The 72,089-nt window shown below is 40.8% G+C and overlaps 1 protein-coding gene and 1 pseudogene across 2 annotated transcripts; both read right to left on the bottom strand.

Moving 5' to 3' along the window:
- Nucleotides 1–33,379: 33,379 nt before the first annotated feature.
- Nucleotides 33,380–64,097, bottom strand: LOC101708221 (nuclear RNA export factor 2). 2 transcript variants are annotated; one of them, XM_021250485.2, is made up of 22 exons: nucleotides 64,017–64,097; nucleotides 62,629–62,695; nucleotides 43,801–43,981; nucleotides 43,428–43,581; nucleotides 43,057–43,140; nucleotides 42,841–42,945; nucleotides 42,651–42,731; nucleotides 42,458–42,527; nucleotides 42,171–42,259; nucleotides 41,943–42,050; nucleotides 41,657–41,766; nucleotides 40,238–40,274; nucleotides 39,767–39,835; nucleotides 39,625–39,680; nucleotides 39,377–39,484; nucleotides 39,195–39,253; nucleotides 38,963–39,078; nucleotides 38,826–38,868; nucleotides 38,171–38,243; nucleotides 37,477–37,659; nucleotides 33,777–33,837; nucleotides 33,380–33,647 (listed from the first exon to the last, which is right to left on the bottom strand). In XM_021250485.2, exons 1-22 carry the CDS (start codon nucleotides 64,020–64,022, stop codon nucleotides 33,603–33,605), a joined length of 1,905 nt encoding a protein of 634 aa, XP_021106144.1. In that variant the 5' UTR covers nucleotides 64,023–64,097; the 3' UTR covers nucleotides 33,380–33,602. The 2 variants fall into 2 exon arrangements, with proteins under 2 accessions (XP_021106144.1, XP_012923879.2); XM_013068425.3 differs by lacking the exon at nucleotides 64,017–64,097 and adding an exon at nucleotides 63,812–64,010.
- A 5,345-nt stretch (nucleotides 64,098–69,442) lies between these two features.
- LOC101725166 (glutamate dehydrogenase 1, mitochondrial-like) lies at nucleotides 69,443–71,139 on the bottom strand (annotated as a pseudogene).
- Between the last annotated feature and the right edge of the window lie 950 nt (nucleotides 71,140–72,089).

The following is a 72,089-nucleotide window of genomic DNA, read 5'->3' as shown; positions in this document are numbered from 1 at the left end:
TCCTTCAATTTCTTTCTTCAGTGTTTTGTAATTTTCACTGTAGAAGTCTTTCATAACCTCACTGAGGTTTACTCCTGGAAATTTTATTTTATTTCATTTTACTTTATTTTAATGTGGCTATTGTGAATGGGATTACTTTCTTGAGTTCTTCCTTGGTAAGTTCGTTGTTTTTGTGTATAAGTCAGATTTCTGTATGTTGATTTTGTATCCTTCTACTTTGCTGAATTTATCAGTTTTACCAGTCTCTATGGTGGACTCTTTAGGATTTCCTCTATATAGTACCATATCATCATCAGTGGTAATTTGATTTCTTCTTCTGTTTGTACAACTTTTATTTCTTTCCATTGCCTAGTCCCTTGGCTAAAATTTCTAGTAATATGTTAAATAAAGAGGCAAGAGTGTCTTCTTCCCTATCGCAGAGGAAATGCTTACCATTTTTCCCCACTCAGTGTGAAGATGGCTATGGGTACATGCTTTATGTAACCTTTATAATATTGAGTTATGACCCTTCTTTGTCTAAACATTTCCATAGCTTTTACCATGAAAGCTGCTGAATTTCAACAGAGGCTTTTCGTAAATCTATTGTGATAATTATGTGATTTTATGCTTGATTCCCCTTATCTGCTGCATTGTATTTATTGATTTACATATTTTGAACTATCTTTACATACCGGGAATGAAACCAACTTGATTATGGTGCATGCTCTTTTTAATGTGGTGCTGAATTAGATTTCCACGTATTTCATTGAGGAAGTTTGCATCTATGGTCCTCAGAGATATTAGTCTACAGTTTTCTTTTTGGTTATCAGGTCTTGGTAGCAGGGGTACACTGACATTGTAGAATGAGTTCGCAGGGGTTCCTTTTCTTTCTACTGTATGAAACAGTTTGAGAAGCATTGGTGCAAGTTCTTTTTAAGGGCTTGTAAAATTCAGCAGTGGAACCATCCAGTACTGGGCTTTTCCTTCTTGGGAGCATTTTATTACTCCTTCAATCTCATTAATTGTTATCCACCTATTTACGTTTTCTGTTTGACTTTTTTTTTTTTTTTTTTTTTTTTTTTGGCACCAGGGATTGAACTCGGTACCTTGTGTTTGCGAGGCAGGCAGCAGAACCACTGAGCTAAATCCCTGGCCCTTGTTTTCTGTATCCTCTGTGTTCAATTTTGATGGTAACTTATGTGGAGAAAATTGTGAGTTTCTTCTGAATTTTCCAATTTATTGGTATATACCTTTTAAAAACAATAGTCCCTAATAATCTTTTGAATTTCAGTGGCATCTGTTGTACTGTCTCCTTTTTCAACTGTAATTTTATTTACTTGGGTGTACTCTCTCTTTCTTTGGGTTAGTTTAGCTACATTTTTGTCTATGTTATTTAATCTTTTCAAAGAACCAATGCTTTGTGTCATTTTTTTCCTTCTTTTAGTCTCTATTTCACTTGTTTCAGCTCTTACCATTTTTATTTCTTTCCTTCTACTGATTTGGAGTCTTGTTTTTTCTTGTTTTTCTCATATTTGAGATGATTCATAAGGAAATTTTAGTGAGGTCTTTCTCTCATTCCCTCTGTCTTTATTTCCATGTTTCTGTCTACTGCTTGCCTTTCCTTCCTTCTTACTTGCTTGTGCCCTCTCTCTCTCTCTCTCTCTCTCTCTCTCTCTCTCTCTCTCTTTCATTAGGCACTCATTGCAGTAAACTCCCTAATTAGTGCTACTTTGGGTGTGTCCAATGGATTCTGATACACTCTGCTTCAATTCTCATTTGATTCAAGAAATTTTTTAATTTCTTCCCTGATTTCTTCAATGATGCACTGCTCATTCAATAGTGTGTTGTTCAATGCATTTGTTTTTGTATTATTTCTGCAGTGTCTCTTGCTGTTGATTTCCAGTTTCATTTCACTGGGATCAGAAGAGGTGCAAGAAATTACTTCAATTTGTTTGCACTTTTAAGACTTTGTTTTGACCTAATGTATGGTGTGTTTGGGAAAACGTTTTATATGATGATGAAAAGTGTATATTGTGCAGCTGGAGATATGGAATATTCTGTAAACGTCTGTTAGTCCATTTGAACTATAGTGTAATTTAACTCTGATGTTTCCTTGTTGATTTTTTTTTTTTTTTGTCTAGATGATCTATCAGTGAGGGTAGGGTATTGAATTTTCCACTACCATTGTAATGGAATCTGCTGCTCCCTTTAGATCTAGCAGTGTTTGCTTTATAAAATTGGGTGTTCTGACATTTGTTGCATATATTCTTTATTGCTCCCCTGTTCAATGCATAGTGCCCTTCTTTCTCTCTTCTGATTGACTTGACCATGAAGTCTACTTTACCAGACATAAGTATAGCAACTCCTGCTTACTTCCAGATTCCATTTGCTTAGAATATCATTTTCCATCCTTTTGTTTTCACCAGGTGCATGTCTCGGTAGATGAGGTGGGTTTCTTTAAATACTCTATGTTCACTGCTTCCTCCTGTATTCATCTAGAAGTTTGATGGCTTAGTGTGTTGATAATGTTTGTTGCCTTCTTAGTTCTCTTTTCCTTGTCAGTTCTTCCAGTGAGGTTTATTCTTTTGCCTGCTCCCATGATTGTGTTCATCTTTCTTCCTCTTTTGAGTTTAGGATTCCTTTAAGTATCCTCAGTAATGCTGGTCTAGTAGTCATGAATTCCTTTAGTTTATTCTTATCTTGGAAGGTCTTATTTATCATGTGATTCTGAAGGATAACCTTGCTGGAGACAGTAATCTTGAGTGGCAGTTTTTTTCCTTTCAGGATGTGGCATATGAGGTGTGACTGAAATATATGGTGAGTATGTAATTTTAAAAAATTTATTACAGTAAAAGATACATTGTCACCAATCTCCCTCAAAATGCTCCCCTGCACTTTGAACACTGTTATGCTATCATGGTGGTGACATTTGCAGTCCACTTTCATGAGTGTCTTTATGAGGAGTGATCAAAAGTGGGGTGAATGCTGCTGTTGAGTGCCATTGAACCGAAATTCCTGCTTGTAAAACTGTGACATTTTTTCCTCATTCACTCTATCATCTACATGTGAGACCATGAAACTTCTGCTTCTTCCAGAATGTCAAATTGAGAATGAAAAGTAAACACTATCAGTCCATTAAGGACATCAGGCCAGCCATGACACTGCAACTAAAGACACTCTCAAAGAGATCTTCCGGATCTGCTTCAGAAAGAATCAAGAATACTGGGATAGTGGTATTTGGAGGCAGGGAGGTATTGTGAGAGAGACAGTAATGGCCACGTGTCTTTTACTGTAATGATTTTTATTTATACATTCTCTATATTGTTCAGTCCCACCTTGTACAGTATTCCATGCCTTCCTGGCGTATAGAGCTTCTGTTCTGAAATCTGCTGTTAGTATGGGTTTACCTTGGAATATTATCTTACTGATTTTGATGTTTTTATTTTTGTCTGATATTTTGTCAAATTAATTATAATAAAGCTTCCAGAATTTCTCTTCTGGTCATGTCTGCTTGGGTTTCCTAATGCCTCCTGTAACTGGATGTCCATGTATTTCACAAGATTTTGGAAATTTTCCATTCTCATGTCATCAAATAAGTTTTCTATGTTTCTGTCAAGTAGCTCTTTTCCCATAGGAATACCACTGGGCTTGATGTTTGATCTTTTAGTGGGTCCCAGAAATCCTGTATATTCTCTTCCTTTTTTCATTTTTTATTTCTATCAAAAGATATTATTTCATCAAACTTTCCTTTGAGATCTGACATTATTTTTCCACGTCATCTTGTCTGTTTTGAGTCTTTTAAATGCATGTTCATCTGACTTACTAAACTTTCTATTTCTGCAATTTCTGTTTTGCTCTTTTTCAAAATTTCTATCTTCTTATTGAATTTCTATCTCCTTCCATTTTCTTCCTGCGTTCACTCAACTGTTTATATGTGTTTCCTTGGAATTCATTGAGCTTCCTAAGAATTATTCCTTTGAATTATTTATCAGGCATTTCATCTATGTTACGTTGATAATCTATTATTATAAACTCATGAACTTTAACAGGCATCACATTGCCTTTTTATGTGCTTTGTTTGTCTTTGAGACTTGTGTATCTGTTGGGATGGATATCACTTCTACTTTCATGTAAAGTCTTCCTTAGTAAGTGGCTTTCTCATCATGATGATTTTTGGGGTATCACTTTGTTTTGTAATATTTAGTTTAATTTCAGTTGGACTTTATAGTGTATTATCCCTTTGGATTCTTCTACTGTGAATAGTGAGTTTTGACACATTGTGACCAAATCAGAGCCCGTGAGACCTGTTTTCTCTATATGTCTCACAAGTATAGTGTTCCTCTTGTAATTCATGCAGGTGTGCTATAGATAGCAGAGTATGGTGATTTAATCTCTGTGGTTAACACTACAATGGGCATGGAAAAATCCATCAGGTGGTCTTAATAGCTCTGTTCCTTGAAAGGGATTCTGATGCTGGCTTTTCTATTCATGGTGAAGGTTCTGAAGCTTATATCCACTGCTTAGACACTGGTGCTCTTCCTAGTGTTTCATGGGGAAAGATGAAGGCTAGAATCACAGCTCCTCCTCTATGACACCCTTACCCATTCTTCTAATGTATGTAATAATGTATAATTTGTCATTTTGTAGGAATGACTGATATAAGGACCCACATACCTGCAATGTCTACACCATTTGTTGTATTTCTCTGTGCTGTAACTGTGGGGTTGATTTCGAAGAGTGGATGTCAGACTCTTCCTAGCTACTCCTGCTTGGTGATGTGCCTTGACCTGGAGTATTTTGTTCCTCTTATCCTTTAAGTTGAAATATAAGCCAAGATTTGAGTGGGTCTAAGTCATGGCTGGAGCAAGGTGTAATTTCTCCCAACTGGACTAGAAGTGTAGCTCCTATGTCAGAACACCTGCTCATCACATGCATAGTCCTGGGGACAATTCCTGCTAACACACACACACACACACACACACACACACACACGGGACAAATAAAAGACAAAATTCAAACAATAAAAGCAATAATAATGAGAGTAGATAAGGAAAGAAAGGGGAAAATAATACAGAATGAAATATTTAAAACTGAAAATTTATAAAAGAAAGCAGGTAAAAGTAAAAATAAAAATGTGATATAAGGAAGAATGAAGAAAAAATAAAAATCGAAGAGGCAAAAAATGAAACACTGCCACCAACAAGAAAGTACAAATAGAAAAATAAAAATGTCCTCCCTGCTGAAGTACTCAAGTAATGGGATAAAAGTGGATGGTTGCAACCTATGACCATCGTAACTTTTCTCCAGATCTTCTTAAACAGTGCACAGAGAAAACTCTAGAGATTATTAAGCCCCTATTCATTCCATTGTGGTGCTCCTCCTGTGACTAGTAGGAGTAATTTATTACTGTGTAACAGAGACCTAATGGCTGGACATAAAAATGCCTACTCGATAACTGAGTAAAAGCAGGATGAAGCTTGGCATTTTGACCCTCATTTTTGTCTCCTTCATTGCCTTAAAATTTTGGTTCAGATCAATGCTCAGCTCTGCACATCAGCATGTTAATTACTTAAGGAGTGTCTGTATTACAAAGATCACTAGCCCAAATTTATTTGGGTATCTCATCCCCTTTCAAGCCTGATGACATCAAGACTTAACAAGAATATTCAGCTATACCCAGAATTATTGAATGCCTTAAACCTGAAATCATCTTGTATTCTAGGTAAAGCTGAGCCCCACAAGTTACTGCATAATGAGGTCACCCCTCAAAATAGGAGCACTTACCTCAAGAGAGAACAAAGGCTACCCAGCGCCTACCCCAAAAGGACAATTCAATAAAGGAACTGAATTGTCCCTCTATCCATGAGGATTCCTGAGTTATGTAATTAAGTGTGAGATAAGGATCAAACAAACCCAGTTCACAATAGCACCTCATAAAACTGGTCCTCATTTCTTTGTTCGCAGGCCAGTCTGATGATCTTCTTCAGAAATACGCTCTATTTTCCTTTGTTTGGGGCTGGCTTGGTCTTTGTCAGAACTGTGCTCCCTCATCTCATTTTTTCTTGTCAACTTTTCCCTTGTTGCTGAGACAAAATACCCAACACCCAAAGTTAAAGGGGAAAGGTTTATTTAGCTCACAGTTTCTGGAGGTTTCAGCCCATAATCAGCTGGGTCCAAGGCAGAGTGGCACGTGGCAGAAGGGCAAGAATTCATGGCAGACTGAATGTAGCAAAGCAACAAGGGACCTTAACAGCGTCTTTCTGCCCCTTTTATCTTATCCAGAGGATTTAGGGCAGGCAGCACTCACACCCTTAATCCTAGTGCCCTTGAGCCTAGCACTGCACCATAAGTCAATTCCAGCCTCACACACTCTAGATCCAGCCACCTCCGAAAAAGTCCCCCACACATGAGACTTTAGGGGGACATCTAAACACAAGCCGTAGCACCAACTAAAGGCTTTTTTCTGTAAATTTGTGCTAAATTCCCCAGTTTTAATTCCATTATCACTGAAGCAAGGACTGATGATAGTCTGTGACAGCTTTCTGGTGCCCAAAAGTGAGTCATATGACACTTGCTGCAGTATACACCCAGATCCCAATATTGATACTGAGGACTGACAGATTAGACATAGTGAATGGGTAAGTACACACTGGTATCCTCAACTCTAAGGTCTATCTTTTCTCCTTCCCTTTCTATCAGCTGTTCTGGGACACCAGGACTAATTTAATATATGGGATCTGATCAATCTTCCAATCGTGCCTTCTGGGGAATTGAAAGAATTTGCTTTCAGTCTTTTAATTAGTTAGGAATTGCATATTGGGCCCTGTATGTTTGTTCTGATTGGTTGGCAGTTTACAAGGGTTTTTGTTTATTTCCTAAAGCCTTCGATTGGAGACAGACCTTCCTTTGGACAGGGAGGATCCAAGCTTCTTAGACTTTTTCTTTTATTTCTTTCTCCTCTCTGCTTGCGTTGGGCAACAGCACCTGCTATGTGTGTGACCTGCCACTGTTGCTCTTTTGTCCTCTCCTGTTATAGTTCACATGATAATGCAAAGCATTATCTCTGCCTGTGGACCACTAGAGAAAATTCTAGCCAGTATATTTAAAAGTGCCCTATAATTTAATGTGATTGTGTGGGTGTTTATTAGATTTGGTGTTAAATCTTTGTTCATGATAACTGACTTGATAAAGACTAAATCTAGTGGCTGCAGAAACAGTTCTATTGAAAATTTATCTACTTGAGGATCTCTGAACTCCAAAGGAAAGAGAAAAAGTTGCTCCTTCTAGCCCATTCTGGGTGACCTCAGGTGACTAGCACCTTGTGTGTTGGGGATGGTTGATCCCTGGACATGCAGTGATCTCATAAGGAACCACCTCAGAAGAATATAACTCTTTCCAGAGTTAGGAGGAACTATACTGACTCATCCAGTTGGTGCAAATGAAGGAACAGAGCTCTGCACCTTGAGGCACCAGTTACTAAATATAAATTCATGCAGTCTTGGCTTCTGAAAATCTATAAAAAGTTGATACATTTGGGTCTATTAAATATATTTTCATAAATTGTTGGCATACATAAAAACACTTAGGTTGTTCCTGGATCTTCACTAAATATAAACTTACTAAAAATTAAAATTATAATATATAGTTCTATATGCAAAGAAGAAAAGGAGGGATGTTCCCTTGGGGGTTCCCTTGGGCCCACAAGACTGTTGAAAGACATTCTTTCCATGGGTTAAAACTAGTTTCCTGAACCAATTTGCTTCAATTTTTTCTACGACTGGTGAACCCTCCAACTTTTCCTAGGGACCTATTGTTCACCTCACTTCCCTAAACTTCCCTTTCTCTCCCATTACTTTCATTAAATTAAAAAACAAAAACTAAATGGATTTAAATTGGGTCCTGGAGACACTATTGGACAAATTCAAACTGAAACTGCCCCTGGAACTTCTTAAAATAGTTTTGGCAGGGACACCAGGGGCCATTCCCTATTTTGGCATGTACATTGTTTTTTTTGGGGGGGGGCTGAGTTAGGGTCTCACTATGTAAATCTAGATGGTCTTGAACTCATTATGTACCCCAAGGTGGCCTGGAACTCACAGTGATCCTCCTGCCTCAACTTTCTGAGTTCTGGGTGATTACAGGTATGTCCCACCATGCCCATTTGGCTTGTATATTTTGTTTGTTTTTTCATTTTGGTTATGGGGATCAAACTCAGGACCTTGGGCTTTTGAGGCAAACTTGGCATCACTGAGCTAAATAACAAGCCATGGCATGTACATTTTAATATCATTGAGCTCATGGTAATATTTTATGGACACTAAGCTTGATAAATATTTTTAGATTCCCTTCCAAACCCCCATTTAGCCAGTACCAAACTCAATGGAAAGTATAGATTTCCTCAGGACCTAAGGGTCATAAACGAGGCTAATAATATTCATACATGCCATAGTCCCTAACTCACGGACTCTCTTTACCAATGAGGCTGCCTGGTGCTGCGTGTTAGACTTAAAAGACGCTTTCTTTTGCCCTTGAACCCTAATGCACAGTACTTCTTTGCCTTTGAATGGACTGACATTTCTACCAAAGAAACTCAATTCACTAAGACTGTGCTTCCCCACGAATTCATGAACATTCTCCCATCACCTTGGAAATACTTTTGGGCCCCATATGTTTGTTCTGATTGGCTGGTAGTTTACAAGGGTATTTGTTTATTTCCTACAACCTTCGATTGGAAACAGACCTTCCTTTGGTCAGGGAGGATCTTACATGCTGACCAAGTAGGAATCATCCCAGGGATGCAGGGATGTTTCAACATATACAAATCAATAAATGTAATACACTGTATCAATAGAGCCAAAGACAAAAACCATATGATTATCCCAAAAGATGCAGAAAAAGCATTTGACAAAATCCAACACTCATTTATGATAAAAACCTTAAAAAAATTGGAATAGATGGTCTCTACCTCAATCTGATATAAGCCATCTGTGAAAAATCAATAGACAATATCATACTAAATGGTCAAAAACTGAAATCCTTCACACAAAAATCAGGAACAAGACAAGAATGTCCACTATCACCACATCTGTTCAGTATAGTTTTGGAAACATTAGCCACAGCAATTACACAAGAGAAAGAAATAAAAGGAATATAGATAGGAAATGAAGTAGTCAAATAGTCATTATTTGCAGACAACATGATATAGAAGTCCTCAGGAACTCTACCAAAAGATTCTAGACTTAATAACCAAACTAGTAGAGTAACGGGATACAACATCAACACACAAAAATCAATAGCTTTCCTCTACATGAACAACAGACACACTGAGAGAGAAATAGGACAAAGAAGTCCTTCTACAATAGCATCCAAAAAATTGAAATATCTAGGAATCAACATAACAAAAGAAATCAAAGACCTCTACTCTTAAAAGTATAGCACTCTGAAAAAAGAGATCAAAGAGGGTATCAAAAAATAGACATCCCTTGCTCCTGGGTAGGAAGAACCAACATAGTGAAAATGGCCATACTTCCAAAACTGCTTTACAGATTCAATGCAATCCCAATTGAAATCTCAGCAGCATATTTCATGGACCTTGAGAAAACAATCCAAATATTCATTTTGAACAAGAAGAGACCTAGAATAGCAAAAGCAATTCTATGCAACAAAGACAAGGTAGGGGATATCACATTCCCCAACTTGAAACTATACTACAGAGCTACTATGATAAAAACAGCATGGTACTGGCAAAGAAACAGACCTTAGGACCAGTGGAACAGATTAGAAGATGCAGAAACAACTCCAGACACATTCAGCCACCTCATTTTAGACAAAGAAGCCAAACACCCTCACTGGAGGAAAGATAGCCTCTTTAATAAATGGTGCTGGAATAATTGGGATTCATCTTGCCAAAGATTGAAACTAGCCCTATATTTCTCACCATGCACTAAACTAAAATCAAAATGTATTAAAGATCTAAATAATGAAATAGAAACACTAAACCAGCTTGAAGAGAAATTAGGTAGAACTCTTGAAGACATTGGCATAGGAAAAGATTTCATGAACAAATCCTCAGTAGCAGGTGAATTATCACAAAGAATCAACAAGTGGGTTCTCTTCTTATTAAAAAGCTTCTGCACAGCAAGAGAAACCACCAACAGAGTGAAGAGACAGCCCACAAAGTGGGAAAAAATTTTCACCTGCTGTTCCTCAGACAAAGGTCTACTCTCTAGTGGGAAGGGCAGGGGAGAGGAAAGAAGGGAAAGGAAAAAATGATGAGAAATGGAAAAAATGGAAACAAAATCTTTGTAAATAGGGAAGGGTGGATGGGGTGAAGGGAGGGCTAGGAATTGGGAAAAAATAGGAACCAAGATGCATCATGTAAAGGTACAAGTTCCCAAAGAGAACTGTAAATGTGCTGTATACCTAAAATGTACCAATAAAAGAATTTTTTAAAAAAGGTCTACTATCTAGAATATATAAAGAACTTTAAAAAAATCATACCTCCCAAATTTAAAGACTCAATCCAAAATGGGCATCTGAAATGAATAGACATTTCTCAGACAAAGAAGTAGAAGTAGCAAATAAACGTATGAAAAATTGTTAAAAATCACTGGTCAATTGAGAGATGCAAATGCAAACAAGGCTGAGATTCCACCTCACCCCAGAGAGAATGGCTGCTATCATGAAATCAACCAATGACAAATGCTAGTGGGGCTGTGGGAGAAAAAGGAACCCTGTCCCACTGCTGGTGTGAGTGTAGACTGGTGCAACCACTGCAGAAATCAGTATGGAGATACCTCAAAGAACTAGGACTGGAAGTCCCATTTGACCCCACTATTCCAATGCTGGGGATCTTCCCCAAAGAATTAAAAGAATCATACCACAGGGATATATGTGCACCCATGTTCATAGCAGCACAGTTTGTGATAGCTAGAACTTGGAAACAGCCCAAATACCCATCAACTGGAGACTGGATAAAGAAAATGTGGTTTTTTTAATAAAATGGAGTACTACCCAGCCATAAAAAATGAGAAATTAGAGACATTTATAGCTAAGTGGATGCACATTGAGGCAATACTCTTAAGTGAAATAAATAGGACACACATGTATAAATACTGAATAGTTTCTCTAGTGTGAGAAACTTAAAGTGTAAATAAGGACTCAAAAGTATAATAGATAATGTGAAATAGGAAGAAAAGGGGCAAAGGGGAAGGAAGTGGGAGGGCTAGGGGAAAGGATAGAAGGGGATGGGATTAATATGAGAAAATGGAAAAATAGGAACAAAATCTTTGTAAATAGGGAGGAATGGAGGGGTTGAAGGGAGGGCTGGGCAAGCGTGAAAAATGAGAACCAAGAGAGATTATATAAAGGTTCAAATTTCTAATGATGAATGTCATTATATTGTATACCTAAAATGTACCAATGATTAGAATGAATAAGCGATAATGCAAAATAGGAAGAATAGGTCCAAAGGGGTAGGGGTAGTGGGAGGGGCAGAGGAAAGGAAAGAAGGGAAAGGAAAAATGCTGATAAATGGAAAAAATGGAAATAAAGTCTTTGTAAATAGGGAAGGGTGGAGGGGGGGTGAAGGGAGGGCTAGGGATGGGGAAAATATAAGAACCAAAATGCATTATGTAAAGGTACAATTCCCAATGAGAAATGCAATTGTGTTGTGTACCTAAAATGTACCAATAAAAGAATTTAACAACAACAACAAAAAAGAACTAGGACTGGAAGTCCCGTTTGACCCAGCTATTCCCCTGCTGGGTATTTTCCCCAAGGAAGTAAAAGAATCATACCCCTGGAATATATGCACACCTATGTTCATAGCAGCACAATTTGTAATAGCTAAAACTTGGAAACAGCCCAATTGCCCATCAAGTGGTGACTCGATAAAGAAAATGTGTTTTTTTTATAAAATGGAGGACTACTCAGCCATAAAGAATAAAAAATTAGAGACATTTATAGCTAAATGGATGCACATTGAGGTGATACTCTTAAGTGAAATAAATAGGTCATACATGTAAATACCAAATAGTTTCTCTGGTATGCGAAACTGAAAGTGTAAATAAGGACTCAAAAGTATAATAGATAATGTGAAAGAGGAAGAAAAGGGGAAAAGGGGAAGGTGAAGTGGAAGGGGCAAGGGAAAGGAAAGAAGGGAATAAAATTAATATGAGAAAATGAAAAAATAGAAACAAAGTCTTTGTAAATAGGGAGGTGTGAAGGGGTTGAAGGGAGGGCAGGGCAAGGGGGAAAATGATTCTGGGAAAAGGGGATATTCTTTAATAGCACATTGTAACTAGATCCTTATCTTTTACCATATAAAAAAATTCAAACTGGTTCAATAACCTAGTTATACCTTATGAAAACTTGAAACTGCTAGAAAAAAATATAGAGGAAAAATTTGAAGCCATAGTCCCAGAAAACAACCTACTGAACAGGAGTCCAATAGCACAGAAATAATAACAGGAATTAACAAATGGGAGTACGTTGAATTTTAATGTTTTTACAGTGCTAGGGAAATACCTAATACACTCTTCTGACAAAATTAAAGTCTAAAATATATAAAGAACTTAAAATCTTAACAGAAAAAAATCAAAGAGCCCACTCAATAAATAGGCAAATAAATTAAACAGGCACTTTTCAAAAAGCAGAAACATAAGTGGCCATTAAATACATGATAAAATGTCCAACATCTTAAATAATTAAGGAAATTCAAATCAAAACTACACTGACATTCCATCTTACCTCAGTCACATAGCCATCATTAAGAATACAAAAACCAAGTGCTAGCAAGGAAACATGAACCTTTATTCACTGTCAGTAATGATGTAAATTAGTATAGCCACTATGGAAATCAGCATGAAGGTTCTTTAAAAACTAAAAACAGAGCTGTCACATGATCCAGCTCTACCATTCCTCAATATATACCTGAAAAAATTAAAATCAGCTCACTATAGGGATACTTCATACCCATGTTTATTACAGTACAACTTAGAGTAGCCAAGACATGGAAACCAGCAGTGTCCATCAAGAGATAAATGGGATATATATGTTCATATTCCACCAATGCAAGAGGGAGACCAGTTTTATTGGGTGTTTTAGTGGGCTGGGGTTCAGCTGATCACTCTTAGCCTTGGTTCCTAGGTTTTCAGGAATTTTTATGGGGTGAGGAGCAATTTGGATCTTAGGAGATTATTATTCTTGCTAAGGGGTTTGGGCAGCCTCAGTTTCTGTCATGAGATTATTTCTGTTTTTGAGGGGGTTACTTAATAAGGGGTAGTCCACAAGGCTCTGTTTTTCCTAAAATCCAAAATTTAAGTAATGGAGTCTTCTGGGTGTAGCTAAGTGTCCCTGTAAGCCTCTTATCATGGTATCCTCTGTTTTAAAGGGAGATTAGATAGGCTAGATAAATTTAGAACTAATAAATCTTGTAACACAGACACTCCTTAAGTGATAAACAACCTTATGAACAGAGCTGAGCAGAGTTCTGACTCAGAGTTTTAAATATTAAAGGAGACAAAAAATGAAGGCAGAGAGGCCATGATTCATCCTGCTTTGATTTACTCATTGCACATCTTCAGGTCCAGTTACTAGATCTGTTAAATATCCAAACTTGTCTTAGCTTGTTCTTCAATCTTGAGAGAATTAGGATGTTGGCCGATCTGGTTTGCAAGTTTTGGGTCAGATTGTAAAGTGGTATATGAGAAGGGAATAGGTTTAGTCTTGACTTCCCAGAATGCCTGGTCACATATGGAATTCTATTAAAAGGACCACTGTCTTTTCCTTTTTATTGTCTTTGTATGACCTTTCTTTTATGCCCATAATAATGCATTTGCCTTTGGTTATACAGTACTTCCTTGTTGGGCCTTCAAACCAAATAAGTAGCCCCTTACATCTGGCAAAATTAGGCTTTTTAATTTTTGTTAAAATTGGTCAAGTCTCCCCATGGGTTATATTTGGGGCCTTGTGAAAGACCCCTTGTATCTTTCAGTTCTTTTCCTCTACCAGTTTTGTCATCGGCAGGACCTTGCTGATCACATGGCTATGGCTTACCTTTGAATTATTGAGAACATTTTTCTCTGTGATGACTCCTCTTTGCAGAATGCACTCTGGCTAGATCCTTCTCTCTGTCCTTCTCCCAAACTTCCTGAATGACAGATTGGGTGACTCATATTGGCTGTCCTCTTAGCTCTTTTATCCTCCTTGGTTTTGGTCTCCAAGCCTCAGTTGTTGAACACCGAGAAGGTCAGTTGTACCAGTTTTGAAAAGAGAATAGTAGGTCCTAGTCCTAACCATGGTGATTGTTTTTCAGTGTATTGGGATCCAGTGACATATGCTACCTGATATGTAGGTGATATCATCTCAAAATACTGCTTAGGTTTATCACTTCAAAATACTGTTTAGGTTGTTCTTTAGAAAGTGTATTTGTACAGAATGTTAACAAGTGTCAAAATAATACAAGGAAAATGCAAAATAAAATTAACAAGAGCAAATCAAATCCAGTTATTATAATAATTCTAAGCCACAAAATATAATACTTAGGTCTACTTTTGTTAAGAGTCCCTTTTAAAAGTCAGATTGCAAATGCTTTAAAGAATCAAAACTGTAAATGTCAGAAGACTTGGAACAGCTATGATTAATGTTTAGCAATTGGCAAAACAATTTTAGTAGCTCTATATACAGCATTTTAGGATAATAATTGTGACTGACAACATTATTTCAAGACTATCAAATTCTCCATATTACTTCTCTGAAATACATTTAAATTTATACTTTATTCCCCTCCGCCATTCCATGCTCCTAGGGCAGAGAATGTGAGCAAACCCCAGCACTCAGGAAGAGGCTCCCCTGTCGCCATCCCATGCTCCTAGGAAAGAGAAGGTGAGCCACGCCCACCCATGGAAATGAGAAGACACATAAACAAGCCTCAAAAACAGACTTCCAGATCACCTACAGCAACTCTAAAGGGAAAAGAGATGGAACAATCTGATATTCAACGACCTGGACTCCCTGAACTGGCAACAAAAGAGGATCTGGAAAAAAAGAAATCAGAAATAATTTCTCAGACAACAGCAAAGATTATGCCCATAGTGCAAGACATGATTAATAAATCTAGAGAGGACACAGATAAAATAATAGAGGATCTGAGGAACATGATGGAATCCCAACATAGGAAACAAAGGGAATCCATAAAACAGATGCAAACAGATTTCCAGGAGATTAAAAATTCCATTGAGAGTTTATGCAGCACAATGAACCAATGTGAGGACAGAATTTCAGATACAGAAGATAAGATTGCAATTAGTGACCAGGAAAAGAAAAATTGCTTTAAAATTGTAAAGAACCATGAAAAATCAATCCAGCAGCTGCTAGACGATGCAAAGAAGAATAACATAAGACTGATTGGAGCCAATGAAGAAAGAGGAGAGGGTGCAGATGACATAAAAAAACTGTTCACAGAAGCGATGGCAGAAAACTTCCCAAGCAGGGGAAAAGAACTTGAAATACAGATAAGTGAGGCATATAGGACTCCAACTGGCCTTGATCAAAAAACTCTACACATAGGCATATAATTGTTAAGATTCCAGAAACCCAACAGAAGAACAAAGTTCTACAAGCAGTGAGAGAAAAGAAACAAATCACACACAAAGGGAGCCCATCAGAATCACAGCAGACTTCTCAATGCAAACCCTCAAGGCAAGAAGAGCTTGGAGGGATGTATTTCAAGCCCTAAAAGAAAACAGCCTCCAACCCAGATTGATATACCCTGCAAAACTATCTTTCAAAATTGATGGAGAAATAAGATACTTTCATGATAAAGAGCACCTTAGGAACTTGATGAATACCAAACCAGCACTCTAGAAAATTTTAGACAATATCCTAGGAAAAGACAGTGAGGATCACAGCCCCAGGAAACCCAGCAGAATGAATCTGTTGAGCGTGACAAATTAAAAGCAAAGGGGGAGAATCCAACAAAAAGAAAAGGTCATGACAAGCCTTTTAAAACTTTTAACTTCATCTCCCTAATGAGTATATAATTCAATCTTGTTATTGTACTGACTAGTATTTTTCTGATTCTGGTGTTGCACACCTTTCCTTGAGCTGTACTGGCTATTTATCATCTTCTTACATCTACATTTTAATTGGGTTGTCTATTAATGAGCTGTAAGGGATCTCTATATATTCTGGTCATAGGTTACATGCATTGTAAATATGGTCTGTTTAAGGACTACTTTTCATTTTAATGATGTCATTTAAAGTTCTAAATTTTGATGGAATCCCATTTATCAATTCTTTTCTTTTATACATCATGTTTTTTGTATCCTAGGAAGTTCTTGCCTACCCTAAATTCATAAACATTTTCCCTTATAATTTCTTCTTAAAGTTTTATCCTTTTAGGCTTTCATATTTAGGTTCATAGATTCTTTCAAGTTATTTTTATGTATGGAAATAAAGGGTTGAGGTTAATTTTTTATATACAGATACCAGGTGTTCTAGTGCCATTTGCTGAAAACACTATCTTTTCCTCTACTCTTGAATTGAGTTTATATTCTATAAAATGTTAATGTTAAATAATCTTTCAAAACTCAGTGGACCATATATGTGTGGTTCTATTTCTAGATTCTCTGTTTTATTCCAATGATCTATATGTCTTTCCTTACACCAACACTGCCTTGATTATTGTAGCTTTAGAGGAAGTCTTAAAATTAGGTACTAAACGTCTTCCAACACTGTTGTTTTGTTTTGTTTAGTTTTGTTTTGTTTTTCTTTACTTTTCTAGTTCCTTTGTACTCCTACATAACTTTTAAATTTCAATATACAATTCTTCATTTATAGCAAGTATACATAGACCTGAATTTTTATATATACTTTGCGTTTTCTAATCCTGCTAAATTCAAGTACAAGTTCTAGGGGCTCCTACAGATTTCTTAGTATTTTCTCTGTAGATGATCATTTCATCTACATATGAAGATTTTACTTCTACCTTGCCAATCTTATCCTAATTGTGTCATTTTATTGCCAGACTATTTTGATTTGGGCCTAGGTTTCAAAGTTTAATGGACAGATGAAGAGTAAGCATATCTGCCCTTGTTCCCCACCTTAAGGAGAAAGCATTGTATCTTCTCCATTCTTATAAGGCATTCTCACTGGAAGTATGGAGTACATGTCTTTAATCTGTTGAGAAGGTTCTGTTCTACTTCTAGGCTCCTGATAGCTTTTACCATGAACAGCTGTGGAAGTTAGTCCAATACTTTTTCTCCAACTAGTGACAGGTTCATATGGCTTTTTCCTTTCCTCTGTTAAAATGATGACTTTTGGGGGTGGATCTTCCAATGCTGAACCAACACTGCCATCCCTATAATATAACCACTTTCTACATACTGCCAGATCTGACTTCTAATAGTTTGTTTTCTTAAACAAATTTCTATCTATGTTCATACATTTTTCTTCTATTATCTTTATCCAGTTTTAGGATTAGCACAATGTTGAGTTCCTAAAATGAGGGGAGAAGTGTTCCTTTTTTTTTCTGCTTTAAATGTTTGATATAATTTATCAGTGAAAATGTATATGAGCCTGTTGTCATATAGGTAGGTTTTCAAGCTAGGAATATACTTTCTTTAATAGGTGCTATTCAAATTTTATACTTCCTCCAGAGTTAGTTTCATTAATATGTCTTCCAAGGTACTTCTTAGAAGTTGTCAAATTTATTCCGGAACAGAATTCTGAAATATGCTTTCTATATTCTTTTAAATTCTGTAAAATCTGTGGTAATGTCTCCTAGATCTTGATATTGCAATTTTAAAAATGTGTAATTGATATTGTGTAATAGGATGTAAAGGTCTAAAGGAGCAGGGGAAGTGGCAAGGGTAGGGGAAAGGAAAGAAGGGCAAAGAAAAAATATGAGAAAAGAAAAAAAATGGAAACAAAATTTTTACAAATAGGGAAGGATGGAGGGGGTGAAGGGAGGGCAGGGGAAGGGGAAAAAAATAAGAACCAAGGTGCTCATATAATGGTACAAGATCCCAATGATGTATGTAAATGTATTTTTTACCTAAAATGTACCAATAAACTTAATAGGGGAAAAATAAATAAATACATAAATTCACACTTTAGTATAAACAATAACATAATTATATATCATCAATAGGTTACATTTATCCAGTTATAAAATATTAAGTGTTATAGATGTGTTCCTTAGGCAACCAATACTTAATCTTTTAATTATCAGGGTGGCAATAATCAGAGTGCAAATCAGTTGGGCATATCTAATTATTTTTCTCAAAGGATATAGGCATGATATAATTATGAACACAAAAGTGTAAATCTGTAAAAGTCTATCACTACAAATAACTTTACTTTGGAGCAAACCAGCATGATAAGGTGTTCTTCTAAGCTTTTTCATTCTAGAAAGCATGAACACTTTAGAAAAAGAAATAGATTTCACATACAAAGAAGTCAGCAATAAGTAGCATCATAGCTACATAGAAGTCTTTTACATATTAACTTAGCTTTTACTTTGGAGGCAAAATTCAGAATCCTTTAACAGGTCTACCGAGGTCAATAGCACTGAAAAAACTCAAGGGGAAGCTTTAGAGCTCCTATAATTTAAGAAACATTACTAATGGCAATAAATAAATATAATCTGATGTCTAAGTGTATCTCATTTATATAATTGCAAAATTTTTATTTTGTCAAATCCAATAGCTGTAGATCAAGTTTTACATGGCAGAACTGTCTAAGTGACAGGATTTTTTTCTCATCTAAATGGTACTGAACACAAATGGCAAAAATGTCGATAGCTGCATTGTACATTTTATATGCATAAGGCCCAGATGCAATGTATATTGTATAAAAGGGCACATCTATTGGTTACTTTGCTTGAGTCAAATTTTACAAAAGTTTTGCAAACTTTTGTTCATTTCAACAAAGGTCAGAAAGATAGAATATTTAATTCTTCTACATAAAGACATCTGTATCCACAGATATATAGGGTGTCAATCATAACGTGATACCTTAAAATAATCATTATTTAACCAAAGTTATGAAGTGATCATTTAAAAACACTTTCAAAACAAATAGATTTTTTATATAAACCCTAACTCCCTTAAAACTTAGTTTCTGTTAGATCAAAGAAGACCCGTGGTGAAACCAAGATAACCAGTCACAAGAAAATTTCAAATGAAAGTTTTATTGCCTCCAACAACCACACACTTGGGTCATAAATCCAACAGTTTGCCTCCAGTTGGAGTTGTTTTGGGTTATACACATGACTTAGAGAATGTGCATAGGAGAGACTGGGCAGGAGGGAACAAAGAAGCATTGCCCCATAGGTTGAGCTAAGTTCCATTTTCCTAAGTTAAGCTTTTATTTCTCTGAAATGACATCACTCAGTCAAGGTTGAGTTAAATTCTACTTTCCTGAGTTAGGTTTTTATCTCTCAAAAATGATATGACCTATCTGCCTGGAAGAAGGGTGCTATATTCCTTCCTCACAGTATCTTCCAAGTAATTAAAAATCTGAAAAAAATTATCATTTAAAACACAAACTTCTTGTTTCCAAGACCAGATTCTGTAAAGTTTTGCTGAGAAGTTGAATGTTTTAAGAAAACCTTACTGTTTTCAACATTAAAAAAATTATTAAATACCATTCATCCTTTAGAAATATTTTTTGCACCATGCTTGGATATTCTCTCTCTCTGTCTCTCTCTCTCTCTCTCTCTCTCTCTCTCTCTCTCTCTCTCTCTCTCTCTCTCTCTCTCTCTCTCTCTCTTTCTCTCCACCACTTGGAACAATCAGTCAATTAGGGCAAAAATGTTGCATTTTCATACAAAAACCTTTCTCTTCCAAAAGGATTTTTCCTTTCTTTTCACCTTGCTTACCCAAACTATCCCTTTACACATAAATGTCTCTTTCTGTCTTGTTTCTTACTTAAATATACATGTGAAAAAAATCTTACAAATTTTCTGAATTTGGACATATTTATCATCATTATTATTCCACTAGCATTAGAATTTGAGCTAGAATTGGTTGAGAAAATAAACCTTCAAGCAAGTTTGTATAATTAGTTTTTACAGTAAACATAGCAGAGAAATGAATCAGATTGTAAAAGCCTGTGTGCTGGAAAAACAAAAATAGAAAGTAAAGAAAAGATGAGTGGTTCAAGACTGTCTTTGAAGAACTGACAGAATCTTTGGAGTTTACAGAAAGTGGGAAAAAAGTAACTGCTAGAGGTTTGCATAGCTGGCAGCATGGGTAATCCTAGCAGATTGTGGTCTGGTCGACTGATGTCCCAGGAGTGGTTCTTAGAGTTCCTGGAGAGACAAACTCACTTGTGGGTTGGGAGATAGAGAAAAATAAATGCCATACTTTTGATGGATAATAGATCCTGATTTAAAGCCTGGAAATGTACCCATATATTTATCCCGTAGAGGTCCCTATTAACTTTCCCACTTGAGACAATTCATCCTTAATCTTAAGCAAAGGGTAGAAAACTCTTATTTTCTTTAACTTCTTAAAGCTGATATATACACAAGGACTCCACATACCCTGGAGGTTAACGAAATATTTTGCTATCTGATATAAAATGGAAAAGGTAAGAAGTGAAGATTTATGAACCAGGAGGGGATGGTACCTGTAGACAATTATTCATTTTACTTGAGATTGGTGGAACCCTGAGTAAAAAATTTAGTAAAAATTTAATTGGGCTTGGGCCATAAATAAGCAGTAAACCACCAGCAAGCTGCGATAGGAGGAAGAGAAAACAAGTATAACTATACTAGACAGCTTTTTCTGTGTTTTAGAAGGTGATTTGGTCTGAGCCCTGGTTGTACTGGTATAATTCATAGATGCTTTTTTTTCAACTTATTTCAACCTTTTATGTATTATTCACATAGGCTCAACATATGTTACTAATAACTTCACATATTCCTGCTTGATCACTTGTAATGTCCCAGAACTCAGGAAGTTGAGGCAGGAGGATCACTGTGAGTTCCAGGCCACCTTGGGGTACATAATGAGTTCAAGACCATCTAGATTTACATAGTGAGACCCTAACTCAGCCCCCCCCCCAAAAAAAACAATGTACATGCCAAAATAGGGAATGGCCCCTGGTGTCCCTGCCAAAACTATTTTAAGAAGTTCCAGGGGCAGTTTCAGTTTGAATTTGTCCAATAGTGTCTCCAGGACCCAATTTAAATCCATTTAGTTTTTGTTTTTTAATTTAATGAAAGTAATGGGAGAGAAAGGGAAGTTTAGGGAAGTGAGGTGAACAATAGGTCCCTAGGAAAAGTTGGAGGGTTCACCAGTCGTAGAAAAAATTGAAGCAAATTGGTTCAGGAAACTAGTTTTAACCCATGGAAAGAATGTCTTTCAACAGTCTTGTGGGCCCAAGGGAACCCCCAAGGGAACATCCCTCCTTTTCTTCTTTGCATATAGAACTATATATTATAATTTTAATTTTTAGTAAGTTTATATTTAGTGAAGATCCAGGAACAACCTAAGTGTTTTTATGTATGCCAACAATTTATGAAAATATATTTAATAGACCCAAATGTATCAACTTTTTATAGATTTTCAGAAGCCAAGACTGCATGAATTTATATTTAGTAACTGGTGCCTCAAGGTGCAGAGCTCTGTTCCTTCATTTGCACCAACTGGATGAGTCAGTATAGTTCCTCCTAACTCTGGAAAGAGTTATATTCTTCTGAGGTGGTTCCTTATGAGATCACTGCATGTCCAGGGATCAACCATCCCCAACACACAAGGTGCTAGTCACCTGAGGTCACCCAGAATGGGCTAGAAGGAGCAACTTTTTCTCTTTCCTTTGGAGTTCAGAGATCCTCAAGTAGATAAATTTTCAATAGAACTGTTTCTGCAGCCACTAGATTTAGTCTTTATCAAGTCAGTTATCATGAACAAAGATTTAACACCAAATCTAATAAACACCCACACAATCACATTAAATTATAGGGCACTTTTAAATATACTGGCTAGAATTTTCTCTAGTGGTCCACAGGCAGAGATAATGCTTTGCATTATCATGTGAACTATAACAGGAGAGGACAAAAGAGCAACAGTGGCAGGTCACACACATAGCAGGTGCTGTTGCCCAACGCAAGCAGAGAGGAGAAAGAAATAAAAGAAAAAGTCTAAGAAGCTTGGATCCTCCCTGTCCAAAGGAAGGTCTGTCTCCAATCGAAGGCTTTAGGAAATAAACAAAAACCCTTGTAAACTGCCAACCAATCAGAACAAACATACAGGGCCCAATATGCAATTCCTAACTAATTAAAAGACTGAAAGCAAATTCTTTCAATTCCCCAGAAGGCACGATTGGAAGATTGATCAGATCCCATATATTAAATTAGTCCTGGTGTCCCAGAACAGCTGATAGAAAGGGAAGGAGAAAAGATAGACCTTAGAGTTGAGGATACCAGTGTGTACTTACCCATTCACTATGTCTAATCTGTCAGTCCTCAGTATCAATATTGGGATCTGGGTGTATACTGCAGCAAGTGTCATATGACTCACTTTTGGGCACCAGAAAGCTGTCACAGACTATCGTCAGTCCTTGCTTCAGTGATAATGGAATTAAAACTGGGGAATTTAGCACAAATTTACAGAAAAAAGCCTTTAGTTGGTGCTACGGCTTGTGTTTAGATGTCCCCCTAAAGTCTCATGTGTGGGGGACTTTTTCGGAGGTGGCTGGATCTAGAGTGTGTGAGGCTGGAATTGACTTATGGTGCAGTGCTAGGCTCAAGGGCACTAGGATTAAGGGTGTGAGTGCTGCCTGCCCTAAATCCTCTGGATAAGATAAAAGGGGCAGAAAGACGCTGTTAAGGTCCCTTGTTGCTTTGCTACATTCAGTCTGCCATGAATTCTTGCCCTTCTGCCACGTGCCACTCTGCCTTGGACCCAGCTGATTATGGGCTGAAACCTCCAGAAACTGTGAGCTAAATAAACCTTTCCCCTTTAACTTTGGGTGTTGGGTATTTTGTCTCAGCAACAAGGGAAAAGTTGACAAGAAAAAATGAGATGAGGGAGCACAGTTCTGACAAAGACCAAGCCAGCCCCAAACAAAGGAAAATAGAGCGTATTTCTGAAGAAGATCATCAGACTGGCCTGCGAACAAAGAAATGAGGACCAGTTTTATGAGGTGCTATTGTGAACTGGGTTTGTTTGATCCTTATCTCACACTTAATTACATAACTCAGGAATCCTCATGGATAGAGGGACAATTCAGTTCCTTTATTGAATTGTCCTTTTGGGGTAGGCGCTGGGTAGCCTTTGTTCTCTCTTGAGGTAAGTGCTCCTATTTTGAGGGGTGACCTCATTATGCAGTAACTTGTGGGGCTCAGCTTTACCTAGAATACAAGATGATTTCAGGTTTAAGGCATTCAATAATTCTGGGTATAGCTGAATATTCTTGTTAAGTCTTGATGTCATCAGGCTTGAAAGGGGATGAGATACCCAAATAAATTTGGGCTAGTGATCTTTGTAATACAGACCCTCCTTAAGTAATTAACATGCTGATGTGCAGAGCTGAGCATTGATCTGAACCAAAATTTTAAGGCAATGAAGGAGACAAAAATGAGGGTCAAAATGCCAAGCTTCATCCTGCTTTTACTCAGTTATCGAGTAGGCATTTTTATGTCCAGCCATTAGGTCTCTGTTACACAGTAATAAATTACTCCTACTAGTCACAGGAGGAGCACCACAATGGAATGAATAGGGGCTTAATAATCTCTAGAGTTTTCTCTGTGCACTGTTTAAGAAGATCTGGAGAAAAGTTACGATGGTCATAGGTTGCAACCATCCACTTTTATCCCATTACTTGAGTACTTCAGCAGGGAGGACATTTTTATTTTTCTATTTGTACTTTCTTGTTGGTGGCAGTGTTTCATTTTTTGCCTCTTCGATTTTTATTTTTTCTTCATTCTTCCTTATATCACATTTTTATTTTTACTTTTACCTGCTTTCTTTTATAAATTTTCAGTTTTAAATATTTCATTCTGTATTATTTTCCCCTTTCTTTCCTTATCTACTCTCATTATTATTGCTTTTATTGTTTGAATTTTGTCTTTTATTTGTCCCATGTGTGTGTGTGTGTGTGTGTGTGTGTGTGTGTGTGTGTTAGCAGGAATTGTCCCCAGGACTATGCATGTGATGAGCAGGTGTTCTGACATAGGAGCTACACTTCTAGTCCAGTTGGGAGAAATTACACCTTGCTCCAGCCATGACTTAGACCCACTCAAATCTTGGCTTATATTTCAACTTAAAGGATAAGAGGAACAAAATACTCCAGGTCAAGGCACATCACCAAGCAGGAGTAGCTAGGAAGAGTCTGACATCCACTCTTCGAAATCAACCCCACAGTTACAGCACAGAGAAATACAACAAATGGTGTAGACATTGCAGGTATGTGGGTCCTTATATCAGTCATTCCTACAAAATGACAAATTATACATTATTACATACATTAGAAGAATGGGTAAGGGTGTCATAGAGGAGGAGCTGTGATTCTAGCCTTCATCTTTCCCCATGAAACACTAGGAAGAGCACCAGTGTCTAAGCAGTGGATATAAGCTTCAGAACCTTCACCATGAATAGAAAAGCCAGCATCAGAATCCCTTTCAAGGAACAGAGCTATTAAGACCACCTGATGGATTTTTCCATGCCCATTGTAGTGTTAACCACAGAGATTAAATCACCATACTCTGCTATCTATAGCACACCTGCATGAATTACAAGAGGAACACTATACTTGTGAGACATATAGAGAAAACAGGTCTCACGGGCTCTGATTTGGTCACAATGTGTCAAAACTCACTATTCACAGTAGAAGAATCCAAAGGGATAATACACTATAAAGTCCAACTGAAATTAAACTAAATATTACAAAACAAAGTGATACCCCAAAAATCATCATGATGAGAAAGCCACTTACTAAGGAAGACTTTACATGAAAGTAGAAGTGATATCCATCCCAACAGATACACAAGTCTCAAAGACAAACAAAGCACATAAAAAGGCAATGTGATGCCTGTTAAAGTTCATGAGTTTATAATAATAGATTATCAACGTAACATAGATGAAATGCCTGATAAATAATTCAAAGGAATAATTCTTAGGAAGCTCAATGAATTCCAAGGAAACACATATAAACAGTTGAGTGAACGCAGGAAGAAAATGGAAGGAGATAGAAATTCAATAAGAAGATAGAAATTTTGAAAAAGAGCAAAACAGAAATTGCGGAAATAGAAAGTTTAGTAAGTCAGATGAACATGCATTTAAAAGACTCAAAACAGACAAGATGACGTGGAAAAATAATGTCAGATCTCAAAGGAAAGTTTGATGAAATAATATCTTTTGATAGAAATAAAAAATGAAAAAAGGAAGAGAATATACAGGATTTCTGGGACCCACTAAAAGATCAAACATCAAGCCCAGTGGTATTCCTATGGGAAAAGAGCTACTTGACAGAAACATAGAAAACTTATTTGATGACATGAGAATGGAAAATTTCCAAAATCTTGTGAAATACATGGACATCCAGTTACAGGAGGCATTAGGAAACCCAAGCAGACATGACCAGAAGAGAAATTCTGGAAGCTTTATTATAATTAATTTGACAAAATATCAGACAAAAATAAAAACATCAAAATCAGTAAGATAATATTCCAAGGTAAACCCATACTAACAGCAGATTTCAGAACAGAAGCTCTATACGCCAGGAAGGCATGGAATACTGTACAAGGTGGGACTGAACAATATAGAGAATGTATAAATAAAAATCATTACAGTAAAAGACACGTGGCCATTACTGTCTCTCTCACAATACCTCCCTGCCTCCAAATACCACTATCCCAGTATTCTTGATTCTTTCTGAAGCAGATCCGGAAGATCTCTTTGAGAGTGTCTTTAGTTGCAGTGTCATGGCTGGCCTGATGTCCTTAATGGACTGATAGTGTTTACTTTTCATTCTCAATTTGACATTCTGGAAGAAGCAGAAGTTTCATGGTCTCACATGTAGATGATAGAGTGAATGAGGAAAAAATGTCACAGTTTTACAAGCAGGAATTTCGGTTCAATGGCACTCAACAGCAGCATTCACCCCACTTTTGATCACTCCTCATAAAGACACTCATGAAAGTGGACTGCAAATGTCACCACCATGATAGCATAACAGTGTTCAAAGTGCAGGGGAGCATTTTGAGGGAGATTGGTGACAATGTATCTTTTACTGTAATAAATTTTTTAAAATTACATACTCACCATATATTTCAGTCACACCTCATATGCCACATCCTGAAAGGAAAAAAACTGCCACTCAAGATTACTGTCTCCAGCAAGGTTATCCTTCAGAATCACATGATAAATAAGACCTTCCAAGATAAGAATAAACTAAAGGAATTCATGACTACTAGACCAGCATTACTGAGGATACTTAAAGGAATCCTAAACTCAAAAGAGGAAGAAAGATGAACACAATCATGGGAGCAGGCAAAAGAATAAACCTCACTGGAAGAACTGACAAGGAAAAGAGAACTAAGAAGGCAACAAACATTATCAACACACTAAGCCATCAAACTTCTAGATGAATACAGGAGGAAGCAGTGAACATAGAGTATTTAAAGAAACCCACCTCATCTACCGAGACATGCACCTGGTGAAAACAAAAGGATGGAAAATGATATTCTAAGCAAATGGAATCTGGAAGTAAGCAGGAGTTGCTATACTTATGTCTGGTAAAGTAGACTTCATGGTCAAGTCAATCAGAAGAGAGAAAGAAGGGCACTATGCATTGAACAGGGGAGCAATAAAGAATATATGCAACAAATGTCAGAACACCCAATTTTATAAAGCAAACACTGCTAGATCTAAAGGGAGCAGCAGATTCCATTACAATGGTAGTGGAAAATTCAATACCCTACCCTCACTGATAGATCATCTAGACAAAAAAAAAAAAAAATCAACAAGGAAACATCAGAGTTAAATTACACTATAGTTCAAATGGACTAACAGACGTTTACAGAATATTCCATATCTCCAGCTGCACAATATACACTTTTCATCATCATATAAAACGTTTTCCCAAACACACCATACATTAGGTCAAAACAAAGTCTTAAAAGTGCAAACAAATTGAAGTAATTTCTTGCACCTCTTCTGATCCCAGTGAAATGAAACTGGAAATCAACAGCAAGAGACACTGCAGAAATAATACAAAAACAAATGCATTGAACAACACACTATTGAATGAGCAGTGCATCATTGAAGAAATCAGGGAAGAAATTAAAAAATTTCTTGAATCAAATGAGAATTGAAGCAGAGTGTATCAGAATCCATTGGACACACCCAAAGTAGCACTAATTAGGGAGTTTACTGCAATGAGTGCCTAATGAAAGAGAGAGAGAGAGAGAGAGAGAGAGAGAGAGAGAGAGAGGGCACAAGCAAGTAAGAAGGAAGGAAAGGCAAGCAGTAGACAGAAACATGGAAATAAAGACAGAGGGAATGAGAGAAAGACCTCACTAAAATTTCCTTATGAATCATCTCAAATATGAGAAAAACAAGAAAAAACAAGACTCCAAATCAGTAGAAGGAAAGAAATAAAAATGGTAAGAGCTGAAACAAGTGAAATAGAGACTAAAAGAAGGAAAAAAATGACACAAAGCATTGGTTCTTTGAAAAGATTAAATAACATAGACAAAAATGTAGCTAAACTAACCCAAAGAAAGAGAGAGTACACCCAAGTAAATAAAATTACAGTTGAAAAAGGAGACAGTACAACAGATGCCACTGAAATTCAAAAGATTATTAGGGACTATTGTTTTTAAAAGGTATATACCAATAAATTGGAAAATTCAGAAGAAACTCACAATTTTCTCCACATAAGTTACCATCAAAATTGAACACAGAGGATACAGAAAACAAGGGCCAGGGATTTAGCTCAGTGGTTCTGCTGCCTGCCTCGCAAACACAAGGTACCGAGTTCAATCCCTGGTGCCAAAAAAAAAAAAAAAAAAAAAAAAAAAGTCAAACAGAAAACGTAAATAGGTGGATAACAATTAATGAGATTGAAGGAGTAATAAAATGCTCCCAAGAAGGAAAAGCCCAGTACTGGATGGTTCCACTGCTGAATTTTACAAGCCCTTAAAAAGAACTTGCACCAATGCTTCTCAAACTGTTTCATACAGTAGAAAGAAAAGGAACCCCTGCGAACTCATTCTACAATGTCAGTGTACCCCTGCTACCAAGACCTGATAACCAAAAAGAAAACTGTAGACTAATATCTCTGAGGACCATAGATGCAAACTTCCTCAATGAAATACGTGGAAATCTAATTCAGCACCACATTAAAAAGAGCATGCACCATAATCAAGTTGGTTTCATTCCCGGTATGTAAAGATAGTTCAAAATATGTAAATCAATAAATACAATGCAGCAGATAAGGGGAATCAAGCATAAAATCACATAATTATCACAATAGATTTACGAAAAGCCTCTGTTGAAATTCAGCAGCTTTCATGGTAAAAGCTATGGAAATGTTTAGACAAAGAAGGGTCATAACTCAATATTATAAAGGTTACATAAAGCATGTACCCATAGCCATCTTCACACTGAGTGGGGAAAAATGGTAAGCATTTCCTCTGCGATAGGGAAGAAGACACTCTTGCCTCTTTATTTAACATATTACTAGAAATTTTAGCCAAGGGACTAGGCAATGGAAAGAAATAAAAGTTGTACAAACAGAAGAAGAAATCAAATTACCACTGATGATGATATGGTACTATATAGAGGAAATCCTAAAGAGTCCACCATAGAGACTGGTAAAACTGATAAATTCAGCAAAGTAGAAGGATACAAAATCAACATACAGAAATCTGACTTATACACAAAAACAACGAACTTACCAAGGAAGAACTCAAGAAAGTAATCCCATTCACAATAGCCACATTAAAATAAAGTAAAATGAAATAAAATAAAATTTCCAGGAGTAAACCTCAGTGAGGTTATGAAAGACTTCTACAGTGAAAATTACAAAACACTGAAGAAAGAAATTGAAGGAGGTGCCAGAATATGGAAAGATCTTCCCTGTTCATGGATTGAAAGAATGATATTGGGAAAACGGACCTACTGCCGAAAAGGACCTATACATCCAATGCAACCCTCATCAAAATACCAATGACCTTCTCAGAGAACTAGGAAAAAACATCTTAAATTCAACATGAAAGCACAAAAGCCTGGATAGCCAAAACAATCATGAACAACAACAACAACAAAGCAATGATGGAGGTATCATGATACCTGATTTCAAAACATTCTATAGAGCCATAGTAACAAAAACAGCACAGTATTGACATCAAAACAGACACACAGATCAAATGGAACAGAACAGAAGATCCAGAAATGCACACATCTACAGCCAATGTAATCTCAACATAAGTGCCCAAAACATACATTGGAGTAAGGACAGCTTCTTCAACAAATGGTGTTGGGAAAACGGGATACCCATCCATAGAAGACTGAAACTAATCCCTATCTCTCACGTGCTACAAAAGTCAAATCAGAATGGATCAAAGGCCTTAATGGTAAGACCCGGAACTCTTGAAAATGCTACATGAAACTGTAGAGGAAAGCACCATAAGATATTGACACGGGCAACGACTTCCTGCATAGGCCCTCAATAGCTCAGGAAACAAAAGCAAGAATTGACAAATAGGATCGCGTCAAATTAAAAAGCTTCTGCTCGGCAAAGGAAAAAATTGACAAATTGAAGAGACAACCTCAGAGTGGGAGAAAACTCTTTGGCAGCTATTCATCTGACAGATGAATATCCAGATTAATATCCAGAATATATAAAGTAATATCCAGAATATATGAAGAACATGCACAAAAAAATAACAGCAACAACCAAATATAAGTAATCCAGTCAGAGTCAGCAAATGATCTGGAGGCAATCCTCAAAAGAAGAAGCGCAAATGGACCATAAATATATGAACATATGCTCTATATACTTAGCTATCTGATCAGGGAAATTAAATCAAAACTACATTGCGATTTCATCTCACCCCAGTTAGAGTGGCTATTACAAAAATAAAACAAAACAAAAATAACATAAAATTATGGAGAAAAAGGAACACTTATACACTGTTGGTGGCAATGTACATTAAACAGCCATTATGGAATATAGTATGGATAGTACTCAAAACAAGTAACACTGCCATATATGATTCAGCGGTACCACTCCTGGGTTCATCCCTGAAGGAAATGAAGTCCCCATGTTTCTTTTAGCCATATTCACAATATTCAAGAGATGGGATCAAGCTAGCTAGCCATCAACAGATCAAAGGAAAATAAAATATTCTGTATGTGTTGTTTTTGTGTGTATGTATATTTTAATAGTATAGCACATATATACTATATATATGGCACTATATATATGTATATATATGTATATATAAATATGTGTGTATACAGTAACATACACAACATTCACCATATATATATATATACACAGTGATACCATACTATATGCCATATGTATACCATATATATATATATATATATATATATATATATATATATATATATGGCCAATCATACTGTATGCATACTCTATATACAAGTGATGATAGAAAAGTAGAGTGAACTTTTACATTTTTAAAATTTATTACAGGACAGGAAACATTGGCATTAATTCCTCTCAAAATACGCTCCCTGACTTCAAACACACTTACCCCATTGTTTTCACAACTGTCTGAAGCAGCTCTTGAGTCCTCTTTCATGTGTTTACTAGGTGTGATTTAAAAATGTGGTGAATGCTGCTGCTGAGTGTCATCCAATGGAAAGGCAGGCTCCTAAAAACATTTTAGTGTGTCCTCATCCACCTTATCCACCGGATCTGTCCCTGTGAGACTTCTGGCTCTTCCACAAAGTCAACATGACCATGAAAAGTCAATGTTTCAAGTTCATTCTGGACATAAAGGCTGCCATGACAGTACAACTGAATACCTAAAGGCATTTATGAAGGACAACTTCCAGAACTACATCAGGAAAGAACAAGAATGGTGGGATAAGTGTGTTTGAAGCTAGGTGGAGTATTTGGAGGGGGACTAATGGCAACCTGTCTTTTACTGTAGTAAATTTTTTTACAGTTAAACACACACCATAGATTTTGATCACTCCATATATATGTTTGCTATACCCACACAATGGAGTGTTACACAGCCATCAAAATGAAACCATGTCATTCACAGGAAAATGGATGTTCCTGGAGGACATCATGTGTATTAGTCAGCTTTTCTTCTCTGGGTCAAAATGCTTGACACCCTCAACTGAAAGGAGGAGGCATTTATTTGTCTTGAGGGTTTGGAGGGTTCCGTCTATGGGAAGTTGGCCCCAAAGCAGAAATGGCATGGCGGATGGGACCAGTAGAGGAAAGCTGCTCAACCCATGACAGCCAGAAAGCAGAGAGAGAAGAAAAGAGCCACACGGGCAGATATACTTCCAAAGTCACATCCCCAGCCACCTCCCTGAACTCAGCTCACATCCTAACAACACATTCACTTAGGACCTCATTGATGGATGAGTGTAACACCCCTATGATCAAATCACCTTCCAAAAGGCCTCACCTCTGGACATATGAGACTTTTGGTTGACATTTTAGATCTATACCCCGATGCGAAGCAAGCAAAAGAATTCAGATGCAGAAAGACAACTAGAGTATGGCATGTATTCTCCCATAGGTGTGTGGGGAGGAAGATAACTTGAAAGTAGAAAAGTGTCTACTGGGGACTGGGAAGCGGGTCTGTGGGGAGGCGGTAGAGAGGAGAAATTGAGTGGGACATCATGGACATGATCAGTGCATGATAGATACATGTATGGAAATGTCACAGTGAAAACCATGAACTTGTAAAATGAATATGCATGAATAATTATAGGAAGAAAGTACTATAAATAACTATATCGATAAATTTCACCTCTTAGAGGGAATGTGTGCAAAATGTATTGGAATTATGACTCCATTCCTATAAAATGTGTGCACATACACATTTATGTGTGCATTCATGATTACATTGTTCCAGATGATTCCAAAGAGCAGCTTATGTGGGTTTATATGCAGTGTAAAAGAGTACTTCCTGCCTCCCCATCCAACTTGAGAAAGAGTCTGCGGAAGTGTATTCTTTGCCTCATCATGTGAGAGTACCTCTGTTCCTCACAATGAAGCTGAGGTATGTAAGAAGACCAAGGCTTAAGAGAATTACAGGAGCTTATCTCTGACCACAAAGGCCCTAAGGGAAGTACAATGTTGACATTATTCTTTCTGTAATGTCATCGTTCCCCCTCCGTGTCTGTTTTTCAGAAATTGACTCTCCAACTCATGGCTCCCTGATGTAAATGTACATCAAGAACTGAAAAGTGGCAAGTGCTAAGGCAATTGCTTGTGCCAAACACAAAATAGTGCAGGCACAAGTTGTCGACGGTGGTGCCTCCTCACCTGTGTCATCCTTTGTGGGATTGTAACTTGAAGACTTTATACTGCTATTATCTTGCTTTCAAAGCTGATGCCTGCTTGTTGTCTATAGTGCAAGCATTACCAAATTGTGGGAAATAAATTGCGCAGATGACCCTTTCCACACTTGCCTGAAATTCAGAACCATTAATTCCCAGTTGTTCGTTGTGAAAGATCTCACAGAACCAACCACGAAGCGAGATTCTGTGCTATTGCTGTTGTTGCCTGGAAGTGAAAAATCAGTGTCCGAAGGCCCCAAGAACGTGGACATGGAGCATCGGCCATCAGCTCTGTGAGGGATGCTCTGGGCAGACAGGCTGACTCTCCTTCGCCCTGCAGATGCATAGCATGGGAGGCCTCCCAGAGCACCTTCAGGAAGGGGCGTGGTTGGGGCAGTGTGTGGGAGGACAGATGGAAGCCTGGAGAGAGCTGGGGAAAGGCCCATTTCCCATTCACCTGTGTGAAAGTCATAAAACTGATCATGGCGTGCTCTATGAAAATGCTCAGATGATTAGGGATGAGAAGTAAAATCTATGTGCCCTCACCTTTCTTCCTTCTTCCCACAGCCCCCACTAGCCAGGCGCCACCCCTTTTGAAGTTCCTGTTGTGGGAGGTTATATGCGTGGTGCTTCTGCAGGACCACAGGTAGAGCATCTGACAGAGCCACATGGCCTCCCGAAGGCCAGTCTATGGAAGCAGCACGTGTCCTTTCTCAGGAGGATTTTTTTTCACAAAGTACCCATGAGGACCAGCCTGTTGGATCTGCTTAAACACAGCTAGGGATGAGTGGGGTGAGAGTGGGGGTGCATGGGGCCTTCTGTTCCTGGCCCTGACGGCTAACAGCTGGGGCAGGGGGAAGAGCAATCCAGGACACACAACATGCAACCTGCAACGTAACTTTTTATTATGACAATAAACAGCCATCTTGAATGGGGACAACACACAGAACAACTGGTCATTTGGGTGGTTATGTTACCTGGCCTGCCAGGTAACCTTGGCTTCTTGGTGAGTCAGGATTCCAACCCCAGTCACAGGTACTGATTGTGGGTTGGTGACAGAGAAACAATGATGTGGGTGAAGAGCAATAAGATGTGCAAGGGCTCCTTTCAGGGCATTTGTTTGAAGGCTTCTGCTGGGATCTTGTCCTGGGTCTGAAAGGAAGGGGATGGGTTGTCAGAAGAGCCAGGAGCCCTGAGTTCCATTCCCAGGCCATCCCAGCCCCTACCTGCCTGAAGGCCCAGAGGCATCCATCTTTCACTTACGTCACTCCCAGACCTTACCTGGAGCATTGTGAAGATCTGACCAGCTCTGGTGTAGTTCCACCCATTGTCCTCAAGGCACCTGTGGTGGGAGAAGAACAGGTGATCCTCATCACTACCACAGGACAGACACACTGGCCCCACAGTGGTTGAGATGCCAGTCTTCACCTAGGGTGCTCTTTTGCTGGGACACCTGCCAGAATGAGCATGGTTATGATGAAGAAGAGAGACTTTGTGAAAATCAAAACATCGGTCACTAACATTCATGCTTGCTAGAGACCAAAGCAGAAAAACAAGAGGGTTTGAAACAATTAAGGAGCTTAATACCCAAGATAAGAAAGACGCTCAAGTAAATAACAAATGAAAATCAAAAATTTAAATTCTTCCAATAATTTTAAAGTTGAAATACTAAACACATACTCTAGTATATACCATTTTAAGGTGTGGTTTTCTGGTATATTCATTCGATTCCCACCTATCTAATTCTAATTGAGTTTTTATCAACTCAAAAAGAAACTCTCTACCATTAGAGACCATCCCCTACTTTCCCATTTTGCTCAGAACCTGGCAACCACTATCCTCCTACTCTCCTTTTTGTCCTCTCTGGATGTGTCTATTCTGGCCATTTCATATTAATGCAATCACACAATATGTGCCCTTTTGACACTGGCTTCTTTCACTGCGAATACTGTATTCAAGGTTCATCCATGTCGGCATAGCATGCATCAGGACTGTATTCTTTTTCATGACTAGATAATATCCCGCTGTATGCATGTTCCACATTGGTTTTGTCCACTCATCAGCTAGAAGATATGTGTGTCATTTTCACTTTTTGTCTATTTTAAGTATCAGAGTTTTCTGAGTAAACATATTTGCAATGCACATAGTATATACCTAGAGGAGTAGGATTAATGGTTTATATAGTAACTGCATGTTTAACATTTTGGGGAGCTGCCAAGGTGTTTTCCCCGGTGACCCCTTCATTTTCTATTTCTACCAGTACTGCAGCAGATTTCCAATTTCCCCACATCCTCACCAACACTTGTTACCTTTCATTTTATTGTTTAAAGCCATCCTAGTGGATATGAAGTAGCAACTCAATGTGGTTTAGATTTGCAGTTCCCTAATGACTAAGGTTGATGAGAAATGTTTCTTGTGCCCGTGGGCTATCTGTATCTTTGGGGAAATATCAATTCAAGTCCTCTTGCCATGTTTCCATTGGCCTGCTAGTCTTTTTATTGTTGAGTTGTAAGGGTTCTTTGTGTATTCCTGTGAGATTTGTGGTTTGCTCATTCTGTCACTTGGCTTTGCACCTTCTTGGTAGTGTCCATCCATATGCAATAGCTTTTAATTTTGACAAAGTCCAACTTTTCTATTTTTCCTTTTTATGGTATAAAATCAGTTTTACTTTTCAGGTGCTATAGCATAGCCAGAGATTTCCATTCATTTTTTGAACTTGTACTAAGTGTCACTGAGCTTATTCTGGAATTGTTTTGTTTTGTGTTTTTACTTTTATTAGTACATGTTTGTAGTACATAACGTTTACATTCAATGTAGGGACTTGGCACATGTACATAACACATTTCAATTCTTTCTTTTTGCCCACTCTCACCACTCCCTTTTATTTTTTAGCACCAGATTCATTTATTTATGAGACCATACGAAATTAATTCTCACATATACAGATGGAAAACCAGACTAAAAGACCAAAGAATATATAAAACATGTAAGACAATTGTACTAAGTCAAGGTACACTTTTAGATACATTGTCCACACAGGATTGTAATACCTTTTTCTCTCTCTCTCTCTTTTGCTACTCTGCCATAAAAAGCATAAACTGGGTTCATCTGTAGGCAAACGGATGCACCTTGAGACCCTATGGTTAAGTAAAGTAACCACAGACACACAAGCTTAAATATCACATGGTTTCTCTTACAGGAAAAAGTTCCTCTCTCCTCTCTCTTCTCCTCTCTTCTCTCTCTCCTCCCTCCCCCCCCTTTCTCTCTCTCTCTCTCTCTCTCTCTCTCTCTCTCTCTCTGTCTGTCTTTCAGATACATAGAAAGAAAGATAGAGATAGATAAATAGATAGACGATAGAAAAATAATAGGACAAAAGGGAAAAAAGGTATTCTAACATTTATTTCTCTTTGGTACTTGCTCTTACAGTGTCACATATAAGAAATGGCTGCCTAATTCAAGATCATGAAGACTTAACAACTGTTTTCTTTGTTGGGTTTTATACTTGTAGCTGTTGATTTTAGTTTTTAGATCCATTTTCAGTCAATGTTTGCATGTGGTCTGAGTTAGAGGAGTGGTGGTAAAAATTCACTGTTCTTCAAGTGTACACACACTTCTGTTTTGTTTTTGTTTTTTTTTCTCCATGGGAATTTCTTTTGCACCCTGGAAAATAATCCATCGAACATAAATGTTAGGGTCTATTCAGTGGAGGGTCTATTCAATCGTATCTTGTTGATTCATATGTCTGTCCATATGCTGGTACCCTTCAGTCTTGATCGGTGAAATTTTGTAGCAGGTTTTGAAATTGGGAAATGTGAGTCTTCTAACTTTGTCCTTCTCTTTCAAGATTGCTTTGGCTATTCCGGGTCCACTGCATTTTCCATATGCATTTTAAGATGATCTTAACACTTTTTGCAGAGAAGCCATCTAGGGTTTTGATAGGGATTGTGTTGGGTCTGAAGATTCCTCTAGGTAATGTTACCATCTTAACCACATTAACTCTTCCAACCTATGTATATGAGCTTGCTTTCCACTTGTTTAGGTCTTCTTTAATTTTTTTCAGCCACATTTTGTAGACGTCAGAGTGTTAAGGTTTGGACTGCTTTAATTACTTTTTTTCTTAAGAGTCTTACTCCTTTTGATGCTATTGTAAATTGATTAGCTTTTAAATTCATTTCTGAATTGTTTACTGCAAGTACATAGAAATAGAAATGACGTCGTGATACATTGGTTATGGATGTTGCAAACTGGCTGAACTTGTTGATTAGTTCTAGGGGCTTGTTGTGAAGGGTTCTTCTGGATTTTTCCATATGAAAGATGTCTTAGTTACTTTCTCATTGCTGGGACAAAATGACCAACAGCCTCAACTGAAAAGAGGAAAGGTTTATCTTGGCTCACAGTTTGTACAGGTTTCAGTCCATAGTCGGCTGCCTCCAAGGCAGAATGACATGGCAGAGAAGAAAGAGCTCATGGCATAGCAGGCAGGAAGCATCGAGGGATCATGACAGGAAAAGGGATACACACACACACACACACACACACACACACACACACAAATCTGCTTTCCAGGCCACCCCTACAGTGACCCACCTCTTCCCACCAGGCTTTACCTCCCAACATCACACCCAGCTATAAACCCATCAGTGGTCTAATCCAGTGACACACAGGCATGATCTAGTAGGACACACCCATGATCCAGTCACCTCCAAAAAGCTGTGAACCTATGAGCTATGAGTGCATGAGTCCCTTTGGAGGGACATCTAGATATAAGCCATAACAAAAGGTAATGCCACTTGGACATCATACTACTTCAAAAATTCTTTACATACGTCAGTATAAAATATGATACCTTTTTCACAGACCCACATTTGGGGAAACAAAATGTCCACATAGCTATTTTCCCAAATCCCATGTGAGTTTCCATTATACTCACTCCCCTCCTGGCTCCACTTCCCCACAATCACATGTGTAACCTGGCACTCACTTCTGAGACCATTCGGGTTTCATTCCAGACTGCAGGGAGAAAGCCTGCACCATTCTCTGATGCTCTTGGGAGAGGGTGGGCATGGAGCTGGAGCAGGGTGTGGCCATGGGCACGGAGAAGGCACTCTGGATCTCATCAGGCCTGGCATCCCTCACAAACAGTTGGTCATTCACAATGTATAGACTGGAAGAAAAATAGTCCCTGAAGCAACTGAACAGGTAGACAACCCCCATACCACCACCAACAGGATCCTCCCTAACGACTGCCACTCAGCAATGGGATTTCTTCCATATCCCTATTGTACCTGACTCCCAGATTACGTGGCTGGTACCCATGGAGCCTACGTTTGGGGAGACCATCTACCAACTTCACTGGACTTAACAGTTTTAATCCCAATGCATTCATACTATACAACAGCCCAAGAACTTTGATGTTCTTATTTCTGTTTTTAGACAAAGTCATACAGAGGTCAAATAATTTGACCAAGGACAGAGTTAGTGAGTTTTGGGGTCAGGAAGAGAACTGGTATTCCAATTTTAGAGCCCTCTCCCTGCACCATTAGGCTAGACTGCTCCTTGGATCTACCTGTTGGCCTTCCACAATATTGAGAATACTCCGAGGACTGCACCACCACATTCCTACAACACTGGCCCCAGGCTGAGATGGGCGTTCCCATCTACAACACAGCACTTACCAGGAACTGCTGCCAGGAGTAGCGATGAAAGTCCGGGTGAAGGCATGAACACCTCCCTGAGATGTTCCCTGTACTTCAAGGACAACAAACAACAATGCCCTCTTAGAGTTGCACATGCTTCACTCACTCACACAGCATTCCCCAGTCAGGGTCTTACACTGAAAGGGGCAGGACCCGAACAGTTGTTCATCTGGAGTCAGGAAGGTGTGGTGGCAGTGGGAAGGCAACAATAGAAACAATCCTCTCCTGGTGGGTGATGGATCCCCTAACACTTTCTGGGGGAAACCACTTTAAAAGTGAAAACCACTTGATTCCCACCTCACATCTACCTGAGAGATGGGTGCTAACCGGTCTCTTCACAAATAGGGGAAACTGAGAGGTCAAGTAAATGCCCACAGTCACAGAGTAAAGACCTGGGAGGGGAACCATCAAACTCCACAGCCTGTGTCCCTAATGACTGAGCTGCAGGCCAGACAGGTGCGGATCGAGGACAGACCAGGATGGTTTGTGCTCAGAGTGAGGGTAGGAGAACAGAGAAGGAAGGAAAGGAAGGAAAGGGCAGAAAATCACGAAGGCTGGGAGACTCCTGAGAGGGTTCCCACCCCGGGAAGAAGAGCAGCAGGGGATCTGGACAGGGGCGTCTATGAACACTCACTTTCCTTGAACACTCCATTGACAGAAAAGCAGAGCATCGTTTTCTGAAAGGGGAGAAAACAAGAGCTCAGGATCCTACTTAACCTCCTACTGTCTCCAGCTTTCTAGTCCGGCCCCAGGAAGGAAGCAGGTGCTTACCCTCTGGAGCCACATGTCCACCACAAAGTTATTGCAGTCATGCTGAGTTTTGGGCAACATGCTGAGGGAGTCTACAATGTCACGTTTCGTGTACTTCAGCAGCTGTCTCCGCAAGTCTGTAGAAAAGAGCAAAAGGGAAGGTCAGCGCACTGACACATCCTGTCCCTTGGCTCCTGTGACTCTCCCCCTCACAGGTCTGTACTCTGTCCAGTCTTCCCCCTCACACACTTACTGGGATCTTTGAGCTTCTTCATATTCCTGCTATACTTGAAGTACTCACGCAAGTTGCTCCTAGGAAAAAAAAAAGGAACAAGAAGTGGTGGTCCAGGCTGCACGTGTGTTTCCAGGAGCTGCCCCGTGTCTTCTGGAGAGCCACACACAGCCCAAGACCAGAGTCTGAGCTGTGACACTCACGAGTCTAGGTCCTCAGGGTTGAGGGGAATGGCCAGGGAGAAGCAGGCCTCGTTGTGGTAAGCATTGAGGAGACCCTGTCGATCTCCATAGTCATAGATCAAGTAATACCTGCAGGGGAGCAAAGGGGACAGGCTATCTCTGTGGTCAGTACCCCAAATGAGACCTGAAAGGTCCTAGGAACACACCTGTGCCAAGGCAGCCCATCCCATCCTAGCCCTCCCCATCCTCATGGTCCCCGGGGGTCTCACTCCTTCAGGAATTGCAGAACCAGGTTCTTCATGGTCTCAGATCCCTTATAGCTTTCCTAGAATAACAAGTCAGTTTTAGACTGTGCGGCTGATTAAACCTCCCCTGCAACACTCCAAATCTCTCTTTGTCCTTCTTCCTCACCTGGCTGGGTGTTATTAACCCGGGGGCATCAACATTAATGAAAATTGGTGGGCTTAACTCCTGGCCATCCTGGAGAAGGAAAGAGGAAGTCAGCAGTGCAGATCACATGGGTGGGACTGGATAAACCAGCCAAAGAGATGAACAGACCCAAGGGCGAACAAAGGGAAGAGGTTGGGTGGGAAATGGCCCTGGAAATTCCATGGGCAAGCTTACAGTGGGCATCTGTGTCATGGGGTCCTGGAAACCTCTACTAATAAGATGCAGCCTTTGTGTGCATGTGTGTCTCTGTGTGTGCTTGCAGACATGTTTTCCAGGGAGAACATTCATGCTTTTCTCAAGAATCCATGCCCTCTGAAATGGACGAGGGACCCATGCAAACTCGTAACCCAGGCACGACCTAAAGGGTTTGTGGGCAGGTGTGGAGGTTGTGTAGGAGAGAAAGAGGAGATGATGACAAAGGTAGGTACTTACCAGGCGTAATAACTTAGGGAAACAATTTCGGATGGCACTGTCCAAAAACCAAAAATCAAGTAGCGTGATTTGTCAGTTCAGGGTTGCTCAGCCTCTCTCCTTCTGACTCTCCCTCTTGCTCCCTCTCCAACCTCCCTCTCCAACCCCCTGGGTAGGTCCCACCTACACTGCCCTGATTCCCTTCCTGATGCCCCCGGGTTAATAAAAGAAGTTGCCATGGGAGCCCAGGCTCCAGGGCTTGCTTCCCCTCCCTGCCTCCCTTACCTCCCTCAGTGTCCCCACAGAAGGCTCTGCAGGGAGCAGGGAATGTGGTGGGAGCCCAGGGCTCCACTGCCATGCTGGGTGTCCATCAGGAAAGCAGGGGAATGGCCATAGAAGGGAAGTGATGGCAGGGGAGGAAGGGAGGGATGGGGGAAACAAAGGAGACTACAGTCAAAGGAGAAAGAGGAAGCGAAGCACGGGGAAAGGGAAGATTCTTTGTCCTGGTCTTGGAGATCAAGCAGAAGAGAGAAGACTGTGGCTCCCTTGCTGCAGCCCTTTCCTTTACCTGTCCCTGGCTGGCCCCGAGGCCTGAGGAAGGAATGAAATCATGCAGCTGCTGGGCTGGGACCCACTGGCTGCCGATTGAGCCTCTGTCTCCTGTGTGAACCCAGTCTGAGCCAGACACGGGGAGCAGGGAGGTGGGGGTCAGGGGTCATTCCCCAGAACCAGAAGGAGTGAAGAAGGGTCAGCCCGAGGCTCAGTAAGGGTCAGAGGGTCCGTGCCTCGCCCAAGAAATCCTGCTTGTCTGAAGTTACCGAGGGCTCCTCTGAGGGACCAGGTAGGAGGACGTGATGCAGCAGAAGAGGAGAGGTGCAGTAGCCCTGAGAGGCCTGTCCTTCTGCCTGCTCCCCCTCCCCTGTCCTCTGCTTTCCCCTCCTGCCTCAGGAAGCCCTCTGCTTGCTGCTGGTGGCACACTTCTGGCTCACCTATGCAAGGAACCCAGATTTCTCCCCCAGGAGGGCACTGCTCTCAGCAATGGCCTAGGGGAGTGGATGCCATGTCGGCAGCCACCTAGGGCCTCAATCCTCAGTGTGGGGCAGGAAAACGTCCATGTTAACCTGGGTCAGGCGAGGGGGACCTTTTTGGAGCAAGGGAAGGGGAGGGCAACGCTCAGGACAAGGGAGGGAAAACAGTATCAACTTGGGGGAGCAATGGGAGGGCATGCTGGAGGAGGGGGAGACTGGGTGTAGAGAGGCGGAAACACACCCCACATCAGGTCAGAAGAAGGAAGACACCTATGAACACAGCCAGAGGACACAGATGGTGAGGGCGAAGGGGTGTGGTGCACCTAGAGGAGCAGGGCTGCCTCCTCCTGCGCACGGGCATACCGGGGACAGCTCAGGCTCTCGGGGACACAGGGACAAAGGCGTGACCCACCTCACATAGGCAGACTGGTCTGGGAACTTGCTGCAAAAGGGGTTCCCTTGTAGCCACAACTCTTCCAGCTTCAGGCCCTTCACCTTGTCTAACTCACAGATCGACTTCAGCTATGAAAGACGGGGATGGAACTGATAGAGGAGTCTCAGGGAAAGAGGGGCATCTGGCACCAGCTCCCCCAGCCCCCACCCTCACCCACAGGTACCTTTGCCTGCCTCTTGCCATCACCCTGGAGTGCACTCCCAACCACCCCCAACCCCAGCTTCAACTGGCTCCCTGTACTCACTTCATTTTTGGAAAGGTTCAGAATCTTGACTTGGGGGGCCTTCTCCACAATGTTAGCCAGGCCATCCAGTTGGTACAGTCTGTTATTTCCCAAGTTCAAGGACAACAGCTTTTTGGAAGGGAGTGTTAAAGGCATGATTACCATCTAGGGCCTGGGAAACAAACCCGCCCTGCACCCCATCCTGTCTGCCCCTCTACCTAAATACTGCCACTAGGCCTAAAGCCTCACCTCAGGGAAATTGCTTTCAATGATCTGCAGGGTGGCAACCATGCAATTTCCTCGATTCAGGATCATTTCAATCTGGTGGCCCATCAAGTCTTCAGAAAGTCGAGAGAGAGAGAGAGAGAGAGAGAGAGAGAGAGAGAGAGAGAGAGAGGAGAGTGAGAAGGCTGAAAGGGCCCCAGCCGGACCAATGTCAGTACAGATCCTCTGCAAGTTGCCTTCCGTGTGTCTTCCTCCCAGGCAGATCCCTCCACTCTCACCTGGCCTAGAGTTACTGTGGGTCAGCCACATACCTGGGTCAAAGCGGAGCTTCCGAAGGTTGAGAGCTTGCTGGGAGCCATCATATCGTTTCTTCATGATGAACTGTAGAGACAGAGAGAGCGGCTGTGAGGCTGTGAGGATGGCAGTGACAAGAACATCAGGGGCTGGAGGAAGAAGACAGGTGTGGGGGAAGTGGGTACATAACGTGCTTTGACTCTGCACTACCTTTAGCTGCTCCATTTGTTCTGGCGTGAACTTATTCTTCACAGAGTAGGGTACAACAGAAGGAGTCACAAAGATAGATATCTGCGGGAAGGAGAGGACCTCTGATCTCAAAGCCAGTAACCAGCAACCAGCCCCTGGCCTGCCCACCAGCCCCAGGACTAGGTGCAAGGAATGGCCCACCAGCACACACCTTTCGCTTCTCCTCATCATAAATCTTATTCCTGACATGCTTTATTTTGGAGGCAATGCGCGCATCCTGGACAAAGAACAGGGCCCGATTGTTGATGTAGTGGAACTATAGGCAGAGGAGGCAGAAGCAGTGGTGTCAGATGCCAATGGCCCCTGCTGAGCCACACCTCTTCCCCTCCCCTGTGCCCACTCAGCTGGCTTCACCATCCTCTCTTACATCAACCGGGCTGAAGAAGACACTGCAATGGCTCTGGATTAAATTCATTAGCCAGGCCTTGTCATATTTTCTGCCAAATGGAATCTACAGATAAAAACAAGGAAAAGGAGAAAACAGAGACCATACGGAATTAGGACGGAGAGTAGACCCAACTAAGTGTTCTTTTCTGACTTTCTACCTAGCTTTAAAGGACTTCTAATGGGACCACTGGCATGATTCCTTGTTTCTGTGCCAAATATGGATTGCCTAAACCCCCTTCTCTCCATCTAGAGGTTCTTCTCCAAATTGTCAACATACCACAGTTAACACAATCGTCCTTCTGTTAGGTTCCAGAATACTCTAGCTAATGCAGACCTTGCCAGGATACTCACTGTGATCTTGAACCAGCTCTCCACCCTTCTGTCTTGTGTGTCCTCCTCCATTTTTCTCTCTCGAGACTGTGGGTCTCTGCACATGGTAATAAGGACTTGGCGTGAACCACGCCATTTCCCTCTCCTCTCGTTGAGTTCTCTGGCATAAGGAGTGCTGGCCAAGGGAGAGAAGGACAGTGTCTAGAAGTGTGAAGAGTGTCTTCTATACACCCTCCTCCTACTGATACCAGGGCCACAACTAGGACTGCTCGTCCAGTATTCCACAGCTACCATTCTTCTCCTGTCCAGTGAGAGATGAAAAAGGCTGCAGAGTGTGAAAGAGTCGTGCAGTTCTGGGCCTGCTACCAGCAAACCAGGCTGCCTGATCACTTACTATCTTACTCGGGGATCCTCACGGACATCCCTCATCCAGTTTCCACCATCCTCCTGGAAGTGTGAAGGCAGAAGTCCACGCCCACTGCGTTCATAAGGAACGCTCCTCCTGCCAAAATTACAGCGGGAGGAACTCCCACCTGGCTTTCTTCCTTGAAGAACGCTGATGCCATCTCTACAGTCTGAAACAGGGAATGAAGATACATGCTCAAAGACATGTCAGTGGTCCACTTACCACATACCACATCGTGAGCTAACACCGTGGTAGGGTAAGCAAAGGGCCCACCTGCCCCAAGGGACCAACTGCACAATCCCCAGAGAGCAAACTCCTCTGCCTGTCCAGGCACGAGAACCTTATCCCACAGGTTGCACAATCAGGAGAGGTATCTTTGGAGGAGGAAGCAACTGTGTTGAACCTTGTAAAGAGTGGAACAAGACTGATGGTAAAGAACAGGGGGATACACGCCCATGAGCTCGCTTAGACACCAGCCACATGCCAGGAAGCTGCGCTAATCTTGCTTTCAGGCTTCCCTGCTCCTGACAGCTATCTGACACCAATAGCTTGGAGACAACCTCTCTCACACCTCCCCAGTCCTTTCAGCCACCAAACTGATTCTGTGAGCATTCAGCAAGCTATACTTCCTTTTTGGGTGCAGTGCCAGCTTCAATGGCAGGTAGGATGGAGGAAACAGCCCCCTAAACTCTTCCCCTCCACCCCGGCTGCCAGCCTTGCCCTTAACAACATGGGGCTTCAAATATCCAGAGCAAGCTTTCCCTTTGCCCAGCTTGCAATGCTTTCCGAAAGCCCAGGAGAGGACTCTTCCTAAACTCGGCTCTTCTACAACAAGTTTCAGAGCCACACACTGGGATGATAAAGCTGGAACTGTGATTTCCAAACATGTGGAGATTTCCCTCTTATATTTCTGTTATTTCTAATTGAATACCACCTTGGTCAAGGTCATGGAATGTACTCTGTATGATTTCAGTTCTTTCAAATCTGTCCAGGTTGTCTGGGGGGCCTAGAAGGTGCTCTATCTTTGTGACCGCTACATAACACTTTAGGAAATATCCAGTGTATTCTGCTGTTGTCGGGTAGAGTTTCTAGTTATGCCATTTAGATCCTGTTATTGTATCATATTTCTCAGATCTTCTGTATCCCGGCTGATGTTCTGTCCCATAATTCTAGCGATCAGAGTGCTCAAGGCCCCAGCTCTCCCTGTGGATTCATCTGTTTCTCCGAAGCATTTGCTTCGTGTACTCTGTGTCTCTGTCGTTTAGTGTGTACACACTTAGGATCCTTATGGCCTCCTAAAGGATTGGTCCTTTTATCATTATGTCTCTCATTAATTTTCTCTGCTCTGACATCTAGCCTCAGGCACGTTTATAAAGCATTTTGGTTACATCTCACCCTGTACCCCCTCTTAGGAGTTGCTTTGTTTTTCACCCTAGCCCCCTTTCCCTTTCCCTTTGAACATATCTAATTCACCATGTGGCAGGATTTGGAAGTCTGCTGTTGGTCTCTATCATCTCAATTCTTTCTCCCACAGGTAGAATCACTAACAGTTTTATATTTTGAGTGAAGTCGACTGAACCCACCATGTACCGGCAGAAAGTAATATTAGTGTTTTGGGAGGCATGGGGATTAAGGTAAATTAGACCATCACAAAACAGCGGCCTGGCAGACTCTAACATTTAAGTTTCTCTATGCTTGTGCATTAACGATTCCACGTTGCCTCTGGACAAACTTATGAATAAAAACTGGCTCAGTCCTAATCACTTTACAATGCATTAATGATGATCTCCGGGGTGGATCACTGCTTTCACTGTGTGACTCACTGTCAGGACAGTCCTGTTACAAACTTTAGCACTTCTCGTATGTGGGAGAAGGGGAGGGAAATGAAATTAAAAGTAAGTAGAGCATTTGACCCACACATTCTACTTGCTTGGCCTCAAAGACTTGGATATGGCCTGGAGTGCTGTTTTTTTTTTTTTTTTTGGTAGCGGGGATCGAACTCGGAACCTTGCGCTTGCGAGGCGTGCGGCGGAACCACTGAGCTAAATCCCCGACCCGGGAGTGCTCTTTTTCAATCACATTCCACATCCAACTACTCCACATATTCTCTTAGCTCACCTTCAAAATATACCTAGAGTCCAGCCACTTCTCACCTCCTCCAGGGCCACCACCCTGGCCAGGTCACCATCATCTATCCCCTGGGTTATAACACCTTCCAAATGGTACTGCTGCTTTTACACTCCTCCCTTACCATCTATTATCAACACAAAAGGCAGAGTGATTGTTAAAAGCACATGTCAAATTTTGACACTCCTCTGCTGAAAGTCTTATAGCACAGGTTTGCAGTCCACCCATACATTAAAAAAAGAGTCTGCAACAATCTTCTAAAACAACAACAAAAAAGAACCTTGTGGGAGACATTTGGAGAATGTCAGGAAACCAAAATGTTTTCACGAAAATTCATAACCAAATGCCAAACATCAGATATTTAAAGTGCAGGTTAACATGACACATGGTCCATGTCTGGAGTACAGGAAGAGCCAGAATCATTTCTGAGAACCAACATTACTTCAGGAATAGCACCACTGAGGGAAAAGTGGGAAAGTGAGTTAGCTAAAGCTACAGCTACAGTCTCGGGCAAGGCCCTGTGTCGGCAGTCACACAGGACAGAGGACATGTGATTAAAAAATCACAGAGGAACCCGATGGAGAGACACAACACGGAAGAGAAAACACACAGGAGGTGCGTATCCACTTACTGAACTCCTGCATCTCAGCTCCATCCCTGGCTTGTGGCTGTGTGATCAGAATCAAAGGCAGCAACAGGAGTATTACAAAGCAGCTAGTGCCTCTCACCCAGTCAGCCTGGGTTCCCCCTCAGGCTCCACCACCTATTAGCTGATCCTCCCACACAGAAATACTAGTGTGTATCCTTTATGACGTCACGTGTGTTCCTATGGCACCTCCCATGCTGCTTTGGAATTCTGCCTACCTCACTGCCATGCTGCTGAGTACACGGCAATAGCCTCCCGCTGAACGGGGTACGAAGGAAACCCCCACTTGCCCAGTGACAACCCACCATTGCTCAGTGTTGGGCAGAGTCAACTCTGTTTCTCCTGACCTGGTCACAGAAATCCCGTGAGAACTGAATCCCCAGTTCCCTTTCTGGTCATGAGTATTTGGCTCACATTCCTTAGGTACATTTCCCAGGATTTCTCAGCCCAGCAAGTGGCAGAACCAGAACCTACTGGTCTGTCTCCACACCCTGAGTGGTCTTTCTGTGACTGTACTGCTTCTACCCTAACAGGAAACTTTCTTGTCTACTGGAAAGACTTTTAGGAGTGGGCCAGGGATGACATTTTGTGCTACTCAGTCCTGTTGGTCTGGGAGCCATGCATCTTGGACCAGGTGGAGGTAGCTGGCCAGGGGGAAATCTATTAGGGTCACAGGGTTTCCAGAGCAGGACTGACTTTTAGGCTGCCAGGGTCTGGCACACAGCAAGAGCCCAATTAATGTTTGTGAAATAAATGCACCTGATGTAGAGTTGGGATCACCAACCAAACCACTTTTGAGAATGCATCTGCCTCAACCACTGCTACCTACACCTATTTCTTTAGCCCAGACAAATTCAAGCTACAGAACTGTTTCACACCCTGCTTGGAAAGCTAGCATAAATTGAATTTCCATTTTGAAAAACTAGCATTTTTCTTCAGTGTGCCCTTAGAAATAGAACTAAGTACCTCCTTGTGGACTAATGCTAAAACTGCAGATCTGATGATGTCGGAAAAAGAGGCTTTAGCAAACAGTGTTGACAGAGATGAGAGGCTTTCTCTGAATCCAGATGCAGCTTTCTAGATATGTGCCATGTGTAGGAGGAATATTATGGGCTTGCCAGGATGGCTTTTGCCACTCAGCTTCATGACAGACACACAGGACCACTACCAGTGTCAGAGGAAGGAGTGCATGAGTGTGTGCATGTATGTGCTCACATGGGCATGTAGTCGTGTTTTGTATTATGTGTTTTTATAACCAGGTTACAGATACAGGCATTCCAAACGTATGTTGGTAACCGCATGGCTACACAAAACTGGATTCCACTGCATTTTTCTGCTCATGGCCAAATGTCGTTCCTTGTTTTAAATGTGCTTTTCACATCTCTTCTTACATCTTGGTGTTTTAATATTTGTTTGTTTCTAATTAAGAATGTAATAGAATTCTCCGTTCAGAACAACAGTGAACCAATACTCGTGGGTTGCCCAGGATTGCAGAGCATCCCCAGTGGAGAAGGCTAAAGGGAGCAGTGGAGCACAGCCTGGGCTCCAGAGCAGCTCCAGGATTTTGAGTTCCTGCTCCGGTTTCCCAGGAGAAACACATGAAAACATTTACGTATGAGAGATATTTTTCTATGGATACCATATTGTATCAAACACATTTCACCATGAATTGTGTGCGCCTAACTTCCTAGGAAATATTGAAAGATCCAAAACTCATAATTACACTTTAATACAGACATCTCCTGTGTTGAATGTACCCTACAAAACATTCTCTGTTTAAATATATTCACATAATTATAGGGTTGTGTTTTGTGGTCTTTTGGAACAGAAGTATGATGGGGCCAGAGAGGGGCTGATACTGTCGGGACAGGGGTAGAAATGGTTGACACTGGAATGAAGTATATAGATGGAAAAGAAGGGTATGTCATGAGTTGGTGACACACAGAGTAAAAAGGGTGGATGCATGGTTTGGAAAGATGAGGGTGAGTGCTGGGAAGAGCATGGAAGGTATACTGAAAACGCTTGTGGGGAAGTGAATTCATCCTGGAGATAAGCACCCCTCCTCCTCACCTTTAAGTTGAACACCAGAGAAACAACAGTCTCCGCACAGTCTGAGAAAAGGAGAAACATTGCAGGGGAACAGCATTCACTGATGGGCTCTTGGGAAGAAGAATGGAAGCCCGAGGTCTCGGTTCCAGGCATCATGTCCCCTACTGCTGTCCAGATTCTGAGCGAGTCCTGCCCCAGCACTCATTTCAGTCCCAACACAGAGTTGCGTGTTATTGATTATGGGCATAGGGTTTGAGGTCAGATCAACCAGAGTTTGAGTCCTGATGTTAATTCTATGGCTCAGGGGGAGTAACTTTGACCTCACGCTCCTGCAAGTTTTTTTTTTTGTTTTTTTAATTTTTGAGAAGGGAGAGTTTGCTGCTGTTGTCATCATCCTCATGGGGTTATTGAGAAAAGTGAGTTAATATGTGAAAATATATGGAAAGAATTTTGGGAAATACCTGCACACTATAAGTAAATTGGCTATTACTAGGTCAAGTCCCTAGCACAATTTCTGATGTTTAGTGAGGGTGGACATGCGTGAGCCGCACTCCTTGTTAATTAGTCCTTCTAGAAGTGAGAAGGCAAACAGATTGGGTAAATGGGAGCAGGCTACCTGTCGGCTATTAATGTATTGCACAAAATGGCAATAGTAAACACAACATCCCCGGGAGAAGGTAATCTTACATACAGATTAAGGGAATCCAAATAAAACGTGCAGAGACTGAAGCGAGTATATAGAAGGATTCAGTAGTGGGCATGAGTTCCCATTTCCAGCCTTGTGGCAAAAAAGTATTTTTACTCCAGTAATGGCTCACATTTAAGTGGCTGACTACAGGAAGCGAGACAGAATATTCACCACACCACATGACACCAGGTGAAAGAAATGTACCTCAGGTTACAAAACTCTGTATTAAGGTATGTTTCCAAAGGAGAAAATGTGAATGAAAGCTGTGGTATTTGTGTGTAAATATAAGCACGAAAAAGCCAGTCAAAGGCACAGAGGAGAATGTCAACTGTGTGTCTGAGTGAGTGGTTGGGATGCAGAATAGTTATGCTTTCACATCCTTGCTTTCCTTGTCTAAAAGCATGTTTATGCCTGTGTTGGGGTTTGGCTGTCCTTACAGAAAAGCACTATTGCTATTGATCCCACTAGACAGTATAATAGAAAGAATTTATCATTGATAATCAGATGTATCTTCTCTCTGATAAATGAGCTACATTTCTTTCAAAGATTCACCCAACTTCTCCTGATCCCAAGCTCCTCCCATGTAAAACTCAAGGATTAGGGCTGACTACCGCCTCAATCAAAGTGTAGAACTTACCTCACACCCCAGACTATTCCCCTTTAATCTCTTCTTTGCCCCCTGGCCCCATGCAGGCCTTGATCAGCTCTGAGTTACTCTACATTAGTTTTATTGTTCTATAATGTCCTGTAAATGGAATTGTTCACCCTGTGCTCCTCTGTGTCTGGCTTTCTTACGTCAGCACAACCCTTTTGAGATCTATCTACACACTTGATTTGTTACTGATGGATCATATTCCATCATATGAATACCAGGGACAGGGAATCTATGGCACCTGTGCCGGAGCCAGCTGTCTGTAAGCATGGAAAGCTCTCCATGGAAAGTTTCACCATCACTGGGATAGACCATAAATTGTTTCCCTTGATGCCACTGTTTGAATGAAGTTTCAGGAGGAAGAGAAAGCAGATCCTTGTGTTCAATAAGCCATCATTCTTGGACAGTCTCTATTCCTTCATTCTAAGGAGTATAACTTCCTCTCTTATCAATCCTTTATCTCCCTGGGGGAAATCTTATCTCAAGGTTGTTTTCAGCCATTTCTGTTTTTTTCTCTTCCCTCAGAGCCAATGGTTGGATCAGATGAATTTGAGCTGTCCCTTCCTTCCTGGTCCTGGCTTGGGACTGTCCCCTGCAGTGGCAGCTTCACTGCTGCATCAGCACTGGGCCCATGGAACACTTGCCTATAGTTCTGACCTTGCTCTAGTCTTGCCAGCAGTTTACTTCCATCCCTAACCCAAGCTGAAGTGGCCCATGCTTTACCACTGTGTGTTCCCACTTCCTCTCTCCCTTAAAAAGGCATTCTTCTCAATTAGGTACAAGAGAATCCCATTTTGTATTTTCCACTGTAGCTATCTACTTGTTATGATCAGAACATTATTATTCCAAAACCACAATTATAAAAGTTGTAAATAATTTGCAACACTTGAACTCTCATCATTTAAACTGTTCCGGTAGCTGTCAACCTTGAATACACATTACAGCTACTTGGGGGGAACAGAAAAATCATCAAGATGAGGCTCCACCCGGCACACTAAGGCAGAGTTGGGTTCCGAATAGGCAAACACACTGTTTAAGCTCACCACCTCACTGCATCCTGCAACCATGGTTGCAGAGGCCAGGATAGACATGTCTGCTTTTGACCTATGCTTGCCAGAAGATTACCAGTAGGAATGGCTGCTGCCTCATTTGGCTGACTTTATGCTCAGTGTTTCCTGGAAACCTAATGAGTTTATCAGCTTTGAGCAGGGTGTATGCCATGGGGAGAAAATCTGACCTGCAGCTTCTTACTGTGTTGCCTGAAAGTTAAGAATGCTTGTTACATATTTAAATGGTGGGAAAAGTGCAAAAAAAAGAGTACTATTTCCAGATGTATACAAATTATATGAAATTCATGTCAGTGTCCAAAAACTTTCACTGGAAGACAGCCGCATTTTCAGTGTGTACAGCTGCTTTGGCTCTACAAAGGCAGAGTTGAACAATTTGAGCAGGGACTAAGTGGCCCGAAAAGCCTCAAGAATTCGTGATCAGGGCCTCTCCAGAGCAAGTGTGTTGAGCTCTGGTTTAGACCAAGTAGCTATAGAGCAAGCTCACGGTAACTCTGGTAAGGTCCTTTGGCTAAGCCTAGGAGGCAGTTTTACTTTAGTTCCCTGTGACTTCACGGTGGGGTCTTCTGCAGCAGACCTTCCTATCCAGGTGCTCTAGGAGAGGTGTGGGAGGAGAATAAGGAAGGAGCAGTCACTAACCATCAAACCTCGAAACTCACCATAGAGTTTCACTCTGACTTACTTCATTTATTTTAAAATTGTATTCCATTATAAAGAAATATCCTCTATGATGTACTTATTTTTAAATGGATCAAATGCAAACTTAGATCTTTGGATATTTCAAGATCCTGGGAACCTATGGACCACCTAGCCACTTTCAAAGATCACTGTAGGTCACACCATTATGGCTACCCTTCCAGTCTTGCTGCCTATCTACGTTAGCCCCTTGCTCGACCCTGAAGATGCAGTGCTTCTGCTGGGCCTCTGGCTCCAGGCTCCTTTCTTCGTCAATGAAATGGGGTTGAGTACGACAGTGAGAGGCTGTCCCACTTCATCTGTGGCCCACGGCCAGAGCACTTTAACAATGACAACACCCTCCCCAAACACAGGATGCCCAATGGCATGGGGAAAAGAGTGTCACTGGCATCTCTCAAAACAGCTGCTTGGTCCACCTGTGCACTGACACCAAACACTTCCTTTCAAGTGACCACAGGTGACAAACTGTGTGTCACGCAATACCTGCAATTCTTCCTCTCCTGTGAACTGGATCCTCGCCATCTTTGCACCTACTGAGTTCACATAACCTAGGCAGATCCCTATTTCCTTCAGCATCCTTTGCTTGCAATGAACTTGAGTGTCAGGTACTGCATTAACCAAGGTTCCAACTTCCCTATGCCAAAATTTGCTCTAGCTATGTTATAAGGGCAAGATCTACTTAATAAAATATATTACATTGCTTACATAAACTCTGCGAGGACCAGAAAAGCAGGCTCAGATATTGCCAAGACAAGGGAAAACTCTCTCATGCCATGTGACTGTCAGGACTACCTGTTAACTGATGTGTGTGACAGAAACTAAATTCCAGAACCATTGCCATCAAACCTGGTGAGCTCTCTCCTCACAGGTAGCTGACCCCCTTTGTGGGTCCCAAGTGACTCAGTGCCTGCTCTGAGCCACATTTTGGTATACGTGTTTGACGTGACCGACATTTCTTTAAGGACTCTGACCGCAAGGGACCCTGGTACATATGCGTGCCAGCGAGTTCCTGTGTGCTCCCAAGTGGGTTTGTGTGTGCGTGCATGTCTGCATGCATGCGTGTGTGTTTCATGATTTTAACTTTCCAGTCTCCACAGTCTAGAAAAGCACATAAGACTGTTTAAGAGCACTGGAATAGTTGCTGAGTGAGCCAATTCAACATATATTTCCCAAACCACTATAATGCTTCCCCTTGTAAATGGTATATTCACAATGAACATGGTATTTTGTCTGTGCTGCAATAGTTTTGTGTATATTATTATTTCACTCAACAAACTTGTCAGTGTGTTTTGCGGTGTCTGTAGCGTCTCTTGAGGCTTACATGAAGATGAACACATGGGCAGCTTTTGTTTATTTCCATGTTGGTACATGAATTAATTTACATCTGTATATACGCAGGCATGTGTTATGTCTTTACTGAGCTGCCTGTTTGAATGTACAGCTTATTGCAGTAGGCTCAGGGTGATGTTGAACAGAGATCTTCATAGGAGTCATCTTTGTCTCTTTTCCAATTGTAAAAGGAATGCTTCTAATATTTCACTCTAAAGGGTAGTATTTAGTGTGCATTATTGCTTTAATACTGGTGGCCAGTTGACAGAAATAGTGTTGTTTCCGATTTGATGGGAATTACTGTCATTGCTGTGATTTAATCCTGGCTGGCTAATTTACTGCATGGATTTTTGTTTTCTATTTTTGGGTTTTTTTTTTTTGGGGGGGGTTGTTCGTTTGTGTTAGTGGATCTTTTGTGAAAATCATCCTTTCCTCCTTCCATTGTTCAGGTAATGTGTTAAATTTCATTATGAACCTCTTAAGGGTGATGAGCTAACTTCCTGTGTTTGGGATTAAGCACAATTTAGGCGTGCCATGTTACCATGTTACCAAATCCATGGCTGGATTTGGTTTGCTATTGATTTGTTTGTACGTTTTCCATGAATGTAACTAATTGATGTTGGCTAGTAATTTTGCCACGACATATATTACTTGTGAAGGGTACTTTTAATAATGTTAAGATTTTTCTACTTCTTCAGCTTTGAAAATTTTATTTGCCCCTGGGGTTTTTCTACCTAACCTAAAATTTCAAATAATCAGCACATCTTTACCATCTTATCTATTCAGTCTTTTTTGTAACTACAAGCAAACATGACACCTTCTTCATAATCCAAGAGAGGCTTTTCCGTGCCTTCTAATTTTCTCCTGCCGTGCTGCCAGAGGTTTTATTGCTATTCCGTTTCCAAAACACTGAAACTGAGCATTTTTGTTGAACTGTATCTCATCTGTTATCAGCTTCACTTAATATCTGCTCTTAGATTTGTTATTTTTCCCTGACAACGTGGAAGGACCTGAGATGGTTTTCTCCTAAGTAAATGATCAATCAACAATCCTTTCATCTACCATTGAGTTTTATTTTTTATGATTCTTATCTTTGAATACATTAGATAGTCTAGTATCCAATATATTCACTTGTTTGGCAAAGGCCGAAGGCTTATCTGTACTAGTGTTTTTTTTAGTTCTTTAAAAATTATTTTTTTCATTAAGTTCATTGGTACAGGAGGACCCCCGGGTACAACCACTAGCCGCCAGCGTACCAGCGTGGGCTGAGCCGCCCTGGGCCACATGTGACCAGCAGGACGGTGAGGACCCCCGGGCACGCCTACCAGCCATCAGCATAGCCTCGAGGGCGCCTGCAACCCCCACCCACCTCTGGCCGCTTGGCTGTCCAGCTACCTGGTTCCACACTACAGAGGCACAGGGGGACATAAAGGCCATTCTCCTGAGCTGCGGAAGTGAACATCAGAGAGAGGGCCTCTCTCAGGTTCCCTGATGACAACTGAAGCCCACTGGAAAAGTGAAGAGAATCTCTGCAATAAAGGCACACCAGACCACTGTACTTGGTAAGTTGGAGGGATCATCACCTGCCATCAGAACCTGGACTATCTTGGCAGGGAAAGGCAGCTGGAACCTGCAGTACAGCCTTGCAGAGTTCAACCCTGCAGGAGGACAGGGAGCTCAACTTGGGACATGCAGCCAGAAATCTGCCTGAATCTCACAGGTCTGTGACTGGCTTGCTGGGACTCATTGACTTATCTGCACACTGCTGCCCACACTGTCTATTGTGACAGCAGAGACATACACTGAAGGAGGCCCTACCTTTTTATCTTGTATTTGTTATTTTAAAAATTATCACTATTTTTTCTTTGCTCTTATTTTTAATTTTTCTTTTTCTACTCTTTTCAAATTTTTACTTTTCTCTTTTTGCTTTCTTTTCTCTTTTGCTTTCTCTCTCTCTCTCCCTCACTCACTTGCTGTCCTACATTGTTCTTCATCTCCGTTTGTGTTCCTGTTCTGGCCCCAATTCATATTTCTTCTTTATTTTTCTTTTCTTCTCTTTTCCTTCTCTTGCCTGTGTCCTCTGGCCTCACTGGTAACATTCCCCTAGCATTCTACCTACCTATCCCTCCCGCCCCAACTCCTTCTAACTCCCCATCCCAAAGGGTAAAGTCGCTATATTAAAGAGTTTATTCACGATAAACATATGTTGGGTTGGTCATCAATTTTGATTGAATTCACACAGCTAAAGGTGATAGATTAATAACTACCACAAGTTGTCATTTTCTAAGAGATACTTGATGCCATGGTGCTGCTGACTGCATCACTTGGGCTAAGGTGTTGTGATTGATCTAATCAGTTGTCCTTCCTGGTATAATGAAAATGAGACAGCCGCAGAGCCATTAGACTCAAAACCTAAAGACCAGCTATATCTGGAAGACACCTCTGAGAAGCAATCATTCCATAAGGGTTCTAAACACATCAACAAAGATACTTACAATAAGCAACTTCAAAGTATCCACCCAGGAACTAAACCAAGGACAGTACCAGAAACAAAAATGAGAAGACATTTAAGCAAGGCACAAACTCAGACTTCCATCCCACAAAAGACAAATTCTGGGGGAAACTAGGTGGAAAAGTCCGATTATCAACCACCTGGACACCCTGAACTGATAGCACAGGAAGTAACAAAACAGATGAATGAGGCAATAGAAAAATTCAAAGCAGAAATAATCTCCCAGATAACTACAGAGATGGCGAGCGGAGTGAAAGACATGATTAGAGGCTCTAGAACAGAAACAGATAAAAAAAAAAAAATCAATGAGCTCAGAAACATGCTGGAAGCCATGAATGCCCAGCATAAGAAAGAAATGGAAACCATGATCACCAAACATAAGAAAGAAATGGAATCCATGCAACACATTCAAACAGATATTCAGGAGATTAAAAACTCCACTGAAAGTATGCACAGCAGATTAAGGGAATCTGAAGATAGAATATCAGATATAAAAGACAGGACTGCGGTTAAGGACCATAAAAAGAGAGATCTCTTCGAAATGGCAAGGGACCACAAGAAATCAATCCAGCAGCTGCTAGATGAGGCAAAGAAGAACAACATAAGAATGATAGGAGTCCACGAAAAAGCAGGAGAAAGCACAATTGACACACACACACAAACTGTTCACGGAAGTCATAGTAGAACACTTCCCAGACAGAGGTGGAGAATTGGACATACAGATAAATGAGGCATATAGAACTCCAACTAGCCACGATCAAAAAAAATCTACACCTAGACATATAATAGTCCAGATCCCAGAAACCCAACAGAAGAACAAAATCCTACAGGCACTTAGAGAAAAGAAACAAATCACCTACAAAGGAAAGCCCATCAGAATCACAGCAGACTTCTCAACACAAACCCTCAAATCAAGGAGAGCCTGAAGTATTTCAAGCCCTAAAAGAAAATAACTTCCAATGTATACTGTTATATCCTGCAATATTATCTTTCAAAATTGATGGGAAAATTAGATACTTCCAGGACAAAGAACAGCTGAGAAATTTCATGAACATCAAACCAGCACTCCAAACAATTCTAAACAATATCCTAGAAAAAGATAATGAGGGTCACAACTCCATGAGGCCCAACAGAGGGAAGCCACCAGGCAAGGTAAGAAACTAAAGGGAAAGGGGGAAAAAATAAGAAATAAAAGAGCCAACAACAGTAAAACATCATGACAAGGATGAGTCAATATCTATCAGTTATAACCATCAATGTTAATGGCCTTAATTCACCAATCAAAAGAAATAGACTGACAGAATGGATTAAGAAGCAAAATCCAACAATATGCTGTATACCAGAAACACACCTAACTCAAAAAGAAATTCATAGACTGAAAGTAACAGGATGGAAAGCGGTTCTCCACGTGAGAGGAACCCAGAAAAAAGCAGGGATAGCAATCTTATTTGCAGACAAAGAAGATTTCAAACCACAACTAGTTAAGAGAGACAAAGATGGTCGCTACATCCTTGTGAAGGGAACAACCCAAGAGGAAGAGATGACAAACCTAAATATATATCCACCAAATATGAATGCCCCCAACTACACAAAACAAATATTAATGGACATGAAGAAACAAATGAACAGCAATTCAATTGTAGTGGGGGACCTCAGTACCCCACTATCACAATTAGACAGATCATCTACAAAAAATAATCAATGAAATTCTAGAACTGAACCAAGCTATTGAACAAATGGTTTTAATAGATGTTTACAGAGTGTTCCATCCCACCAAATCAGAATACACATTCTTTTCAGCAGCACACAGGTCATTCTCCAAAACAGACCACACGCTAGCTCATAGGACATATCTAAGTAAATGTAAAAGAACTGAAGTTACCCCCTGTATATTTCAGACCACAGTGCAATAAATTTGGAGATCAATAACATAAGAAACCGCAAAACCCCCACAAACACATGGAAATTGAAAAACACCGCCCTGAGCAACCAATGGGTCACAGAAGAATTTAAAGAAGAAATTAGACAGTTTCTACAAGTAAATGATAATGACAGTACAACATACAGGAATCTATGGGACACAATGAAAGCAGTTCTACACGGGAAATTCACAGCAGTGAATGCCCATGTTAGGACAACAGAGAGAACTCAGATAAATAACCTAATGCAGAACCTCAAGCTCCTACAAAAAGAAGAACATAACAAACCCAAAGCTCGTACAAGAGAGGAAATTGTAAGATCCGAGCAGAAATCAATGCAATGGAGACTAAGAGAATGATACAAAAAAAAATCAATGAAGCAAAGAGTTGGCTTTTCAAAAGAATAATTAAAATCGATAAACCTTTAGCCAACCTTATCAAAAAAAGGAAAGGCTCAAATCCATGCAATTAAGAATGAAAAAGGTGAAGTCACAACAGACCCAGCGGAAATGCAGAGGATCATCACTACCTACTTCGAGAACATGTACTCTAATAAAATGGAAAACACAGAAGAAATGGACCAATTTCTAGATACATATGAATTGTCAAAGTTACACGAAGAAGATATAGAAATTCTAAACCCACCAATTACAATGAGTGAAACTCAAAATGTAATAAAAATTTACCAACAATAAAAGCCCAGGTCCTGATGGCTTCACTGCTGAATTCTACAAGTCATTTAAAGAAGAACTAACGCCATTACTCTTTAAACTCATCAAGGAAATTGAAAGGGAAGCAAGGCTTCCAAATTCATTCCTGGAAGCAAGTACTACTTTGATTCCAAAACCAGGGAAAGACCCAACCCAAAAAGAGAACTACAGGCCAATCTCCCTAATGAACATAGATGCAAAAAATCCTCAACAAGATACTGGCAAACAGAATACAGAGGGGCATCAAGAAGATCACACTCCCTGACCAAGTTGGATTTATCCCAGGGATGCAAGGATGGTTCAACATTCGTAAATCAATAAATGTAATACACTATATTAACAGTGTCAAGGACAAAAACCACATGATCTAAAGAGATGCAGAAAACATACATCTCAATAGATGCAGAAAATGTATTCAACAAAATCCAACACCCATTCGTGATAAAATCCCTACAGAAATTTGGAATAGAAGGTCTTTATCTCAACTGGATTAAGGCTATGTATGTAAAACCAACAGCCAACATTATACTAAATGGTCAAAAACTGAAAACTTTCATGCTAAAATCAGGAACAAGACAAGGATGCCAACTATCATCACTCTTGTTTCCATATAGTTCCAGAAACATTAGCCACAGCAATTAGCAAAGAGAAAGAAACAAAAGGAATGAAGATAGGAAAGGAAGAAGCTGAACTGTCCTTATTTGCTGATGATATGATACTCTACATAGAAGACCCGAAAAACTCAGCCAAAAGACTTCCAGACTGAATTGACAGATTCAGTAGGGTAGCTGGATACTAGGTCAACACTCAGAAAACAATAGCCTTCTCATACACAAATAACAGACTCACGGAGAGAGAAATTAGGGAAACAACTGTTTTACAATAGCACCCCCCAAAATGAAATATCTAGGAATCAATCTAACAAAGGAAGCAAAGGACCTCTACAGTGAAAACTACAGCTCTCTGAAAAAGGAGATCAAGGAGGATATAGGAAAATGGAAAGACATCCCTTGTTCCTGGGTAGGAAGAACCAGTATAGTGAAAATGGCCATACTTCCAAGACTATTATATAGATTTCATGCAATGCCGATTGAAATTCCAACAATATACTTCACAGAACTAGAGAAAACAATCCAAAAATTCAGTTGGAACCAGAAGAGACCTAGAATCGCAAAAGCAATTCTAGGCAACAGAGACATGGCTGGGGATATCACCATCTCCAACTTGAAACTATACTACAAAGCTATTGTGATAAAAACAGCATGGTACTGGCAAAGAAACAGACCCGAGGATCAGTGGAATAGATTAGAAGATACAGAAACTACTCCAGACATACTCAGCCACCTCATCTTTGACAAAGGAGCCAACCACCCTTATTGGAGGAAAGATAGCCTATTTAATAAATGGTTTTGGAAATACTGGATTTCAATGTGCCAAAGATTAAAACCAGACCCATATCTATAAGCATGCAAGAAACTAAGATCAAAGTGGATTAAAGATGTAAATATTAAGACAGAAACTCTAAACTTGCTGGAAGATAAGTTAGGTAGAACTCTTGAAGACATTGGCATAGGAAAAGACTTTATGAACAAAACCTCAGTAGCACGGGAACCAGCACAAAGAATCAACAACTGGGATCTTATCTTATTAAAAAGCTTCTGGACTGCAAGAGAAACCACCAACAGAGGTGCGAGACAACCTACAATGTGTGAAAAAAATTTTAGCAGCTGTACCTCAGACAAAGCACTGCTATCTAGAATATATAAAGAACTGGAAAAATATCAGACCCCCCAAATTCAAAGACCCAATTCAAAAATGGGCAACTGAAATGAACAGACATTTCTCAGACAAAGAAGTAAATGCAGCATATAAATATATGAAAAAATGTTCAACATCACTGGTCATTCGAGAGATGTAGATGAAAGCAACACTGAGATTCCACCTCACCCCAGAAGGAATGGCTGCTATCAAGAAATCAACCAATAATAAATGCTGGCAGTGGTGTGGGGAGAAAGGAACCCTTCTCCATTGTTGGTGGGAGTGCAGACTGGTGCAATCACTGTGGAAATCAGTATGGAGATACCTCGAAGAACTAGGGCTAGAGGTCCCATTTGACCCAGCTATTCCCCTGCTGGGTATCTTCCCCAAAGAATTCAAAGAATCATACCACAGCGATATATGTGCACCCATGTTTATAGTGGCACAGTTCGTAATAGCTAAAGTTGGAAACACCCCAAGTGCCCATCAACTGGAAACTGGATAAAGAAGATGTGTTTTTTTTATAAAATGGAGTACTACTCAGCCATACAGGATGAGAAACTAGAGACGTTCATAGCTAAATGGATGCATATTGAGGCCAAACTCCTAAGTGAAATAAATAGGACTGACATGTGTAAATACCGAATAGTATCTCTAGTGTGAGGAAGTGAAAGTGTAAATAAGTATTAAAACGATTAAAATGAATAATTAATAATTTGAAACAGGAAGAAAAGTTCCAGAGGGGTAGGGAAGTGGGAGGGTAAGGGGAAAGGAGCGAAGGGAAAGGAAAAATTATGAGAAAAGAAAAAAATGGAAACAAAGTCTGTGTAAATAAGGAAGGGTGGAGGGGGTGAAGGGCACACAGGTTATGGGGAAATAAATAAGAGCCACAATACATCATGTACAGGTACAAGCACCTAATGATAAATGTAAATGTACTGTATACCTAAAATGTACCAATCAAAGACTTTAAGCAAAAAAAAAAAGTTTATTGGTACATCTTAGGTATACAATATGATGACATTCATCTTTGGGAATTTGTACCTTTACATGATACATCTTGGTTCTTATTTTTTCCCCATTCCCCTGCCCTCCCTTCAACCTCTCCATTCCTCCCTAGTTACAGACTTTGTTTCCGTTTTTTCCTTTCCTGAGTAGGGGAAGGAAAGAAGGTTAAGGAAAAGTATTGGTGTTTTTGACCAGTGTCATCATGTCTAAGCGATGCAACTGTTGGTTGAAACGTCAGATGATTAAGGAAGAAGGAATTCTATCACAGACGTTAAAGAGTTTTTATATAAACACATAGAAACTCCATTTAAGAGAGTAGCCTGTGGTGTGGAAAGGAATAGAAAGGACACTGACTTTGAAATCATACCTGTGTGGATTCAAACCCAGATTCTGTCACTTAGAGCCTCTGTGATTCTAGGCAAGTCCTTAACCTCTCTGGGCTTCCATTCCTCTACACGGCATAGTGCTGCTATTCGCCAAGGGTTTCCACTGTCCCTTGTAGTTCCCAACTGCCTTCCTTTGGATGGGGTGTGTGAGTGACTAGCTCTGGCCAAACCAATTGTGAGTGTCCTGTGCTATTCCTAGGCCAGAACATCTGGTTGCCAGTTTGAAATGCTCAGGGGCTCTCTTCCCCTCTGGCACAGTGAGTGACCATTTTTATTCTAGACAGTGGCTGCTCCATCAGTTTGGGGGCCCAATTATTCCATTAGGAGCTACTCAAAGCCCCAAACCATCCCATGCAGGATTTGCATCTGCCCCGGACTTTTTGTTGGAGTGAGCAACAAGCCACCCAGATGTGGGGCTTGCCTATAACCATGGCATAAGCCAATCCCTCCATGACTCATATGTAAATTAAAACAACGCCCTCTGAGTACTGTTCTGGGGGTGAAATGAGATAACTTACATGACAAAATTATCACGCTGCTTGCCACACAACAGGGACTCAAAATATGGCAGCTGCAGTTATTATATGATAGTAAGGCAGTTCTGAAAACCTGTGGCTTAACTGTATGAAACGAGGGGCACTGAGTCTGCTCATCTTGACAGTTACGTAAGTTGCATCCTATGCTCACGCACGAGACACTACACTTGATGCAACAGTTAACACTTTCTTTTTTTTTATTATTTTATTTTTTATTCTTTGGTACCGGGGATCAAACTCGGGTCCTTGTGCTTGCGCAGCAGGCGGTGGAACCTTTGAGCTAAATCCCTGGCCCAACACTTTCTAATGACTTACATTTATGTAAGTTATTTTTGCCCCCATGATATCAGAGGCATACTTATAAATTGGGGGTACCTCTAAGGAAGGAGAAAAGAAAAGATTTGAGCAAAAGAAAAACTGCCAAATGAGATAAGATGAATTAGGGAGCACTAAGTAATTTCTCATTAGAAGAACAGGTTATAATTATTAATAAAATGCACTCCACTATTCTTAGTACAGAGCAGCACACGGTTTTAACGTGGCAAAAGATTTCCACTAGTTTGAACAGGATTTTCTGAAACATTTCCTGAAGGACACTAGTATCTCCAAGGCTCTGTGGAAGAATGTTCCATTCCCACAGGAGTTGGGGAACTACCTCTCCCTTGGAGATTTCTGTTACATATCAATGTATTCTCTAGAAAAAGGATGTTCTATAGTATGGAAATTAATTTACCTTCATTTCGGGATTTCTGGAACTTCTTTACCATAGAACACATTTTTGTTCTTGCTGTCTCTTGGCCCTGGAATTTTACAGAACAAATTTGGAAATGCAGAAATGAGAGAAAAATAGAATACATTACTAAGCTTTTACCCATATTATAAATATATCACAACTGACAATATTCTTTAACCACCTATCGAGCAATATTTACAACCACATCAAAGTAATCAGAATCTTGCTACTGGCTCAAATTTACTCATCCAATACCATTTTCAGGATGTACCAAATGTATCACCTATGATTCTACTCCATATTTTTCTTAAATCTTTTCACTATACCTTTCCACTAGAAGAAAAAGAAGCTTTGGAAAGCAATTTAAGAAATAATGCTTAGAAAAGAAGGGAGAAAAATCACAAGCCAATACTGGACGGCTGGACTGCTTTAAGCCACTCAGAGATCCTCAAAACAGAAAGGCTGTCTCCCTGCCCACTTCCAAATGTACTCTGTAAAACTAACAAACTTCAAATTAAGTGCAATAACTTCTGAATCTTCACGTCATGGCTGCTGTGACACTTCTGCTGAAATATCCAACTTTTAAAAAAACTGACTTTCTCTCTGCTGCTCCAAACTCCCCTCCCCCCCTGCTTTCCTCCCCACACTGCTCATTCCCTGAGCCTATGTCTGTCTGCCAGGAAAATAAGTCAGGGGAACAAAGAGAATCTTTACAAAATAAAAGAAGAAGCGGAGACTGAGACTGGATTTGGAATCATCTGTGCAACAAACTAAACGAACTGGCATGTAAGAGGTCTCCGGTGTCCTTAGAAACGGCCCAGGCAGAGGAGTGGCACAGGAGGGCATCCCACTGCATAGACAGTGTATTGGACAGGGTGATAGGCAAAGGTACGATTTTATTCAGGGGGCGAGGGAGGGGAGGGTGGTCCCATTGGCTCCCAGTGCCCTGCTCTTGACAGATGACTAAAGAGCCGTGGACTACTGTGGCCTTCCACCTCCCAGTCCATAGCCCCAGTGCTTCTCCCTCCTTCACCTCATTCTCTGCCAACAACAGATCCTGCGAGTGCAGAATGAGGGCAGGACGCGGACATAGGCACACATGCGCAGTGCCGCCCCCCGCCCTCCCGAATCTTTCTTCCGTGAGGTGTACAGAAGTTTGTCCACACTCGAAAGCTCTTCTCACCTCCGTCCCACCGCTTCTCCTCTGTGCTGGTCGGCAGCCACTAGCTTACCCTTTTAAGCATGAAACCCTGAGGAAAAGTGTACTACAGGTAGAGCCCCGTCTACTGGAAAACCATCTACCATTTTAGTTCTAATAGTCTGTGGAGTTTGGGAACTCAGCCAGATCAAAACTGAGCTAGAGTGCAGGAACCAGTGAGAGTTCTAACCTTCATTAATTCCGACTCCTCAGAGAGCCACCTCCTGGAGCTGATGGGCGCGTGACTGGCAGATCCTGGTACTTGACGTTTAGGGGACGTCAGATGACGCTGGAACCACGTGACCCGCGGGAGTGAGGCATTATGGGCAACTGAGAGGTAACTGAGAGGGTCGAGAGTCAGGTGACGGGAGTGGGGCACGTGACCCCAGGAGCAACAGCCACAGGATAGCTGCAGTGGTCCTATGACCCATAGCAAGTACTTTGCCTCCAGTGTGATGATAATAGGTGCCGCTTAGCTGAGGAACCTGGATCTTCAGGGTTCCGTAGTTCACAATCCTCAAGTGAAGGAGTGGGCTGAGTCTGCCACTGTGCCGAGCTAGCGTGGGAGAAGGCAGGCAGTACAGCATAGATGGCCATAGGAGCCACATGACACTGAACAGTAGGTCACTACATGACTTTGAGGGCTGAGGCTTTTATATACCCCTAGCCAGCAACAACTACAGGAAGGGAGGCAGGTGAGTGTCAGGAGGACAACCATACTGTAGTGACTGGAAGAGCTGGGGCTTCCAACATGACCATAGATGCAGCATAACCAGAGAGACCTCTTGACCTCAGCAATTAAAAACCGATGGTGTTAACAGGACCGTGTGCTTGCCGTGTGATTTTAGTGGCTACTTTATGGCAGCATCCACGTGAGCCACAGCCTTAGAAACTCAAAATGTTCACATGCTTGGGAGGATGAGGTCACCATATTCAAAACCAGGGTCAGTGCCTGTAGGGTCCTCTAGATCTACATATTTCAGGAAACCATTCTTCTGTTCATAGTATCTGGAGATCTATGATTGCCCACAGTACTGGACTCCTTAGTGATGGTAATGCCTTAAAGTTTCCTTCTATAGTACCTAAACTTGGGCTGTACTTCTCCCACATTTTTTTTTTAACATAATGGATATGCTTTTTTTTTTCTCCAGGTAACATACTGAATTTAATACATAACAATGAAACAAAATAGATCCCTAAAACTGTAATTGTAGCAAACTACTGTTAAGAATCTAAGCAGTACAGATAAACACTGTTGGCTTAATTTCCCATGGGTCCAAAAGAAGTTAAACCTAATGATTTTTTCTGTTACTTTGACAAAGAAAATATGTATAGTTATTACTGTGGCATGCACTTAAAGTCTTAACACATTTAAGAGTGGTACTTCGAAGGAGTAAGTACTGTCACAGAATTTTATAGATGAGGATGTGGAATAAAATCACCTAAGACGTCACAGATACAGTAGGTGGTAAGTCCACCTTCTTCTCCAGAGAGGCTGGCTCCTGAGGGTTCTGATCACCCACCAGGTTCCATAAAGGAAATTAATATTAGTTCAATCCTACTCATTCACAAAAACCGCAAGCCAGCCCCAAATACTGAACACTTGAGGTGGTGGACATTCTCTTTGAAATTGCATCTAAATAATTTCAAGTACTAGCAGTAATTAGCAACAGTCAGTGGTGAATCCAATTAAGAACTCCGGGAGCACCTTTGTAATGTATGCCTATGTATGCACAAATACATATATATTTATATATATGTATTTGTATATACACATACTGTCTGTATATCTACCTACAATCAATCAAGAGATATAATTACAACTAAGAAGGTATAAAATACTTGGCATTCCTTGAAAATTTGGCTTCTTTGAAAAGAATGACATTGATTGTTTAAGATATCAAGTGTACTGTTCTGGTATATCAGGTATATCATGACTTTTATATTGAAAATGCTTACATGTCTGCTAAAGTTTTAGCCAAGAAGACAGACTTTTTGTGTCTTTTACATGTGTATCTGTTTTTAAGGCAAGAAGACCCGTTGTTGTTTCTTTTTTTAGATCCCTAAAAATCAAACATATTTTTTTTTCTCTTTTAAGCATTCCCCGGATTTTTAAAAAGACTACATTCTATCCATTTTCTTTCTTAGGTAGTTTTTATTTTATTTGTCATAATTTGAACAGATTTTTCTCATACATGATCAGATGCTATTTTTTCTACACTTCTTTCACCATCATTTCATGTACTAAAATACAAGTAATGTGATTAATTTATCCAATTCATTCAAGAAGGTTTCATTAGTTTGTCTCAACTTACATATTAAACATTTCCATTGTCCTTCTTGAGGTCACAGTTTCCTAGGTGGTCTGTCCTTCTATTTAAAAAACAACTTATGTTATGAAAGAAAATATAATTCATGCTATTCACTCCATTTTGTTTTTGTGAATTTTTCATAGGAGAATATATATTTAGAGGATGACATAAAATTATTGCTCTTTTGTTCCTTAGACACGCAAGAACAATGATATACTCACTTTGGTTCCAAAACTTTTTTTTCCTCACGTGAATTTTGCATTGAGCTAACTTTCGTACAGTGTCTTTTTAGTCTGAATTTTGAAAATTTGTGTTGGCATAGGAAAAATCAAACAAATTACACAGAATTGTAATGTGTGGTTCGTCTTCACAAGAGTCCACTAATCACATTGATTTTAGTATCACTGCGTGTCAGTTAATATGGTAAAAGTGTTGTTTTCTCCCCAGATTAATGGTGATAGTCAAATACAATATTTTCTTTAAAGGATTATGCCTCTGAATATATTTGATGAGGTCATCAAATATTTCTTCTCTGCATTCACCAGTTCATTCTACTGTCTTTTATAAAGAAGTAGTGTATCTTTGATGTGGCATGAAAGTATTTAAAATTTGTAATTGCAAAACAAACCTTTGTCTTCAGATCTAAAGCATATAAAATATTAATTTTTCAGCATTTCACTTTTTGCCAGAAAAAAATGTATCAATCTTTCGTAAAAGGGAGGAGGGTTTTTGCATATAGTTTTACTCTTTAAATAAAGATGCTTGGGCAACCCATTCAGGACCCCTTCTGTCTCTCAGGAGGTGTTCCTACTTCTCATTTCTATTTCCCAAGAAACTCTTCTACTTTTTTCCTCCACTGTTCCTTGAAATTTACTCTTCAGCTTCAGGGAACATGAACTCGGCATAGCTAACATCTAGCATTTTGAGAGTTACATTTATTTCCCCTGTATTATCTTGGAGGTCCCACCAAGTTCTTTGGAAGGAGGCGAAGAACGATGTCTGCAGGACTCTTAGAAAGGCCATCTCCAGGAGCCACTGCCTCCTCCTAAGGACAGGTATTCTGGAAAGCACACATCTCACAAAGTCCTACTGAAGGGCAGGGATGCTTGGGAATTTATCCACTAACTCCCTCCCCTGCGGTCTTAGGGGAGCTCCTCAACGTGGACATCAGCTTTCTGTCACTGGAACAGAGCCTTCTAAAAAGAAAAGTACATTTTGGCTCCTAGTTTGGAAGGTTCTGCTCCAAACACAGTGGGGTCCATGGATTTGGGCCTGGGGTGAGGTAGACTATCTCGGTGGGAATACATGGTGGAGCAAAGCTGCTCACCTCAGGGCCAGGAAGTGAAAAAGAGGGGACTGGGATTGCACAGTCCTCTCTGGGGACTCTAACCACGTAAGGACCTCGCACTGGGCCCAACCTTGAGTTTACACCAGTTCCCAGTGTGCCAGCCTGGGACCCCAACTTTTACACATGGGGGCCTCTGGAGGACCTTCAAGATCTGAACTAAAGTGATGAGACAAGCCTGTGTTGGGTGGAGAACACCCTCAGGCAGGGCAACAACAGAGCCCTTGGGCTGTGGGTGTTTTGCCTGCTGGGACCCAAAGGATGGAGGGATGTGTAGGGGCATTGGCAGCCCTGCTGCAGGGACTGTGCCTTCTCCCACTTGGCGTCCTCAGCACAAAGACCACATCTGGAAGTTCACGAACACTCAGGAAATGTTGAATGAACTCAGGAATGGATGAGGAATGCATGTACAGAAACAGTTTATTTTTTTCAATTGTTATTGTTTTATTAGTACGTGTTTGCAGGACATAATAATTACTTCCCTCATGGGGCATTACTACATCTCAATGTTTGCATGACACATCTCAATTCTTTTTTCATTCCCTTGCCCTCCTCTTCCTCCTCAATCCCTCCATTTCGTGGTCCCCCTCTTATTTGCAAAAGATCTATCTCCCTATTTCCTACTATCTTTTACTTTGCTCTTTACTTATGTTTTGTGTTTCACATGTAAGAAAAACTGTATGATAGTTAAGCTGTTTGTCTGATTCATTTCATTTAACATCATGGTCTCAAGGTGCATCTGTTTTCCTCCAGATGACTAGTTTATCCTTTTTTTTCTGGAAAAGGTAGTCTTTTAATAACTGTTCTTATTACCTTGTTGTCATGCAGTTACAAAGTAGTTAGATATTTCTGAAAGGGCATTGTTTTAACAAACAAAAGTGCTCATCTTTACATCAATAATATCTATTACTCCATTGGGATACTGCAGTTCAAAGGGCCCTGGCCAAGTAATTCCCCAAACTAAATAGTCCTCTGGGCACATCAGCCTGCTGAAGGGGGCAGTTGCAGAATGCAGAAATTGAGGCCTGGCTGGGGTCCCTTGGCTTTCAGAACCAGCCTGACTCCAAAATGAAGCCCAAGTGGTCTTTTCTGGGACCCTCTATTTGAACTATGGTTCAATTAGTCCACACGATAGGTCTTCAAAGGGGAGGAATTATTAATTCCTGTGATAAGGAGGTTACTGCATCCTTTGGACTATGTGTCATAATTGTAGTTAGCAAATTCTGATTGTTAACAAAAATAGCCTCCATGGCTGCAGGTATGAAGATATCTCTCCATCGGGCTGTAAAGTTCCTGCTGGACAATGCATGACCAATAAGCTATAAATGATACTGCTTTATAAAAATACTAGCTTTCTTCATTTACCATGTTTATAGGCATTCACTGCTTGAGTCAAGCTTAGGCTTGTTAAGTGATTAAAGGCAATTTTATTACAGCTGCATGTACTTATTTTATTCTAAAAGAATAAAATGCACAAGAGGAAAAGCTTTTATATTTCTTTGCAACTTGTGGAACTGAGTTATTTTGTTGATGTAAAATACCAGTAACTCATTCGAGGACCATGCCACCTTCTGAAAATGCCATACATTGCATCTTACCTGTGTCGAAGCTATATCTCCTGTGGACTTGCCTGGAGTAGCACTGCAGCCCTAAGCGATTGCTTGTGCCACCTTTCTGGTCAGCACTGGCCAGACTGGGAGCTCCGGAGCAAGGCAACACAGCCAGGGAGGAGGGGCTTTGCAGTTCCAGGCCAAATGCCTGTGTTGCTCTCTGGCACAGCTTGTTCATGATCCCTAGCCATATCTTCCTTCCTCCTAAGGGGCTGATTGGGCCTGCCTGGTTGAGAATGTGTCCATTATCTACTGAGTCATGGGAAACATTGCCTTGGTTACATGTAAACTGGGAGAGGGCTGCAGAAGGTACAGGTGGAGGGGTAGTGAGGCAGCTGGCCACCAGCATTTATGTGAAGGTCACACTGGGTTCATTGTACACTTTGAAGACTTTCTCAATGGCGTTGATATAGGCAGCCATCCTCAGGTCCAAGGCCAGGTTATACTTCATGGCTGTGTGCATGATTTGCCTGGAAGAATGCTCCATCATGTAGGCTAAACTGGAGTGGACAATGTCTTTCTCCGATGCCCCCGATATCCTGTCCTGGAACTCTGCTGTTGGGACAATAGGAATTGTCCTGCCATGCTTCCCAAATTTTCTTTCTAAGCTTTCTTGAGCAGACATCAGCAAGTGGTAGTTAGAATCCCTTTCATCTTTGAAGGACAATCAGCCATAGCTGACATGATTAGATTCTTCAGCCACTCAAAGTAAGATACTGTCACTCCTTCAGAATTCAAGTAGAGATCTGGAATAACCATGATGTTCCTCTCCAGGAAAATATTACCAGCTTCTGGAGTGGTGGGTCCATTGGCACCTTCAGCAATGATCTTGGCTTTGACTCTGGGTGCGTTGGATTTGGTCAATTGCTTCTCACTGGCAGCAGGGATCAGGATGTCGCAGTCAGCCTCCAAGATGCTTCCTTGCCTTAGGGGAGGAATACCCTTCCTTGCCTTAGGGAAGCCCAGAATTGATCCATGTTGCAACTTGAAATCTTCCAGTTCTTTTGGGACAATACCATCTGGATTATATATGCTTCCATCAGATTCCCCAAAACCAACACATTTAGCACCAAAATGATGTAAATAGCTCATAGAGTCCAGGCCCACATTATCAAAGCCCTGAACACAAATCTTTTATGTCCAAAGCCAAGTGTCATTCCTAAAATGCTTGTGTAGGAAGCGCCATTGATGAAGTTTTCAATCCCAAGGAAAACCCCTCAGCTGGTCGTGGAGATCCACCAGTGGATGTCCCCTTGACTGATGGGTTTCCTGGTAACACAGGCATATGTGCTAACGTCATAGTGCCCTATGGTGCTGGCATAGGTGTTCACGATTCAGGACATCTCCTGCTCGCCTGTGTTCATGTCCGGCTCAGGCAGGTCAATGCCGGGACAGATAAAACCCTTCTTTGCTAGCTCCATGGTGAACCTTCCTGTGATCTTTTCCAATTCATTGTCTGAATAGTTCTTGGAGTTGATCTTAACACTTGCTTTAGCTCTGCCAAATGGCACATTAACCACTGCACACTTGTATGTCACCGGCAAAGCCAGTGCCTTTACTTCGTCCACACTTACATTGGTCTTGTATTGGATGCCTCCCTTGCAGGGTTTGCGGTGCTGGCTTTGCTGGGTGGGGTAGCCCTTGATAACCTCCCAGAAGCAGTCGTCTTGCCAGATGGGGAAGGAGACACTCAGCACGTGGTTGCAGGGCTTGATGATGCGCAGGATGCCACTCATGCGGTTGTACTTCTGCTCCTCGCTCTCGTGGATGTCCTCCACCAGTTTGTCCTCCATGACGTTGGCACTGCGGTGGAAGAAGCCCTCCACCATCTTAAAGAAGTTGGGGTTGTCTTCACGCTCAGACGCTGCATCGCTGTAGGGGCAGCAGGCGGGCATCCCAAGGGCTGGTGGCAGGGTGTGACAGACGGTGCGCAGGCCCAGCAGCCGAACAGAGCCTCAGGGTCGGCGGCTGAGGCCAGCATGGCGAGGCCAGCATGGCGGGCCCAGAGCAGGGCACGAGCAGTACCTCACCCAGGCAGCAGTACATGGCAGTGGCAGAGGCTAGCAGGACTGAGGTGAGGAGGAAGCTCTCCGCACCTGCTGCCCTTTTAAGCCATAGCTTCCTGCCCCCACAACTGTCCCCTCTCCACCGCCTGTTGCCAGGCTGGGAGGACAGGCTTCAGGCCTCCACCTCTGGCTCAGCCTCACCCAGCCTCTTAGTTTGTCCTTGTTTATGGCAGCATAATTTTCCATTGTGTATAAATAGCACATTTTCTTTAACCATTCACCTGTTAGTAGACAAACTTAGTAGGACACTTTCAAGCTTTAGCTATTATGAATTGTGCTGCTATAAATATGGGTATGTATCACTATAAAATTATGTTTTTAACTCTTTTGGGAAGATACTTAGAGGGGAATAGCTGGGTCAAATGAAATTTGTAGTTTTAGTTTTCTGAGGAATCTCTATATTGGTTCCATAGTGGTCGTACCACTTTACATTTCCAACAAACTAGAGAAGTACAGTTTAGTGGTGTGACAAATGCTGCTGAATAGTAAAAAAAATCTATGCCCTTTTAAAACCTATTCAAATCTCAATGACATTTATTTGTTTTCAGTTTGAAGTCCTGGACCAGAGTGGATTGGGAAGAATTACAGAAAGGCTACAAAACCCAAAGACAAAAATGGGAGTCTCACTAAGGAGCACCTTGAAAATTATTAACTGTGATGTAGATAAAAGATATTACCATCCTCCCCATGTATCTGGGCATAGGGACTTCAAACCCCACTGGCTAGTCTGTCTCACTGTTATGTAGCTTTGCTAGTCACAGGGCTTCTTTATATTGAGCCATTATTCACCTCTTAATTGCACATGGCTTCTAGTGGTTTCTAATTCCTGCTTCATCATTATATCTGTGTGAACGAGGTGCAGTGGCTTATTTTGGGGGAGGGGGCTTACTTTCCTCACTTGTACAATGCCTACAGTAATGCTGTACAGCA

Source organism: Heterocephalus glaber, unplaced genomic scaffold, assembly GCF_053883595.1.
Source record: "Heterocephalus glaber isolate CG9 unplaced genomic scaffold, H.glaber_assembly_v1.0 deba00001613, whole genome shotgun sequence".
Classification (NCBI taxonomy): Eukaryota; Metazoa; Chordata; class Mammalia; order Rodentia; family Bathyergidae; genus Heterocephalus; species Heterocephalus glaber.
This window is presented reverse-complemented; position numbering and strand designations above follow the sequence as displayed.

Bases quoted from the DNA above. Each gene is read 5' to 3' on its own strand.
- LOC101708221 (XM_021250485.2), bottom strand. The intron at 43,141-43,427 runs GTGAGTATCCTG...TTTTATCTGTAG, and splicing joins AGAGCTGGTTCAAGATCACA to ATTCCATTTGGCAGAAAATA. The intron at 42,051-42,170 runs GTGAGGCTTTAG...CCTTCCAAAAAG, and splicing joins TTGAAAGCAATTTCCCTGAG to CTGTTGTCCTTGAACTTGGG.